Here is a 70,560-nt window from a genome sequence, read left to right as displayed (position 1 = left end):
CCTCCTAAACACCAGCAGGCCACCAGGCCACAGAGAGGATGCCAGAAGGCCTCTCTCCAATGTGACATCTTAACAGCCCCCTTGTCCTATGACTCTGAACACTCCATGTCCCCTCTTCTGGCTCCTTCGCCTTTCCCTGCCCTTAAAGCACATGGATTACCCCCATTTTTCTTCTTGTTCTCGTCTTCTCTTAATTTATACCCTCTTTTGAAGATTAAGTCCATCTCTATGGGAATACTCATCAATCTAGTTACAGTTTGTATCCTCAGCTTCAAGGCCAAATGTTCAACAATGACAGATGATAGTTGACTATCCAATCTCTATTCCCCTCTGATTCTATATGCACAGAATTCTCATTGATTTGCAAGAGCAACTTGCACAGCTAGAAATACTCATTTTTCTCCTGCGGCCGACCCGAGTTTTTCCAGTGATGTTCCAGCAGTATTTCTCCAAGGACAGTATTTGTTGTAGGACAGTATGACAGTCTGGAAGACCTCAACCCAAAGCCTTGAGAGATGGCAGCTGCCTGACCCATGTTTCCTTCCAGGCACCGCCTCAGTTTGTGACTGTCACACACAGCAGGTGACTGGGGTACCAGCAGGTTCAGATTTTACCCTCTAGCACTGTTTACTGGTGATGTGCTTATGCTTTAAACTTCTAATTCATTTTATTTTTTATTGTCTTAAGAGGAACAGCAAGTGGGGTTCAATTTCAAGTTAAACAGTGTATTTTCTTTTGTCTCTCGAAGGGGTATGTGGTGCTTTAGTTTAGCACTAAACCATCACATCCATGAAGGAAAATGATGAAGCAGTGATATATGAACTCACAGGAAGATGTGAAAGAGGAGCTGACTAAACTCAAGGAAAAAAGAAAAAAAAAAAGAGTTAAAATAATTTCAGAGATGAAGTTCAGTTACAAGGGAGCAGAGAGAAAACAGGTACAGATAGTGTAGTAAGGACCATAAAAATGAAAATTAGTAAAGTGAGCAAAATGAAACAGAAATAAAGAAACACAAGGTTATAGGGAAATGGTAGATAGAGCCTATAGGTGAAGGAAATGCCACATACAGATCACTGGAGCCCAAAATAAGAAATCAAAAATAATGGAAAAGAAAAAAGAATTCAAAACTATGATTAAAAAAGAAAACTTTTTTTTTGTGTGTGTGTGGTATGCAGGCCTCTCACTGTTGTGGCCTCTCCCGTTGCGGAGCACAGGCTCTGGACGCGCAGGCTCAGCGGCCATGGCTCACGGGCCCAGCCGCTCCGCGGCACGTGGGATCTTCCCGGACCGGGGCACGAACCCGTGCCCCCTGCATCGGCAGGCGGACTCTCAACCACTGCGCCACCAGGGAAGCCCCAGAAAACTTTTTTTCAAAATAGGGAGGTGTTTTATTATTTCCTTATAATCATCAAGCTCAACAAAATGATATGCTAATTAAATCTGTGGGATGCCTTGGTAATAAAATTTCATGAACTTTTAAGACAAGGAAAAGCATTTGTCATGTGAAATCACATCCCATTGGACAGGCACTGTGGTTCACATTCTGGGAGCTTGTGATTCCCTCTTCTGTTGGTTCTCAAAAAAAGAAATTAAAAAAATACATAGTACGATGCACATATATTCTGCTTTATCTCATAATTTCAGAAAAAAATATGTGCACACAAAAGGAAATACTAAAACAATTAAAAATGAACAATCTCCTCAATATCCTTTCATTAATTAAGAAGAAACAAAAATGGATAGCCATCACAGAGTGATCTTGGGTATGCAATCAGGGAAAAGTGAAGGAAAATCAGGAGCAGATGGGATGGCAGTTTTAGGAGAGAAATCTAAGACAAGCAATAGAACTTCTGACATCAATACTTGATCCTACACATTGAAAGGGCACAATGTATATAAGGAAACTGTCCTAGTATAATCAATACCACGATATAGCCTTATAACATTATTATGTTTTAAAGATAAAGAGAATTATTTGACTATTTCAGCAAAAAGGAAAGACAATCAGGCTGGTAACATACTTCTTGGCAGCCCAATTCAATGCCTGAAGATAATGGAGCCACCTTTACAAGATATTGAAAAAATTAAAGAAGTGTGAGCTAAGAAATGTTTATACCCATTTAGGCTATTTCTTCATGGATAAGGTTACAGACAAACCATTTTAAACGTATGTGAGTTCAGGAAATATTAGCCAAATGGATCTTTCTTGAGAAGACTGCTACATGAGTCCCAGCCGACCAAGAACGCATGGAGGTTTGGCAAAGGGAAATTAAGGTAGCAGTAAATGTACTTAACTGTACAGCTAGGTAAAAGCAAAGGTACAGATACAAATGACAGAGGAAATGTCAATATTCTGCCCAAACAAAAATGGTGCAATAAATGAAAATGGTAGAACGTAGAAAGTAGAATCCATTTACAGATGCTTCGGCTGTACAAAATAGTATTTGAAGTTGGCAGATCAAATATAAATATGTGAACGTATATAATAGTACAAAGGAAGACACTAAAAACGTATGAGTGATATACTACTAACTAAATTGGATGGTAGAAGAGAGAAAGGGAGGAAGAATAAGACATTAACTAGTTTTATTGAGGCAAATCATTGGAACCAACTCTAAGAAAAAGGGAAACAATGTTCATAGCAGCACTATTTACAATAGCCAAGACATGGAAGCAACCTATCCATCGACAGATAAATGGATAAAGATGTGGTATACATACACAATGGAATCCTACTCAGCCATAGAAAAGAATGAAATAATGTCATTTGCATTAACATGAATGGACCTAGAGATAGATTATTATACTAAGTGAAGTAAGTCAGACAAAGACAAATATGATGTCGCTTACATGTGGAATCTAAAATATGACACAAATGAACTTATCTACAAAACAGTAATGGACTCACAGACACAGAAAACAAACTTATAGTTACCAAAGGGGAAAGGTGGGGGGGGAGGGATAAATTAGTAGTTTCAGATGAACATATACACACTACTATATATGAAATAGATAAAAAACAAGGACCTACTGTATAGCACAGGGAAATCTACTCAATATCTTGTAATAATGTATAATGGAAAAGAATCTGACAAAAATATATAATGTATTTATATATAATATAAATATAAGTATATATAACTATTTATATATACATATATATATAACTGAATCACTTTCCTGTACACTTGAAACTAACACAATATTGTAAGTTAACTATACTTCAATAAAAAATAGAAAGCTAATAAAATATAGTGAAAGTCATTTAAATGTTTATATATAGATAGAAAATATAATATGACAGAACTAAGAGCAACCATATCTGTCATAGCAATAAATTTAAACAGGTTTAATGCAGCCGTTTAAAAAAAAAAGCATTTTCACATTACCTCAAAAAGCAAAGACCAATTTGTGCTGTATATGGGAGATATATCTAGAGCAAAGGATTCACAAAGGTTACAGCTGAAGGGGAGGAACCATGGTTCATCAGGTTTATCAGGCAAAGATAAAACTATAACAACAACAACAAAAGGCAACACAGGGGTAATGATCTTATATTGAACAAAGCAGAATTTAAGCCAAAAGGCATTGAGTACGATGAGGAAGGCCATTTGATAATGCCGAAGGGTTCAGTCCACAGTGGAGATGGATTTATCATGCTTTTTATTTTCTGTATTTTTGAGGTCTTGCTGACCTGGGAGAGATCGCCCTTCTCAGAACTCTGTAATTCTTAGTGATGGCAAGCATGCCTTTCATATGAAAAATAAGCCAATGCAGAGCCCACACCCCCCAACCCCCTCCTCTGTCAGGCCCTCATGCTCTGGAGGCCAGAGACAGCTCACTACAGCCCCTTCACTCTGGAGCCTGCTGCAGTGATTCACACCAGCCAACCGTAAACCCACCTACCCTGCCTTGCTCGCTCCTTGCAGAAACCACAGTAAATCCTATGCCCACGTGTCCCTCTCACGCCCTCTGCCTTCCAGCCCTGGTGCTTCTCCGGATGGCCCTGTGTGCCATGCCTCCCGCCTCTAGGGAACTGGGGGTAAAACTTTCTTGCTTCACGACAGTCATTTCTGTGTGTGTGTCTTACCAGACCCGGTTAAAAAAAAATCCCAGGCACATATTAAAACAAGACAGAAGAAATATGAAGATATGCATATTAAATAAACAGTAGAAACTTTATAAAGCAGAAATTACCACAAAATGCTAAGATAAACACACTGACATGGACATTCACAGAGGAATGCCTGCTATTTATGGCAACAGCCTCCAAACCCTCGAGGCCACCACAAACAAAGGTTTGCTTTTTGCTCAGCCCCACGACTCTGCCATAGGTCTGCTGAGCTCATGTCACACCTTCTCACTTCAGGATTCAGGCCGACAGAGCAGCTGCTCCTAAAACTGCCCATCAATGCAGCAGAGGCACAGAAAGCCCTGGAGCATCTCCCACTAAGGATCAAACAGTCTGGCTCAGAAGTGACACCTCATTTGTGTTCACAACCCTGTGGCTGGAGCTAGTCAAAGGGCCCATCAACTACAAGGGCCAGGACGGGCAATGCACCCATATTCCCACTAGGGGGAGGCAGAGAGCCGGACACAGTCTATGAACTGCATAAATACCCCTCTGCCAGCGGGGGTCTCGGGGTACACGGGAGGCACCCCAAGCCCACTGCCTTTCCCCCGGCTGGAGGTTGGGGTCGCCGGCATAAGCCTGCTTTTCCGTTTGACCTCTAGAGGGCCATTGACACTATTAAACAGAAAGAGTTTTTGTGCACAGAATCAGAAATGAAACACAATTTTGAGAATAGTAAAAAACTTTCCCCAAAAACTTATGAGAAAAAAATTTAAATGCAAAATATGTCTTGGAACAAGTTTAAATAATCTTAGTATTTGAAAAGACCTAGAAAAAGGATCATGTTCAACTGCCCAGCTAGCTTAGTCTGTAGAGTGTGGGGCTTTTAATCTCAAGGTCCTGGGTTTGAGCCCCCGGTTGTGTGGCAGCTCTTTGCATCACCTGTAATAATTAACCTCAATTCAGAGAACCTTAGTTTTCAAGCAATTCAACACATAACTGACTTCAATCTGGAGTTTTGTATTTTCAAACAATTCAACACTTTCAAAATTACTAAGACTGAACAAGTTAAAAAAGGGAACAGTAAAACAATGTCATGTTATAATTACACAGTTAAAGGTTATCTGTGTAGAAAAATATCTGTTACTGAGTGGTCTATTTGAAGGGCAGTGGAATGCCATAGGTTAGAATATATCAATAGAAGACATGAAAAATTAATGAAATTGTAGGGTTCATACATATTGCTCAAGTGATCTCTGTTAAAATGTTTGGACTGTGTAATTTTAACTTTATGCTCTGTGATACTGAAAATTAGTTTGGAGATCAGCTCTGATTCACACTATACACATTAATTTCATATCCTTGAATTCCTCTAAGTAAATTAATTTACTTTGTGCCTTTGGGAAGGTCTAGTGATTATTATGGGCTGTTTAAACCACTGTAAGATTGGTTTTTTTTTTTTGCTGTACGCGGGCCTCTCACTGTTGTGGCCTCTCCCTTTGCGGAGCACAGGCTCTGGACGCGCAGGCCCAGCGGCCATGGCCCCCCGGCCCAGCCTCTCCACGGCATGTGGGATCTTCCCGGACCGGGGCACGAACCCGTGTCCCCTGCATTGGCAGGCGGATTCTCAACCACTGCGCCACCAGGGAAGTCCCTGTAAGATTGTTTTAGTGATTAGCTAATCAGGTAGCTATTGTGAACAGACACAGGGCTTTCTTAATCCTTTTTTTCCTAAGTTAGTGATCCAAATTGAAGATATTTCCTGCAGCAATTTTGGAATCTCAAAACATATCTCATTCAATATCCTGTGATAAACCATAATGGAAAATAATATAAAAAAGAATGTATATATATATGTATGTATGACTGAATCACTTTGCTGTACAGCAGAAATTAACACAACATTGTAACTCAGCTATACCGCAATTTAAAAAACAACCATATCTCAAAGCAAGGAATTATCTTTTCCTTCATATGTTTTCCTAAACAAACTCAATTCCTTAGGGCAAAACTTTGCTTTTATGTTCACAGTTGCAAATTCTTTCCTTGTCTTAAATATTTTCTGTCATTCCCAGCAATTCTCAAACATTCTCCAAATTACTGTATGTTATTACCATCAGTTCAAGATACAATTTCAGACTTTGGAAGAAACACATGGAAGATTTCGCAATCGAAAATGAAGATTCTCTAAATACTGCTGTTATTACAAAGGAATACCTGATCTCTAGGTGATGGGAGGCGAAGTAGAATTTTTCAAAAGGCAAACTCTGTCAGAGAAAAAGCAAACTGGTAAATTGATGAGAAGTCAATGAAGATACATTTACTTTTAAATATACATCCATTTTAAATTGAAGGGCAGTGTTAATGGGTTGAATTTGCGACTCCCTGATATTCATATGTGGAAGTCTTAACCCCTAGTAATTCAGAATGTGACCTTATTTGGAAGTAGTGTTGTTGCAGATGTAATTAATTAGATGAGGTCATATCAGAGTAGAATGCACGCTTAATCCAACATGAGTGGTGTCTTTATAAAAGAGGGAACTATGGACATAGGCATGCACCCAGAAATGTACATTTAGACACATGGGAGAATGCCATGTGAAACGAAGGCAGACATTGGGCTGATGAGTTTAGAAGCCAAGGAATGCTAAAGATTGCCAGCAAACAACCAAAAGCTAGGGGAAAATCCTGGAACAGATTCTCCCTTAGGGCCCTCAGAAAGAACCAACCCTACAAAAAGCTTGATCTTGGACTTCTACATTTGTTGTTTAAGCCACCCATTTTGTGGTATTTTGTTATGGTAGCCCCAGGAAACGAATGCAATCAGTGTTCTATTGGGAGGTGATTTTGATTTTAAATTTATTTTAGTATACCTTATATTAAGTAGTTGCCATCTTCCTTTCCTTTCCTACTTAATATATTAAGTGTTGTCATCATCTTCCTTTCCTTTCCTTTCATTTCTGAAGCTGTAGGAAAAGCAATGTTTTGTTTACATGTGGATGTAAATTCAGCTCAAGTGAGGACATTATGATTACAGCTCTTTCAGAAGTAACATTTAGAAATTAGCACAACCTCGAACTATATTTTCTTCTTATTGTTGGCTGGTGATTTATTATGTTGGTTACTGACGTTACTATTTGTACTAAAAGAATATATTCAAAGATATACTAAGTTAAACACATTTTATTCTCCCATGGAACTCATATTTGGAGACTTTATATTCAACTATTCTACTAATAAATCATTTTAAGAAAGTGTGCTAATTCTCAGTGGTCCAGTTTCTTCAACAGGTAAATGGCAATAAAGAGAGACAGAGTTGAACTCAATCAAATGAAATGCATGGACCGTGTTTGGATCCTGATTTGAACCAGCCAATCAGAAGATTACACTGCGACATAACACAATACAATCCTGAGATTATATGAGACAATCCCAGGGATCTGAACACTGACTCAATACTTGAAGATACTATGGAATAATTTATTTTTAAATTTAATAATGGTACGGTGTTTTTAAAAAGCCCTTATCTTTTAGAGATATGTACTCACTTGTTTAGAAATGAAATAGACATGATATTTGGAATTTGTGTGTATGTATTTTGGTGGCAGAGGAATAATTGGGTACCAAAGACACAAGATTGGCCATATGTTAGTAACTATGGAGGCTGAGTGTTGAGTACACATCATGATTCACTGTTCAATTCACTTTGCTTTTGTATATAGTTTTAAATTTCCATAAATTTAAATACTGTTTGATTATGCAAAATCCCAAAGTATTTTAACCTCCTTAGCCCAGTGGTCAAATTTAGCATCACTAATGAGACAACCAGACATCATCTGCCTCCTGATGTGATGCAGTGGGAAGTGCAGAGCATCACCTGTAAAATATTCTTGTCAAAAACACTTAACTTAGATCTAACCAAGTCTTTAGATGTAACTTAAGTTTATGGGAAACATAGGGAAAGAGAAATGAGTTGAGTAACACCACAAGTAAACAATCAGACAAATGCAGAATGTCAAAGATTCAAAAGAATCAGGTTTTTCAAAAAGCAAATGTAGCTAACGAATACTAACACCACTAACAATAAAGAGTATGTGTGTGGGTGGCCTGTTCTGTGCCAAGGGCTCCCCTCCCACTCCTGTGGCAGTCCAGTGAAGCCAATGAACTGTTTTTCCAGAATGTTTTTAAATGTATAAAATAAAAAACAACAACATAGGATTATAAAGGAAAACAATTATATTGAAATACAGTTATCAAAATACCTTAAAATATACTATGGTAATGTACATGCTTCATTTCTTAAAAATTTTATTTATTTATTTATTTGTGGCTGAATTGGGTCTTTGTTGCTGCATGCGGGCTTTCTCTAGTTGCAGCGAGCGGGGGCTACTCTTCGTTGCAGTGCATGGGCTTCTCATTGTGGTCGCTTCTCTTATTGTGGCGCACAGGCTCTAGGCGTGTGGCTTCAGTAGTTGTGGCACGTGGGCTCAGTAGTTGTGGCTCGCAGGCTGTAGAGCGCAGGCTCAATAGTTGTGGTGCATGGGCTTAGTTGCTCCGCAGCATGTGGGATCTTCCTGGACCAGGGCCTGAACGCGTGCCCCCTGCATTGGCAGGCAGATTCTTAACCACTGCGCCACCAGAGAAGTCCCCATGCTTCATTTTTAATACATTAAATAAGATCTAGCAACAGGTCTAATAACTACAGTAATTTCAAAGTAATGACTGTAAATAATATCTCTAAGATATATGCAAAAACTAAAGTGATATGAAAACATCTTATTTTTATTGCAACAAAACCACAGGTGTTGCTGATATTTTCAAGGTTTGCTACCTTCATTTATAATGAAAGGAAATGCTAAATTTCACTTTGAATTTGATGAAACTAAAGATGTAATTTTTTTTTCTCATCCAAGTTCATGGACCCTTAGATTGTATCCATGGACTCCTACCTTAAGAACTGCCTGTCTTGGGCTTCCCTGGTGGCCCAGTGGTTGAGAGTCTGCCTGCCGATGCAGGGGACACGGGTTCGTGCCCCGGTCCAGGAAGATCCCACATGCTGCGGAGCGGCTGGGCCCGTGAGCCATGGCCGCTGAGCCTGCGCATCCAGAGCCTGTGCTCCACAACTGGAGAGGACACAACAGTGAGAGGCCCACGTACTGCAAAAAAAAAAAAAAGAACTGCCTGTCTAGGTTTTAAAAGACTTAAGAAATTTAACAACCAAATGCAATACATTGTCATTTAATGGATCCTATTTTGAAAAAACAATCAACAAGCAAACAAACATAAAAATATTTTAGGAACGCGTGAGGAAATGTGAAATGGGAATTATATGATTTTAGGGAATTATTGTTAATTGTGTTGGGTGTGATAATAGTATTGTGGTATGTAGGAGAATGACTTTGTATTTCGTAAGTACATACCGAAGAAGTCAGGCATAATAGGTCCTGATGTCTTCACGTACACACACACACAATACACACACACATATATATGTATTATAAGGCAAATATGGGAAAATATTTACAGTTGTTGAATGAGATGATATGTAATATATTCTTTCTATTTTTCTATGTTTGAAGTTTTCATAAAATGTAAAATAAGGTGATTTTTAAAGATATTTTTATGGTATAATATAGGTATGGTGAAGTGTATTACTCATAAGTATACAACTTGATGAATTTTTACATTTGTAAACATCCATGTAACCACACCAGATTAAGGTTATAGAACATTTCCAGCACCCTGAAGTTCCTTAATGCCCCTTTCTAGCCAATTCCCCCTTCTACCCCAGCAAACCACTATCTTGACTTCTAACACCATCGTTAAAGTATATTGTCTTTGGTGTCTGGTTTCCTTTGCACAACGTGACTTCCTCTTATATTAAAATAAGGTTTTAGAGACTGATAATACCATGCTTGGCATGGATGCGGGAAAACAGGCCCTCTCTTTAATTGTTGGTTGAAAGGTAAGTTGATGAAGCCTTTAATAAGTTTAAAATGCCCACAGTCTCTGACTCAGTAATTCTACATCTAGGGGCCTAAAAATATAAAAACAATGGGCACAAAGGTTTAGTTTGAAGGACATACGTTTCTAACAGTATGAAAAACTGAAAGCAACCTAAATGTTCAGCAAGAATCAAGGTTAGATAAATGTGGTCTATTTATACTGCAGTATGTCACGAGCAATTAAAAATGTGAGATGGACACGTAAGTAATTGGAGTGACCTCTAAGCCATATTATGAAGTAAAAAAAGAAGACACAGAACAATATATACAGTCCATTTATGGTAAAAGGAAAAACAATTAGGGAGCATACAAAAATGTCCATGCAAAATGATGGGGAAGTAAATGAGGGAAAAGAGAAGGATTCCTCAAGTTTTGCCCTGTATTTTGTACCTCTGAATTGTTGCATCACGTACAACTCAAATATTCAGATATTACTTGCATAATTAAAACATAAAGGCAAAAAATTAACTTTAATATAAATGGAGGAAGAACACGATGAGGGTGCTAGGATAAAGAAATTGCAAGGATACTCAAACAACTTATAATAGTAGTACCTTTGTGCGGGAAGGAGCAGATGAGGGGCTGAAGTGGGAAAGAGACTTTTCCCTATCTTCACTTTTTTGTTGTTGTTGTTGTTAAAGCTTCATGCACATTATCTGATTCTTATCCTCAGAATAAGCCAATGAGGTACATTTTGCAGATAAGGAAAGAGCATAGAGAGATTAGCCAAGCAGTCCAATTGTTTTTGTTTTTTAGTTTAGTTTAGTTTTGTTTTGTTTTTTCTGCACTGCAGAGCATGCAGGATCTCAGTTACCCGACCACAGATCCAACCGGAGTCTTAACCACTGGACAGCCAGGGAAGTCTCGCTATCTTCAGTTTTATATTAAAATTATTTTGAATTATTTTAAAATATTCTGTATTCAAAACGTTAAAAGAAATATACTTCAGAGTTTTGGTGTGGTGATGGGGTCACAAAGAGGCCCTTGCCCCTTTCTTTGATATTCTAAGGAGTGGAACAGACCAGATGCTGTGCAGACAAATGGAGTGAGGGTTCTTTGTGGGTTTCTGTGGTCAAAGAAGGGCTTGTGTTCAGGCAAGACTGAAGGAGAAACTGGAGTCAGATAAATGGAGAGGGGTCTGGAATTCATGGGGTGCATAGCATGCTCAGGGGAGGGTTTAGAAAAGGCATGGAGCCAAGCACAAAGCCTGGAGGACGGTGTGGGACTGTTTGTGTAAGGACTTCAAATGCCAAGCTAAGGACTTTGGGATTGATCATCCTTAATGTTTGCTGAGCGCCAGTTCACTGTTCAGCGCCGCACTAAGCCTTAACATGCAAGTCTCACAGTAAACCGATGGAAAGGTGGTCTTATTCTCCCCATTTTGCAAGTGAGCAAACTACAGACTTTTTGAACAGGGGAACGACACGAGAAAACTCGTTTAAACCGTGTGTGTACTCAGTAATAGTTCAAAGACATCAGGTGACCAAAAAGTGCACACATAGGGCAGGTGCAGAACCCCAGCGTGGGTATTACTTGGTATTATTCACGGCAGCCTCTTTGGGCGGCGGGCAGAAGTCCATCACCCCAAAAAGCCAGAGCTCGCCCCCCAAGCCTGCCTAGTGTCTCCCTCTCCGTCCTCATTTCCGCAGGACCCAGGCTGGAGAAGGGGAGGAGCAGGACTCGACAGATGGCCGTCAGTCCCACCAAATAAACTGTCAGTGAGCTTGCTAAACTACGAAACTTCTAGACGCGGACTCCACTGCCCACCTCCCTTCTGGCCAGATTGCTGGCCGTGAAACTTATCTGGGCGGAAACTACTCGAGATGCTACTGAAAGTAGGTTCAGGAAGCAGCCTTTTCTCTCAGGCCATTTCAAAGCCCACATCATTGTGGCCCTGTACTGCCCGTGGGCCTCCACAACTGGGCCTCTCCCATTCTTAAGGTGAGGCACTACCTTCCCTCGCCCTCGCTCCAACAAACAAGCAAAAACAAATCTAGGCTTTAAAAAACCCCAGGCGGTCCCGGGGTGGGGGATGGGAAGAGGCCGCCGACCCTCCCCCACACCACGGCGACCCCAAGCGCCCGGGAACTACAAATCCCGGCGTGCCCCGGGGCGGCGCGTGCGCAGAGGCGCGTGCGCGGAGGGCAGCCGTTGGCTGGAGCGGCGGCTGCGCGGGTCGCGATGCTGTGAGGTCTGCGGCTGCTGGCAAATCGGGCCCAGGATGTAGAGTTGGCGGTGGCTGACGGCGCGTCTGACGCGCAGTTGGGTGGGGTAGAGAGTAGGGGGCGGTAGTCGGGGGTGGTGGGAGAAGGAGGAGGCGGCGGCGGCGAATCACTTATAAATGGCGCCGAAGCAGGATCCGAAGCCTAAATTCCAGGAGGGTGAGTCTGAGCTCCTGGGGAAAAGGCATCTATCGGCACAGGAGAGGGAGGCGGGCTCGGGGTGGTTGAGGTTTGGGGGCCGGGGGTGGCAAGGGCTGCGCCCGGAGGAGGCGGCGGACAGGGCTTTGTGCGGGGAAAGCGCATTGCGGCGGGTTATTTCGGTGCGTCATGAGGAGAAAATACCTTGTGAAGTGAAAGCGTTAGGCAGGCGGTAGAGTGCAGAGGGAGCCATTGCAGCGTGGCAAAGCCTTAGTGCAGTGTTTGTTCTGAGGAAGAGGGCGCGGAGAAAGTAGCCTATTGTAGGGAGGCGACGGGCGCGCCATGGCGGCCGTTAGGGGAAGTGATGTGGCGTGGGGGAGGGGAGGCAGCGGCGGCGGTTTCGGGCGCCGGCGCGGAGCACCCCGGCCGCGTTGGCGGCCAACACCTGGCGCTCTGGGGCCGCCTGGAGCCCGGAGGTGGTCGCGCTCGGTGGAGCCGCCGGCCTGCGGCTTGTGGGGGGTGGGTTTCGCGTCTCGGGGCGGCAGAACTGCGTTGTAAGATGGCTGTTGCAAGATGGCCGCGCCATCATGGCCGCCGGCGCCTGGGTCTCCGGCTCCCGGCCGCCGACGCCGCTTTAGGGCAGATACAGCGCCCCCTTTTTCGCCCGCTGCAGCGCGGGAACCAATTCCCCGACGCTTACCCCAGGGAGGTGGGTGGGAACTGGAGAGAAAAAGCGCGAGCGTCTGGGTCGGCTTTGTGTTGCCGGCAGGCGTCTCTTTGCTTACCGGAAAGCCGAGTGCCAAGATCCTATGGGGATGTGACTGCGCTCTTGCTGTGCGGTTGTTTGTAAAACAGTAAATAAAAGCTACCTGAACGCGGTATTATGTTTCCACTTATAAGTCCCATTGCCTTGCTGTTATCTTTTAAGTATAGCAGTTGTTTGACTAATTGCAGCAGTATTTGATTAACTGATTTGAAAGTTGAGTTTTTATTGTCTTTGATCGACATGTCTTGGCCGACGGTAGAACCTGATTTCCAGTGGAAGACAGCTCTTTAATTTCCACAATTAACGTATCTAATAATTTATATTAAAGTGGAGGTTTAGGAGTAAACTAAAATGGAAGTAAAATTCTGTGAGGCAAGCAAGAACACTTTAAAATTCCCTTTCATTATTATGGATGTGTTACCGTAGATGTCGAGACGTCTGCAAAAAATTGTTGTAGCGATTTTCAAACTTTAATGGGCGTTAGTCATTTTCACAAAACCCAAGTATATTGTAATTGTGGAATGTTTAAGACGTTTCCAAGCGTGTTTCTGCTATGACTGACTTAATATCTGCTTTCTCTCACGCTGAGAAGCTGTGTGACTACCTTCTATGGATTGCCTTTTTTTTTTTTTAAACCAGATATTTTGGAGCAGGGATTCTTAATCTAGGGTCAGTGTTTATACTTCAGAAGATCCGTGAACTTGGACGGGAAAAAGTTTTGGTTTCTATTGTCTAACTAAAATTTAGTATTTTTCAGTTGTGAATGTTAGACCTCCTCCCCTCCAAAACAAGCAAAGCAAACAAAGAAACAAAAAACCACAGTAGTATTAGCTGTATGTTTTCATGTCTCAGCATTACAGTGGTGGGAGATACCTTGAGATGTAATGTATGCTTGTCATTATTTCAGAGTTGTGGTATTGGATCAGTGGCTTAATGTTTATATCTATTAAGGAGCTCATATAAAACCATAGAACGTGATATTTTAAATGTTTTGGTAACTATTTCAATACAGTTGATTTCTTTTGTAATACTGTTTTACGTGTTTGTAGAAAAATTCTGGGAATAGGCCCAAAGGCAGACTGTGAAGGGTCCATGGCACAAAAAATTAATCCCCACTGTAGGATATCAAAGGAAGATCACCCAGGTGTGGGACAGTTAAGGTTGGCTTACTGGAGGAAGTGCTTTAGTTTTAAACTAGAGGGATGGTAAGAGTGATAACAGCGAAGGAGAATCCATGTGCTGCTGTAGTCGTGAATTAAGAGTATGAAGCAGTGTTTCTGTAAGGTTTTGAAAGCTGCCCAAGAGTCTCTGCAGTTACCGTTACCATCACTTTCCAGACATGTTTTCTACTCTTGTGTTAAAGTTGTAACCATCTTTAAGAAATTATAATTATTTATAAGACATTTTCAGAGAATATCTTGTAAGGAAAAACGAATATTCTGTTGGAACTCACAGAATTATATTAAAACACTGCAGAAGAATTGAGCTTCTGTAATGGTGGAAATACGAATGATCAGAAACAGCTTTTTTTCTAAATGGTTCTTTTAAAGTTGAAAGTTATTATTTAATGTGCAACATGTTACAAGCAGTTTTTAAGCACAGTGACTTTTGCACTCGACTTGGTCTTCCACTTGAAAATGTTATAGCATAAGGTAAAGAAAGCTATTGGGCAACTAGCCCATTGTCAGGGGGAGGATTCTTGGTTTGTTAGGAGACTGACTGATGATGCTGGAATTTGAGTAATGTTCCCAGTAAGCAAACGAGTGGGAGGATGGGGAATTGGAATCTCATCACCCTTGGAATTTGAGAGCATTGGGGAAAACTACCTTTGTAGTTTGATACTAGAAAGGATTAAGTGTGAAGAAAGATTTTAAAGAAATATCTGAGACTGTGGTTTGCTCCTTCCCCAATTAACAGTCTTTCCACTTCATGAAAAAAATAGGCATTTGTTATCCTGGGTCATGCTCTTCAGCTTACTGTATATTTTTTCAACAGAATATTAGGGCCAGGTAGCTAGAATGGAGGTCAAAGGTTCTTAGCCTCAGTGCAGTTGTCTTTGGAGGCAGCAGCCAAAAGGAGGGAGAGGGGAGTGAGGCCATTTTCAGGGTGCCTTTAAAGAGTACCTGGAGAGTTAAATTTAGGTACCCAGGTCTGATCTTTGGTGCTGCTGTTTAGGCCCTATACCTTATTTATATCCCCATGGTCTCATTCTTGTCCACAGTATTCAGCAGTGGCTCCAGCCTAGCTTTTTCTTGCACTCCAGACACGTGTACTCGACTGCTTACTAGGTGGCACCAGTTTGGATGCCCTGTAGCCACTGTAACTTGCTCCAAAATTTATCAGAAACCCCTCCCTCCATTTCCGCATGCTGGAAGTCAGTTTAATGTGTTTCTACTTTGGCTTAGCTGTCCTCCACACTGCTTTTGATTCATACCTATTTTCTGTTCTTATCCCTGACAGTTGGGAGAAGTCTTTGGTCTCCTTGTTTCTAGTCTCCACTTTTTCTGCATAGGCCTAGTAGCCTCAGGCAGTGGTTCCTCAGAGTGGACCAGTGCACAAGAATTGGTCGTGTTTTTCTATGCTTGGTACCAGTTGCTTTCCTCAGTATGGGCCCTTCCCTGTGACCTTCCCAAGTAGCTCATCAGTCACTCTTCTTACTGCTTATGAAGATAAAATAGGAAATCCAGTAAATTGTGCAAAACTGTTTGGTTACATGTCAGTGTCACCTATACTGCCCTGTAGTCTCTTCAGAAATGAGCTAGTAGGCTATTTTAATTTAATTTTAGAGCTGAAAGAGCTGACTGTTGGCACTGTTGTTACCTCTGGGCCTGTTGAAACCAAGTGGACCGAAAATAATGTGAGAAGTCTGTTTCTTCTACAGTCAAATGATATTTTAAGGTACTGCCAGGAATTGACTGCCTGATTTGTCTGATGAGCAGGGGTGTCTTCCAGATCTTATTCCAGTCCCTAACATTTTATTTAGTCTTGCAAGTCTTAATGGTAGATTCAACACAGAGTCTAAGTTCCAAAGGTTAGAATTGTCTGGGTTTTTTTTGTTTTTCCCATTGAAGCAGCCCAACACCCAGAACATCACTGAACACACTGAAGGCATGAACATAGTGGGACCTCTTTTTTAAAAAAACAGCTGTATCTGATGCACATTGAAATTTTTATGTACAGAGTGTTTTTCTTAGTTTAATCAGTTTAAGATGGTTGGAAGCAGAGAAGGAATAGGTAGAGCATAAGGTCCTAAACTTAAAATGTCGTTAAATCCCACATGTATCAGTACATTGAAAAATAAACCAATTCTGCCTGTAGGTAGCTACAGTAGATTTAATTTGTTTAGCAGGTGATAGATGATTTGATGATGATATCCTGATTACTTTTTATTGTTTACATCAGATGCTAAGGTGTTTTTGTTGTATTGAAGTTTGATCTGAAGTGTTGATGGATACATTGCCTTACCCACTTGCCTACTTTTTGGAGGAATACCATGGTACAAGTGTGATGGCTCTCCATCACAACCAGATGTGCATATTCTTATATAAAGAGAAATCACAACTAACCTAGTACTTTTTTTTTTTGTCTTTTTTACTTTTACAGGTGAGAGAGTGCTGTGCTTCCATGGGCCTCTTCTTTATGAAGCAAAGGTATTAAACTTGTTTTCTCTTGAAAAGTTGGCTGAAATTACTGGTTGGATAATATCAGTTTTCAGTGGTTGGTAGCTTTAGTGAGAGCTACTTTTTTCATAGATTTTCATAGATTCATAGTTCCTCATCTTCTCTTTATGGGTGTCTTACTGCTCTCTTAGTGGGTCTTATAATGTATTGTTGTCTTGCCATTCATCTTACTGAGCTGCTAAAGGTCCAGTAGTTGGAAAAAGCATTTGAGGGGAAAGAGAAAATTGACTATTAATGGGAGCAAAATAGCATTTTGTAGTTAATGACTTGTGAGAAAATACTGCCAAAGTTAACTTTATTTGCAAATATAATGTGCTGAGTAAGCACTGAGTAGTTACGTTAAAGGTAAAAATAACATTTAAAATGAGTACATTTAACTTATTTGTTGGATTGTTTGGCACAGTTTGATTGTGGGGGAGTTCCCTTTCTCTTTTCTCTGTATCAGTGTTGTGCTCAGGTAATAAAAACTGATATTCTATTTAGCCAAAGATAAGTGGGATGATGCATTACAAAGTCAAAGTTGTTCTTAGTATTTTGTTTCTGGTAACTTTTTTAGCACAAATATTTAAGGTGTGTCAACTTCTTTTACAGTGGTAGTTTTTTAAAAAAATGAACTGTGCAGAACAGTATAATACTTAGTTATAGGCAATTTCTACATACGTTCTTGGTGAATAGTTTGTCTCTGAAAATAAAGACTGTAAAGTATCAGTGTGACTAAGCATTTTCACTACTTTTTACTTATTTTGAATACATAGTGGATGTATGTTTTTAAAGTTCTAAAATGCTGAAACTGGATTCATGGAGATGGTCAAGAACTTTTTGTTTGTGTACGTATATCTTAATGGTATAATACCGCTGTAGCTTATAGTATATTCTAAGTCCTGTTTATCATTTATATTCTTTAATTTTTTTTTTTTGTTGTATCAACTTCTGGCAAACTACTGGACTGGCAGATTTTTCTGCTCTGGTAGCAGAAACACTCCAGTGAACAATTTTAAATGGTGATTGAAATAGCTTAAACTGTTGTGGTTCTCTTGATTTGCATCTGATAAAAACTTAAATCCAGACAGTCCTCACTTTTTTTTTTTTTTTTTTTTTTTTTTTTGTGGTACACGGGCCTCTCACTGTTGTGGCCTCTCCCGTTGCAGAGCACAGGCTCTGGATGCGCAGGCTCAGCGGCCATGGCTCACGGGCCTACCCACTCCGCGGCATGTGGGATCTTCCCAGACTGGGGCACGAGCCCCTGTCCCCTGCATCGGCAGGTGGACTCAACCACTGTGCCACCAGGGAAGCCCAGTCCTCACTTTTTCGTAGTTAATGACTTCTTCTAATCATTCAATCCAATTTGTTTGGCTGCTTTTAAGAAGAACACAAGATGTTTTTCATTTGTCACTTTGCTAGTTGCTGATAATCTGCAGCAGAACAGCTATTGCCTTGTGTAAACTAATGAAATTTTTTAATGATTCAAAGTACTCAAAATTATTTTTAATTTTTTAAAAAGAATTTAATAGTTCTTTAGCTGAATTTATTTTTGAAATAAATATAGCTTTTGGCTAGTTGGACTTTGAGAAAGCACAAATACAGTTTTCATTAGCTGTTCTTGGATAGCTTATCTAGCCCATTGATTTAAGGTTTTAGGGGGACCTTTTGTGCTTATGGTTCTTCAGATTTGTTGGACTGACTCCAACAAATTTTATGATTGTTCAGCAGTTTTATAACTGAATACCTAAGTAGTCTGAAGGCTTAAATAATGTTCCTTTAAAGAGTTGCATCTTATTATGTTCATTTTGGCCACCAGAGAGTTTAAGTGTAGAGTTTGTCTTCGAAAGATTGGATACTTGAAAATTATCCAGGTAGTCTTTTTTATTTCATTCAGTATTTCTAAGTGAACTTTTTCTTTTTTATTTCAGTGTGTAAAGGTTGCCATAAAGGATAAACAAGTGAAATACTTTATACATTACAGTGGTTGGAATAAAAAGTGAGTATTAGATCTTTAAAAGCAATGTTTTATTTATAATTAACAAGGTAGCTTTGTGTTGTAGACTGATACAAGCATATACTTCTTAATTCTTGCAGTTTTAATGTAAAAACAGGTTGAGGCAAAGGTGAACCATTTGTAGTGTGATGAAAATAGAATAGAAATTAGGGTATACAGCTTTTTTTTTTTTTTCCCTGCACTGCGCAGCTTAGCTTAGTTCCCTGACCAGGGATCAAACCCACGCTGCCTGCAGTAGAAGCTTGGAGTCTTAACCACTGGACCTCCAGGGAGGTCCCCTACAGCCATTTTATTTTACATTCTTTGGAGTATTTCTTGTGTTCCGGTATAATGTCTAATAATAATTAGGCAGCCCAACTATTTTCTGGTTTTGGTAAATTTTAGGACAGCTTGAGTTTTTTGCCTTAACACAAACTTAGTGACTACATATGGTATTTCATGCAGTTAATCTCAAAGCTAGTTGGCTTTTTCTACCCCGAAAAGGGGGGGGGGGGAAGAAAAAGATTGCCTGATTTGGAAGTATTAACCACCTCATGTTTTGAACTTTGGAAGCATAATTAAATGCTAACAAAGTGAATTCATGTGGTTCACTTTTTAGCATATGACTTAACAGAGGTACAGAAATTTAGTTACAGAACCTAATTTTGCATTCCAAAGAGTTAACCTTTTTTTGCTTTTTTAGAAGTGATACTGATGTTGCTGGGAGTGGACAGTGGTTATAGATTGAACACATTGTAGAATGTTTAGCCATTGGAGCTCTTTGTAAGTGATGGGTCTTTCTTCTTGGGACCCATAAATATCACATTTGATAATTTAATTCATTTTTGGTGCTTGTAATTGAATAGCCTATAATTTTTACTCTGAGAGGATTTTAATTTTACTGATGGTGTTTTGTCCTTCAAAAATAGTACTGCCAGAAAGTGTAGTTCTTGAGGAGTTGTTGTCTAGCAGATTTTAAAGCTTTGTGTCACCTTAGCCATACTCTGGTAGCTGGCTCTCCAAGTGAGCACTGCCATCTGATTTGATGAGTACTCTTGATTTGGAAGGAGCTTTTCTCCTTGACATTTACTGACCCTGTGACTTTGGTCTTCTTTCATACAGTCCCATAGCCAGGTGACCAAACCAGTTAGTTTTAATTATTAGTTAGAAAGTGTTATCACAAAATGGTTTTAGCTAAGAAGAAATACCAGACCCTTACTTTTTCTTCCATTAGTATAATTGTAGAAAGGTGGAGATGTAAAATGTGTAAAAGCACATTCAACAAATGATTTTTTTCCAGTTAATGATAATTAAAATATTTGTAATAATGATATGTTGGTAATACAGTAACTCAGAGTGACCCTGTGGGCTTTTAATCCTTTGGTCTTTTTTTTTTTTTTTTTTTTAATCTATCTTTGGCTGCGCTTAGGTCTTTGTTGCTGCGCACGGGCCTTCCCTAGTTGTGGCAAGCGGGGGCCACTCTTCATTGCAATGCGCGGGCCTCCCAGTGCGGTGGCCCCTCCTGCCGCAGAGTATGGGCTCCAGGCACACAGGCTTCAGTAGTTGGGGCGCACGGGCCCAATTGCTCAGCGGCATGGGGGACCTTCCCGGACCACGGCTCGAACCCGTGTTCCCTGCATTGGCAGGTGGATTCTTAACCACTGCGCCACCAGGGAAGTCCCTCCTTTGGTCTTAATAGAAGTAAACGTCTTTGATTTTAAGTGGGATTTCAGGATTAATGCTAAATTGAGTCTAATATCCAGGAAAGTTTATCTTCTGGATCCCAGTGTAGTTTATGGCTTTTTCTTCTCTGTTAAAAAAAAATGAAGTGTTTAAAACTGTATTTCAGCCTTTTATTAGACTTAATATGTTATATATCAATATTCTGTTAACATCAGGTAAAGTTGAGAGTATGTCAAGATATAAAGTGAATCTCAGTTCTCTGTAAGAAGTAGAATATCTTATTTATGCATATCATGTATGGGAAGTCTATCCAGGAAATTAAAGAAAAGCAAATAGCAAATTCATGGAATAGGTCTGACCCCATCCCCGTGTACACTTTAACTGTTTCAGGATTTCATCTTAATAGCAGTGAAGACAGCTTTTGTGCTTAATTCTTTCATGTATAATATATTCTATAAAATTACATGTAGATATGTACAGTGTGAAGACTGGGTTTTAAGTGGCATTTGTAGCTTATAAGAAATTGTGGAAATACATAAAATACTTTCATTTTCTGACAGTATTGCTTGAAAATAAACCTTTGTTTCCTTTGTTATGTTATCTAGTAACACAAATAAATGATAGGGTACATAGTTTTTTGGGGTTTTTTTGTTTGTCTCCTTTTATATATTACTCCTTGTAAAAATTAAGGAAAAAATAACACTAAATATTGGAGATCTTTATATCTTTGTAGACGTATTGAGGAGTATTAACAAGGATGTGTTTTTTGTAGTTGTTTTGGTGTATAGATAAATACGTGGAATTTTGAAATTTTTGATCTTTAATAAGTATTTAGAGAAGCCTTTAAATCCATACAGAAAGGAGGAGGAGTTGCTTAAATACCCAGCAAGTATGTTATGTTTTTATTTTAGTGCTGTGTAAGTAGTGCTATGGATCATTGTGACTTTGGGAATTAATGACAAGTTACCTTTAGAAAATTCTGAAATTCTTTTATGCTTGAGCTATATGTAAAAATTTCTGGATATTTGGCCTTCAGTTACTACCCTAGTAGTGGTGTTCTTCAGAGAAAAAGATGTCATTTCATTTTCCTGTGGTTCAGCAAGGGTTTTCAGCTCCTGACATGTGAAGGAAACTCAAGAATTGGTTTTTAGATCAAGGTCCTTATTTAGATGCATTTTATATCAGGAGAAGGAATTTGCAAGGTTCTAAAATGGAACTTTGTGGTAAATAAAAATTTGCTAGCTCCCTTTAATTTAGAGAGAATTGGAACAGATATAAGAATAAGATCCTTATTTTGAGTACAGTTTATAGGATACTGTACTTTCAGAAAAGCATACAACAAAAGCCCAATCTCCAAACTGGAATTTTCTTAAACTTCAGTAAATGTATATTTTTTCAAAAGCACAATAGATAGTAAGATATTTCTAAATTTTCAAAAACCTTATTGGAAATTTGTTGACACAGACATTTAAGTATTATATTTGTAAATAAATCTTAAAGCTTAAGCTAAATTCTACACCTAGTTACTGAGATTACTTTGTACTATGCTGTCTGTATCAGAAGTGCTGTGAGGCCCAGGTGCTCTGAAAAAACTTTGAAGACACATGAGGATATTGTAGCACTTTTTCCTGTTCCTGAAGGAGCTCCCTCAGTACACCACCCCCTCCTGACCTCTAGGTAAATGCATGTTTTAAAGTTTTCTCTAGGAGATCATGTTGAGGATTGCTTTTTATTTTTTATTCTTCTTTTGGCTGTCTTACATAAGAGGTCAAAGGTGGGAAATTATTAAATAAAAGACTTTGACGATACATCTCTTTGTGTCATTAAAGGAGCTCCATCAGCAGGAGGAAAAAATTTGCACAAAAAGTTCAGCATTCCCTAAGAAATACCGTATCTTTGTTTTCCCTGTTGGAAAAAAAGCCACATCAGAAATCCTGTTCTGAACAACAAGGTCCTACTGTAGAACAGGGAACTATATTCAGTGTCCTATGATTAACTATAATGGAAAAGATTATGAAAGGAATGTAAATATACGTATTACTGAAACACTTTGCTGTATAGTAGAAATTAACACAACATTGTAAATCAACTATACATCAATAAAATAAAATTTTTTTAAAAAGATCTTGTTTTGAAGGAGCTTTTCTAAGTGCCAGAAGGCCTTAGCAACTAGATATTTTAAGAGTGGTTGGTTCTATCTTTTGATGTTTAGAGCACCAAGAATGGTTTTGCCTTGAAAGTTGGTGTATTCGTTTGTGAGTGAGTGATAACCATTGTAACACTTCAATTTACAGTCTTAGCTGAGCTGATCTAGATGGTATTCCGTATTGTAGACCTCCTAATATGTTCTGACAGACCTTGAGTGTTTATTTTTTTATGTCAAACTCTCAAGTGTGTTATATGTATTATTTAATTCTCATAACAATCCTATGAGATAGGTACTGTTATCCTCATTTTACAGGTGAAACTAAGGCAGAGAGAGTTCTGTAATTCTGTATCACAGGTAATCAGCCAGTTAGTTTTAGATCTTTAAGAAGTCAGCTTATTATGGATTCCTGTGCCTCATTTTTATTTATTTATTTATTTTTTTGATTTAAAGTTCTTTTAGGTACCTTTATTCTGTAAGGATAGTTGCTTAGGGGCTCTTATGTTAAATGCCATGCTTTTATGCCATTTTAAAAAACAATTTGAATCTGTTTTTGGACTCGCGGTTTAGATTTGTAATGTTGCTTTTGAGAATATGTTTATTGTCTTTTAAAAAAATCTTTTATTTATTTATTCTTTGGCTGCACTGGGTCTTAGTTGCGGCACATGGGATCTTTCATTGTGGCATGCGGGCTTCTCTAGTTGTGCGTGGGCTCTGTAGTTGCAGCATGCGGGCTCTCCAGTTGTGGCGCACGGCTCAGTGGTTCTGGTGTGCAGACTTAGTTGCCTCGTGGCATGTGGTATCTTAGTTCCCTGACCAGGGATAGAACCTGCATCCCCTCCATTGGAAGGTGGGTTCTTAACTACTGGACCACCAGGGAAGTCCCTTTACTGCCTTTTTACAGAACAGATTTTCACTTTAGTTGAGAATGAATTTGTAATGCCAGTTCGTCAAATTAGTTCAGAGAAGTCCAAAGTCTTGCCTCTTGTATTTCTAAAAAAACATAATTGGAGGACAGAGTCTGAGTAATAACGAAATAGTTTTGAATGATATTTTAACTTTTCTCTTTTTTAGTTGGGATGAATGGGTTCCAGAAAGCAGAGTACTCAAATACGTGGACACCAATTTGCAGAAACAACGAGAACTTCAAAAAGCCAATCAGTAAGTTTGTTTTGCAACATGAATGTGAGGAGAAATGCCTGTAAGTTAATTTTTGGAAATGAAATCCACAGTGGAAATCATGTTGGCTGCCTGCCTTTAAAATGATCCTTGGGACCTGTCAGCTGCTATGTTATGACTTTAACTTCAAGTGATCAGAAAAGCCTTTCCTGGGGAAAGGAAGTAGCATACATGTCATTTCTGGAGTCTGTCCTTAGAGGTAGGTAGTAAACAGAGCAGGATGTTGGAAATTTCTGAAGTTGCAAACTCACTGTTACGGTCTTATCTCCTAGACTGTTTGGAAGGTACACTTGGTGGGGGAGGAATAAGAAAGGAAGGGGGGGGGGTCCCCATTGTTACTTACCTCTGAAAGCACATTGAGAAAAGGAACTCTGAAAGACTGTGTTCTGTAGGGTAATTGTTTTGTTTTAATTTCAAAACTGAAATATTAAGAAAATGGAAATGATAAAATGGGATCAGATTAAAAAATGGAGATTGGTGAATTTCAAAACAAATGGAATTTTCAGTTATATGAGAATCTATTGTTACTTTTTACTACATTTATTTTAATTTTTGTAAGTATAGAAGAGCCGAAACTTGGGCCTTTTTACTGTTCTTTCTTGAATTGATTTTTGTAAATACACTATCTCTCTGTTGAACTTGTTAAATAAAAACTTTGTACCACAATATGTATAGGCTTGGGACTTCAATTTGAATATAAATTTCAGAATGGAATCAAGTGATCAATTTATTTTTCCACATAAGTACTCATTTTAAGATGATTTTATTGAAATTATTTTTGAAGGGAGCAGTATGCGGAGGGGAAGATGAGAGGGGCTGCCCCTGGAAAGAAGACTTCTGGACTGCAACAGAAAAATGTTGAAGTGTAAGAAGCTCTATCTTTGTTTTAATTTTGCATACTGTTTGTGAAACTCAAACTTGACACATGTTGTCTTCTGTTAGGATTTATTGAAAATGAAAACTGGAACGTTGTTGTGATTGGAAAAATGCCAGTGAGAACCCCCTTGGTGTTGGGTTGCTGAAAATACCTGTTAATTACATACTGAGTCCTTAGCAGTTCTTCTCCCCCCACCTTTCTTTTATTTAGTAAAGGAATATTTCCTTTATGTAGTAAAATAAACATAACATGAAAATTTACCACTTAACTCTTTTTTTTTTTTTTTGTGGTATGCGGGCCTCTCACTGTTGTGGCCTCTCCCATTGCGGAGCACAGGCTCCGGACGCGCAGGCTCAGTGGCCATGGCTCACGGGCCCAGCCGCTCTGCGGCATGTGGGATCTTCCCAGACCGGGGCACGAACCCATGTCCCCTGCATCAGCAGGCGGATTCTCAACCACTGTGCCACCAGGGAAGCCCCACTTAACTCTTTTAAGTGTACAATTGGGTGGCATTAGTACATTCACAACCCTTCTTCCTCTTTTAAAATTAATTAATTAATTAACTTATTTATTTATTGGCCACACCAGGTGGCATGTGGGATCTTAGTTCCCTAACCAGGGATGAAACCCGTGCCCCTGCAGTGGAAGTGTGAGGTTTTAACAGCTGGACCACCAGGGAAGTCCCTTACAATGCTTCTTTTAAGTTATATTAAATATGTATACATGTAATGTGTTTTTTTTTTTTTTTAACATGTATAGTGTTGAATTATCGGGACACAAATTTTGAGATTTAGGGGATAGATTGGCTTTTTCAGTAGTGCTAATATGTGAATTAGTTTTAATTCCCCTTTTGAAACCCATGGTAACTGAGATGTTAAGGTTTCAAATCATCCCCCCTCCTCTCAACCCCCAAGAAAAAAAACCATTCCTTGTTAACGCTTAAGATTTAGAACATCTTGGTAATAAGCCTATGTGTGCAAGTCATATGCATGCACACATTGGTGTAATAAGTTTATGTACCTGAAAGCTAGTGTGGGAATGGTAGCTTAATAAAAGAACATAATCATAATTTTTATTAAAAGATCATTTTTTTTTGCCACTTGAATATTTTAAGAACAGATAGGCTTAATGAGTGGTCTGTTATGTGCTTCTTTTCAAAGGATCAAAAGTAACGTGCTCTAAAATATGATTTATTTAAGAGAAGTAATGTTTTCCTTGAGATTATAATCTGTTGCTTTTAGACCTAACTAGTCTGACCTTACTACCTAAAAATTAGGTGATAGTAATGAAGGTAACGAAGCATTTTGAAATGTTTGGGGTTTTAACTTTTTTGGGTGAGTCTGTCTTTTTCTCAAGGAGTCTTCCTTTTTTTTTTTTTACACTGTTGTGGCCTCTCCCGTTGCGGAGCGCAGGCTCCGGAAGCACAGGCTCAGCGGCCATGGCTCACGGGCCCAGCCGCTCCGCGGCATGTGGGATCTTCCCGGACCGGGGCACGAACCCGTATCCCCTGCATCGGCAGGCGGATTCTCAACCACTGCGCCACCAGGGAAGCCCAAGGAGTCTTCCTTTTAATGGGAACATGACACTTTGATAAGATTGTAATCTGAGTACTTAGGAAGGCATCATGTAATTTTAAGTATTGCTTTGCCCTGATAGAATAGAAGATCTATTTTAAAATAAAATACTGAGTAATTAAACCTGTAGATTTATTTATTTTTTTAATTCTTTCATTTTGATTTGAGGTTCCGATACAATTTTTAATATTTAATGTTTAGTTTTATACCTTACACCATCTTCAGTGTTTGGTAATTGATCTGTAGCTTTCTCTGAATATACATAAACATGCATTCATCTGGTTGGAAAATTTGAGAACCAGATTTACCTTTACTTTGTTGACATCTAGTAGTAGGTCCTTAAGGTTGGGCGCTTATTCTTTATAAACTAATAGTGAATATACGTATATTTTGTTAGTGCTTTGGCTTCCAAGCATACTTTGGTTCATTATTTAGTGGAATGACTTTTCTCAAGAATGAGTTTGGGCTTCAGTTATTCTTTCAGATACATTGAATCTAACAGTTCATATTTTGATTATAACGTTTAGTCCTGAGGCTTAGAAATAGGAAGTCGGACAACACCAGCAGTTTATTTATTGTATGAAATCCGTTGCGTACTTTGTAGCTTGCATGTTTAATTCATACAAGCAAGAAGGTTGAAGCAAGAGTTTTACCACTGGTATTCAGTGAAGTATAGTTTATTGATCTTTAGAGTTGAGATCAGTTGTCAGTATTTTTTCTTTAATTCTTTGGTATAGACTGGATAAGAAAGGAGTGTAAGGGCTCTTGGCTTCTCTTGGTCTGCACATGTTCTTGACATGTAAAAGTTCATGGTTTAATCTGACTAAGAAATACTGTCCGACAAATATTAGTGTTACAAAAGTTAACCTTCGAGGAGGGAAAAACCTGTAATATCAGATGGCCAGATTCTTGTGTTTATAACCAACATAAGTTAATTTTGAGTCATCAAATGAACCCCAAGCTCTAAATCAAATAAATACAGGTAGTTAACATTTGTAAGTATTAAAGCTGTAGAAAAGTAAAATTATTCAGAAGTTCTGTTATGGTCCCTCCAGGCATAATCTATAATCATGGGCTTTGTAAACTGTTTTCCTTGTATTCCAGAAATAATTACGTATAAAATCAAAGTTAGTAATTTACTCTTTGTTATTAGTGTGTATATAAATAAACATGAGTTAAGTTGCTATTAGAGATGATAACCAAGACATTAGCTTTGTTCTACGAATGGGAAAACAGTGTGTTTGGTGTTGTAGTAGAGGGAATATAGTTCAGAGACGAAATAAAGTGAAAGAATTTAGACCAGTGAAAGTGGAGTAATGGATTGGTCTGAAACATACAAATCTAAAATCAAATTATGCTGGTACCAAAGTAATTGGGAGAAAATATTTTAACCTTTGGAGTTTTTTTTTGTGTTTGAGAAACTAATAATATTCTCACGAAGTATGTTTTTATCACTTAACATGCTATAAACTTACAAATAATATAACCCTGGAAGGACGTCTCCTGATGTGGGTTTGGTTTGGTTTTCTAGTATGTGGAGGGAGATGTGGATTTAGCCAACTATCAGTAAAAGTCCTTGTGTCTGAGTAGTGAATGAGAATATGCAGGAAATAAGATTGCTGCCTGATCTTAGCAAACAAGGCAATATTTCTCTATGAACTTAACTTGGTAAAAGGAATTTAAACAGAGGCAATTTTACTAGCAATAATTATTTATTCTTTTTCTTCTTCCTTTTAGGAAAACAAAAAAGAACAAACAGAAAAGTAAGGATATTAACTTTGTTTAAATTATCTTGCCTTTTATAACATTTGCATTTTGAATATTCACTGTTAAATTTTTAAAGTTATGAAGTTTTTGAGTAAGCTTATGTTGATGGTCTCAAATATGAGTCACAGCAATGTTACAGAGTTAGGTACATAGTAGTAGAGCACTCATACTCTTTCTACCATGGAGAAGCCTGTAAGCGTTTATTATTTTCATGTTACTTAATGACTGATCCTGAGACAATAACATTTTTAAAATAAATGTAAGATGGTAATATTATTAAATGTCGCTTTTTACTACATGTTTGGTAGAGCTGTTTATAAAAGTTATATTTTTGGTAGGAATGTGATTCTTTAATGTAGATTTAAGTAAAATCAATGTAATGGAAAAGTCAAAAGAGGGTATGTCATGAAACTAGTTTCCTTAACAGAGTTTCTCTTTTATTAAGCTAAAAATACCCTTCCTGACCCCCAAATTTTTACAGCACCTGGAAATGGAGATGGTGGCAGTACCAGTGAGACACCTCAGCCTCCTCGCAAGAAAAGGGCCCGTGTAGATCCTACTGTTGAAAATGTGAGTTTTTCCTTAAGTTTATGAATATATAGCATGTTAGAATTTTTAATCTTGTCATTTTACAACACAGTAAAAGTCATAGAACTTTGAGTGTCTCAGAAGCATTGCTAACATGGTTAACTACTGAAGTGAAAATATTCCCCTTTTTTGGATAAGAGATATATTTGTATACATCTTTATTTCACTTGTAGCACTAGGTATGTTCCTGCTAGATTTTATCCCCAACTTGTCATCAGATGTTCGTTGTGAAGCTCTGTGTTCATGTACAGCACTAAATACTTCTTTGGTATTAGACTGAATAGACTTAGCTAGGTCACATTAAATGGTTTACTGTGTCCCAAGATGATTTAGTAAAGCCACAAAAAATGCCAGGAAAGCCTATCAGTTCCACATGTATGTGTGGGTACAGTAGTTTAGGATTCTTACATAAGTGAACAAAATGTCTCATTTCTAATTATATTTATAATTTCCAAAGTTACAAATTTGAAAATAGGCGTTTTAAAATTTTAACCAATGTCGTTTACATTTCTGAAGCTGAGGTTAAAACAGTGGTATGTTCTAAAAATTAGGTATTTTTAGGCAGTTATTGAAGACAAATTAGAAGACAGTACATTTAATTTTCTGTATTAAAGATGTAACTTTAAGGTAGTTGTGTTTGGGCTAGTCTTTGGAGGTATGACTATTCAAAATCAATAAATTTGAAAATACTAAGTTAAAATGCATCAAGTTGGAGTGGTCATTTATAGAGGAAAAGGAAATTTGCTAAAGAATATTTGCTTTCACATGAAAAGACATTGAATGGACTATCAAGGTAAGATTCTTTTCTCCCGGGAGTTAGCTATATGATCTTTTCATTTATCAGTTTTGAAATGACAATTCTAGCAGTCCATTTGAGTAAATCATTAATTTATACCCGGAGGCTCTAAAGGTTCAGAAAAGCCTTTAGAAAACACTTTTGGAGCTGTTATGCAGCAAGAAAGGGCAGATATTTAATACTCTTCCTTTTTTTCTGTTTAGGAGGAAACGTTCATGAACAGAGTTGAAGTTAAAGTAAAGATTCCTGAAGAACTAAAACCATGGCTTGTTGACGACTGGGACTTAATTACCCGGCAAAAACAGGTAACTTGAAAGCTATACAGATTGTAATCTATATGATATGTTCTTGCTAGTGTAAAAAATTTTTTTCTAAAGGCAAAGGTGGTAGACTTGAATATTGAAAGTATGACTGATGAGTATTTTAATTCAGGGACTGAATAATTTGATCATCAGAAAGGACTTAGGATTAAAACAAAGTACATATATCAGAGTACATGAGTTTATAATGATTGTTTTTTTTAAAGGTCAAGATAACTCATTGTTGGCGGTTGCTAGGGCAGGAACACATTATTCTGAAAATCCATAAAAACAAGCATGCACTTCCTGTCTTACTATCATTGAAAATGGGATATTGTCTCATATGTTGCTGCTAATGGAATGTAATAGGAAGCACACAATAGTGCCTGCAAGGTATTTGTGATCTCTAAAAAGAATCTGAGGGCTTCCCTGGTGGCGCAGTGGTTGGGAGTCCGCCTGCCGATGCAGGGGACACGGGTTCGTGCCCCGGTCTGGGAAGATCCCACATGCCGCCGAGCGGCTGGGCCTGTGAGCCTTGGCTGCTGAGCCTGCGCATCCAGAGCCTGTGTTCCGCAAAGGGAGAGGCCACAACAGTGAGAGGCCCGCGTACCACGAAAAAAGAAAAAAAAAAAAAAAAAAAAAACCTGAATCTGACAAGATCCTAGGTCTAATTGTGTCTAGGAGATAGGGATATTATGAGGTATGTATGTAACATCATAAGGGTATCGAAGTCCAGAATGAGGCACTCTACAGGACAAAATAACCAATTTCTAAAATAGCACAAGCAGGGGTAGGGGAGAAGTAGGGACTGTGAGGATTATGAAACTTCATAGATATCAGTCATATACTGTACAGTATGTGGACTTCGTTTGATTTTTGATTTGCCTCTGGAGCTAAACTGCTAGGTTTAGCTTAGTTCTACCACTTACTGAGTTGGGGCAAGTTACCCGGCCTTTTTGTGTTTTAGTGTGTTTACATTTAGTGGAATAATGGGTCCCAACCTCATAGTATTGATGTGAGGATGAAGAGAATATTCAGGTAAGTGCTTCAGACAGGGTCTGGCACATAATACTACAATACATGATGACTTGATAATATCACAAAGGTAAATTTATGTGCAAGTGTATTCCATATATAGTAATAGTGTAATGTGTCCAACAGATTGAGTCTTCAGAGCTGTGCTGTCCAGTATGGCAACCACTAGCCACTTTTGGCTATTGAAATTAAATAAAACTAAATTTTTAGTTAGTCACATTAGCCATGCTTTAAGTGCTGAACAGTGCCATTTTCTATTTTGTAATACTATTAGGTTATCTTTTATTGCATTAAAGCTTTTCCAGTATACTTTTCCTTTGAAAAAGAGGATATTAGTATTCAAGTGTATTTTTGTTTTCATAGCTCTTTTATCTTCCTGCCAAGAAGAATGTGGATTCCATTCTAGAGGATTATGCAAATTACAAGAAATCTCGAGGAAACACAGATAATAAGTAAGAATATACATATCTTTTTTTTTTTTTTTTTTTTTTTTTTGGCGGTATGCGGGCCTCTCACTGTTGTGGCCTCTCCCGTTGCGGAGCACAGGCTCCGGACGCACAGGCCTAGCGGCCATGGCTCACGGGCTTAGTTGCTCCGCAGCATGTGAGATCTTCCCGGACCAGGGCACGAACCCGTGTCTCCTGCATCGGCAGGCGGATTCTCAACCACTGCGCCACCAGGGAAGCCCAGAATATACATATCTTTGAAGTATAACCAAAGACATTTCAAACATTATTTCTAAATAAATTATCTGAAATGTGTACTTTAAAACAATACCATCAGGGGCTTCCCTGGTGGCGCAGTGGTTAAGAATACGCCTGCCAATGCACGGGACACGGGCTTGATCCCTGGTCTGCGAAGATCCCATGTGCCAGGGAGCACCTAAGCCCGTGCACCACAACCACTGAGCCTGTGCTCTAGAGCCCGAGAGCCACAACTACTCAAGCCTGCGCGCCTAGAGCCCTGTGCTCCGCAAGAGAAGCCACAGCAATGAGAAGCCCGCGCACCACAATGGAGGGTAGGCCCCACTTGCCTCCACTAGAGAAAGCTCGCGCGCAGCAACGAAGACACAACACAGCCAAAAATAAAAAATAGAATAAATTTTTTTAAAAAAACATCAGAAACTAGTAAAATAGAATTTCATTGCTTTAGGGGGTTTGGCTGGCAGATTTTTTTTTTCTTTTTTTGAATCTTATTTATTTTTTATGCAGCAGGTTCTTATTAGTTATCTATTTTATACATATTGGTGTATATATGTCAATTCCGATCTCCCAATTCATCCCACCCCCGGCACTTCCCCGCCCTTGGTATCCGTACGTTTGTTCTCTACATCTGTGTCTGTTTCTGCCTTGCAAACGGGTTCATCTGTACCATTTTTCTAGGTTCCACATATATGCATTAATATATAATATCTGTTTTTCTGTTTCTGACTTACTTCACTATGTATGACAGTCTCTAGATCCATCCACATCTCTACAAATGACCCAATTTTGTTCCTTTTTATGGCTGAGTAATATTCCACTGTATATATGTAACACATCCTCTTTATCCATTTGTCTGTCGATGGGCATTCAGGTTGCTTCCATGACCTGGCTATTGTAAATAGTGCTGCAGTGAACATTGGGGGGTGCATGTGTCTTTTTGAATTATGGTTTTCTTTGGGTATATGCCCAGTAGTGGGATTGCTGGATCATATGGTAGTTCTATTTTTAGTGTAGTTTTTTAAGGAACCTCCATAACCATACTGTTCTCCATAGTGGCTGTATCAATTTACATTCCCACCAACAGTGCAAGAGGGTTCCCTTTTCTCCACACCTTCTCCAGCATTTGTTGTTTGTAGGTTTTCTGATGATGCCCATTCTAACTGGTGTGAGGTGATAACCTCATTGTAGTTTGGTAAACGTTTTCTTAAAGGGCCAGATAAGTAAATGTTGCAGGTAAAATCAAAGCTGTATATAAGTACCTATATAACCATTTAAAATATAACTATTCAAAGATGTGAAAACCATCCCTAGCCTGAGAGCTGTAGTTTGCTCACCACTGGTCTGTTTTTGGAATTGATTTGTTGCCTTCATATTAAATCTGTTTTAAAAATCTGTTCAGTAGAGGCTCAGGGTCATTAGTTTAACCTTTTAATTCGTTACCCTTAATGTTGGTTGACTTAATCTTCATCTCTCAATTCCTTTCAGTGATCTGCTTTGAACGTAAATATTTTTACTCATTTATCAGGGAGTATGCTGTTAATGAAGTTGTGGCAGGGATCAAGGAATACTTCAATGTAATGTTGGGCACTCAGCTGCTCTACAAATTTGAGAGACCACAGTATGCTGAAATCCTCGCAGATCACCCTGATGCGCCCATGTCCCAGGTGTATGGAGCGCCACATCTACTGAGATTATTTGGTAATACTGCCGTTTAGAAAACAATTTTACTTTTTTTCCTTTGAGCCTTTAATATTTTTGTCTCCTAATTTATATCAAGGGGTAACATAAAATAACATTCAAAAATAATGATTTAATTCCAGTTTGAATTTTAATATAGTAAAATCCAAAGTCAGTTTCTAAAATCATACTTTAAAGGAATCAGTGATTGTTGCGTTTGCTCGTGTAATGAAAATACATGCTTATAGTGCTACCTTGGATGTAACTGACTAAATTCTTTTGTTTAAATAGTACGTATCGGAGCAATGTTGGCCTATACACCTCTGGATGAGAAGAGCCTTGCTTTATTACTGAATTATCTTCATGATTTCCTAAAGTAAGTCTAAAAATTAATGCTTGAAATTAAAAACATGAATTAGTCTAGTGTACTGAAAATTAATCTGATAGATTGACACTATATAGATACTATTATAAAACTAAAGTAAACAGAACAGTGTGTGGTATTGGTACAAGAGTAGATGTTAATGGCACAGTGTAAGTGCAAATGTAAACTCTTAAAGATGAAGGGAATATATGTTGCACATACATGTTAAAGGGCTGGTATCTTTAACACAAAGAAGGTTCTTAATATGAAAAAGATGAACCAACCAGTGAAAAATAGACACTGGAAATTTACAGAAATGTCAGTAAAAAGGCCATTAAAATATGTTTAACATAATTAAAATACCTCTTGTCGATTGGCTTATATTTTTGGAGAAATGGAAGAAAGGGCAATCCTGGTTTTTACAGCTTTTTGGAGGGCATTTTGGCAAATGCATATAAAAATTTTAAATGTGCTTTAACCCTTTGACCAGACAGTTACGCTTCTGGGAACTTATCCTGTAGAAATACTTGAATGCACAAAGATTTCCAGGCATGTTTATTGCATTTAAAAAAAAATGGTGAAGAATTTTAAACTGTTATTAATAGATGAGGTAGGTCTAAATATACGAATCAAGAAAGATGTCCATGTTGTGTCCGTTTAAAAAAAATAAATTGCAGTAGAGTATGGTATGATTCCTCTGGTTTGTAGAGAAACACTTTCAATCTTTGGAATAGATTTGGAAAAATAAGGATCATACTTAACAGTGAGTTGTTTCTTGGGCATAGTTTTGGGAAAGAAGGAGTTTTCTGTTGCTACTTCATATAGTTCTGTGTTTGAATTTTCTTAAAACGGCATCGTGTATTTTATAATAATTTTTAAACCAACGTGAACCTGGGAATCTAAACAGCTTTATAGTCTTTGCTTTACCAATGATGAATTAACATTCTTTCTCTACCCCCACTTCTTTATGAAATGAAAGTGCTCTACTAGACATTTCAGGTCCCTTTGATTTTTATGGTGTTAATTCCAGGTTTAAACTTGAGAATTATTGGTCAATTTCTGAATCTATATTTAATATGATGGATTTCACAGAGCTGAAGAAAACACCTAGATGTTATTCTTTTAGGCTAATGACACCTGTTTCTTAAAGGTAGTCCAAGTGCTCAGGTTGGTATTCTGGTGACTCCTGTTTGCTTATTTGAAATAAGGGGAGTAACTGGAGTTTCATCCTTTTTTGTGTTGTTTTCTGGTATATAACCCTATTTACCTGAGTTATAATTACATAGTTTTACTGTGAGGTTGTGATTATTTTAGTATATTTTAAAGTGCTTTGTGTGGCTTCTGTATAAAATTGAGAAGAGATTGGTATCAAGATACGATTCTTTTTCATGCTTGTAATGAATATTTCATTTTTAGATACCTGGCAAAGAACTCTGCAACTTTGTTTAGTGCCAGTGATTATGAAGTGGCTCCTCCTGAGTACCATCGGAAAGCTGTGTGAGGCACTTATACTCACTCGTTTGGATCTCTGTAAACACATTTTTGTTTCTTAGTCCTTCTCTTGTACAAATGATGTACTTTGGAAATGTTAGTGTATAACAGAAGTGATGTTTGTTTTCTGTTTGATTTTAAACAGAAAATAAAAGGGGTTAACAGCTCCTTTTTTCTTTTCTTTTTTTTTTTTTTTTTTCAATTTCAAAGTTGCTACCAGTGTATTCAATGATGGACAACAGAGAGACGTACTGTAGAGTGTTTTATTGCTTAGTTGACAAAGCTGCTTTTGAATGCTGGTGGTTCTATTCCTTTGACACTACGCACTTTTATAATATGTGTTAATGCTATATGACAAAATGCTCTGATTCCTAGTGCCAAAGGTTCAATTCAGTGTGTATAACTGAACACACTCATCCCTTTGTGCTCCCCCCTTTTTTTTATGGTGCTTACAGTAAAGAGCCCATCTTTTGCAAGTCATCCATGTTGTTCCTTAGGCATTTTATCTTTGCTCAGATTGTCAAAGAATGGTGGCTTGTTTCATGGTTTTTGTATTTGTGTCTAATGCACGTTTTAACATGATAGACGCAATGCATTGTGTAGCTGCAGTTTTCTGGAAAAGTCAATCTTTTAGAAATTGTTTTTCAGATCTTCAATAAATTTTTTCTTTAAATTTCAAGGAGCAGTGTGCTTGTGTGGATGCATCACAAAACCTTTGTATATTGTGTATTCCTTCTTGTATTTAGACAGTGATTTTTCAGGTGAGTGGTTTTCTTGTTTGGCCTTTTATGGAATGAGAAGCTTAGCTTCATTATCTACTTTAATCCACAGCAGCTTTGGTAGTTCGCTCTCTTGAGTTCTGGCTAAAAAGTTAGAGGTTCACTTGACTATTTCTCTGCTTTTCATAGACTCATTAATTTTGAGCATTGAGGGAGTTTTTTACCTGTGTGACAGCTAGCTTTCTGTTAATTGTTTACTTTGAGGTGTTTACCAACATTATTCACAATGCCTATAATTTGAGCTCCTTCCCCCAGTTTAAATATAGGCCTCCTTTAGAGGTTTCGACATCTGTTATCCTCACCTTTGTTCTGTGGAAGTTATTGAAGTTAAAAGGCATCTCATCTCTGCTTCTAGGAGTACCCCCTGTGATTTCTTCTTTGTTCTCCCATACAGTCCATATATTCTTGTGAATGGTTAAAAACCATGAAATCGACTGGCCAAAAGCTGGGCTCAGATTTGGCTCTGTCCTCCCCTGGCCTGACTGTCACTTCACAGTCTGAGATAGGAAGGTTTGTTGAGAGGTTGACACAACATCTCAATTGTTACGTGCTTTTTACAGATGAGTTGACATTGTGATCAAACAGAATAGCTCTCTGTTTACACTAGTTGTCGAGGGACAGAATCAGTCAGCTCTGGAATGTTCTTTCCTCCCCTTTTGTGGTTTGGCAAGAAGCTGGCTCAGCAGGTGTGACTTAGCTCAAAGGAAGAACAGGCTGAGACTGGAGGCTGAATTCCAGAGGTTCCCCCACTTGCTAACAAGGCCACCTTGACCTGGAAGCACTGCTGTCACACAGATGCCTCAGGTTCCTAGCCCCACCCCAAATACGTAGAGCATTATGGGGGCAGGTCCTGTGTCTGACCCCACTGTGGCCACCCTCAGCGCCACTCGTGGTGGGTCAGGAGAGCTTACAGGGTTGGCTTCTCTGCTAGTTCTAGGTTTACTCCCAGTAACTCGAGTGGGTTAGTGATGTGTGTGTGAGTCCAGAACCCCTCTGTATGATGTGAGCTTTCCAACTATTGCTTGCTCTTTAATCTCATATTTTCTTTTAACCATTTGAGACTGCATTGTCCAGGGCAATGGTGAGATTCTTGGCCCTGCCCCCCAGAGATGAGCTGGGTTATTAGCAGGCTCAACATGGGGTTCATAAAACTGCCAATTTTATTTATTTTAAAATTTTCTCCACTTTTTATTTCAAATTCAGTCCCACAGAAAAGTTGCAAGAATAGCAGGATGAATACTTAGTTGTATACTCTTCACCTATAAGATTTACCTTTTAATATTTTTGCCATATTTGTGTACACACGTGCTCTTTCTCCACACACTTTTTTCTCTGAATCATTTGAAAGTAAAAATGTAATTGCATTTTTAACAATCTCAGTGCAAGATGCTATTTGAGAAAAACTAGACTATAGATTCACTGTATAGTAATTGATTGGGCGCAGGGGAAGAGAAGGAGAGGGGTTAGCAATATTTTCTGTCTGGAAATTAGGGCACTGTCACCTTTGAGAAAGATAAACCAGGTTAGGATCAAACTGATCTTGGAGCCAAATATTAAGCTAACTGGTTGAACTCAAGAAAAGGTTTTCAATGGCTTGTTTGCAGTTAAGAATATTGAGAGCAGCCTCCCTTCCTCCCTTATTCCTCTGTGGCAAACCTTAAGAATAAGTGGGAGGGGACAGATATGTACACAGATAATTATGTAGATTTCTTAAGCAGTTTTTAAAAAAAATCCAAAAACTCCTTGAGTATGACTTGAAGGAGAAGCTTCTTTCTCCAGTTTGCTATCTTTATCCATAGAATAGTAATAGGTGTTGCCAACTGGTTGACCCTCTTACGCAGTTGGGGGAAGGAAAGTTGTGCCTCCCTCACCCCTCATTCACTTCCACATGACACAAGGTAGCTTCTTTCACATTTGTCTTGATTTGTCTAAAATGGCCAGAAGGTCGTTATTCCAGCTGGCTTTGGCCCTCTCTCAGACCCACCTTTAGAGTTCAGGTGGGTCTGAAGTTCACCGTGTTCCCTGCTTCTGACCCCTGCTCCTCTGCATTTGTATTGCAGGCTGGAAATGTCCAGACTAGGGGTGCGGTGGGGCAGGCCGGTGGAGGTGGGGTGGCAAGTGCCCCCCTCCCCTTGGCTGTGAGATCCAGCAATAAAGCAGAGGGATGTGCTTAACAGCCCCAGAACTCTCATTACAAAAGATGTATGTGCTTTGTTGAAAGAAAGATAACCCAGAAGTCTGTTGATTTCTTCTTCCTCACACACATTCCAAGTTAAATACTGTTAGCCTTGTAGTGCAGGTCCTTCCACACCTTTCCCTGTGGACAGATGGAAACATCTGAGTTTTATTGGGGCCAGGGCAGAGGAGACAGAAACAGCCCCGTGGGGACCCAGAGGAAGGAGGACAGCACGTTCAACCGTCCTGCTGTCTTGATAAGCCAATTGTCAGATTGCTGTGCAGTGGGGTAGCCAGGCTGGGCTGGCCCCAGCAGCCTTTGGGGAGAATCAGGTTGGGGAAAGCTGCAAAAAAGAAACCAAAGTAAAATAGTCTCTGTAAGTATTGCTTATTTATATTGCGACATTTAGATACTGAGAATAATTAGAAAAGTAGGAATTGAAAATGAGGAAGAAATGAGAGATGAATAGGTGGTTTCAGAAGAACAGATGGATATATTTTGTGATGCAGCCTTGGGAGAGACTGGAGGGCATCTGAGCCTGCAAGGATGTCTCCTGCCCTTGGGAGGGGCTGGGGGGTGGGATTCACGGGTGTTGTGTCTGGGAGTGATCAAGGTTAGACAAACCTCTTGAGGGTTTGGTGCTCCTTTATCTGATGTTCTCTGGCATGAAGTTAACCATGGGCAGAGGGGTGGCTCTGATCTGAGCTCATCATCCTGTGAGTCTAGCAGTGGTACCAGCATTGGCGCCCTTACCCCACCCTACCCGCTTTGGTGAGCATGCGTAGGAAAGGCAGCATGCTCTCCACGATGTTCGTGGCATAGGTGAGAGCTCTGTGTTTTTATTCAAGGACGACATCATCCTACCTTTCCTGGTCCCAGAGCTGGAGACACAAAGATGCCCCCATGGGTGGGTTGGTCTGGGACCCCGGAGGTTCCTGGTATGACCTGTGTCACCAACTTGGGACACACTCCTTCACTTTTACTTTTCCAGCTGATGCTCAAGCCTTTATGTCCATAAGCAACAATTCTTGTACTTCCCTCTAGATCACCCTTCCCCTGGATGTCAAAGAATTCCAGGGGTCAGTCCTCCTTCCCAAGCTGGACTGGGACACCAGAAAATTAGATGTGCACACTAATTGACCGTGGTGACCACAGGTGTTGCTGGTGTAAGTGAAGGTCTCCCCATGGTCCACGGGCCTGCCCACTCTCTGCGGACACATGCACAGCGTTGTGGTGGCAGCCCACTCTGGTGCCCTAGAACAACTTATCTTGGCTATCACACGTTCAGCCTTCCTTCCTCAGAGCAGGACATCTGCCAGGGTCCCTAAGTCCTCAGTGGCTTCCCTCAGCTGTTTCATGAACCTTTTGATTCTGAATTTGGGTCAGCCTCCAGGGCCTCTGCCCTTCTCCAGGGGGAGTCCCCTTAAGGGCCTTTCCTGCCATGTGCCTGCTTCAGGGCCACCCCAGACTACCCCGATGGCTCTCCCAACTTCATCCTCTGGGCTCCTGTGCAAACGTCTGCCCTGAACTGTGGAATCCAGGGAGAGGCAATCTTTGCTGAACCACACAGAGCAAACCAGGCGGCTCGTTGATGTTTATCACCTTTCCCCAGGACAACTTGCTGCTTTTAGATTCACATAACCATGGAAGCCTAGTCAAAGGATTTTTCCCATAATAATAATTATCCATTCTGTTTCTAGCTTAAGACTCATTCTCTATCACTCTGCATACTTTAAAATGTTAAAAAATATATATACCAAGAACTATAAAAAGAAAGTAGATATTACCCTTCAGATACCCCCTTGTATCAGCCAGGGTGCAAGAGAAAGGACACCTCAGTGGGGTAGTTCAAGGAGAGTTTAAGAAAGGGCTTGTCTGCCAAGGAGGAGGGAAACCCCAGGCAGACATGGATAGTGCCCAGCTACCACCCATGGGCCTGCAGGGCCAAGGCCAGGTTTCTTGAGAGCATATTCAAATTACTTTCAGAGGTTTTAAGAATCCCAAGGATTCTAAATCCTCTTTGAAGAGGCAGCAGAGTGGAGAGGCTGAGAGCACAGACTTGTGAGCGAATCCTGACCCGGCCACTTATTGATTTTGTGATGTGGGGCACGTTGTTTAACCAGTCTTGTGCCTCAGTGTCCTCACCTGCAAGTGGGGGTCATAATAGTGTCTATCTCATAGGGCTGCTGTGAGGAGTGAATGCTGTACATGACCCAGGTGCATTGCCTGGCAAATGGAGCTTGTGAAATAAAACCAATAAAAAAATGTCACTGTATATGCAACAAGCTGATGTAACTTGCTGACTCCCAAGACGGGTGGGCCTTTTACCTTGCCCTTTGTTGCAGGCAGCAGACCAGCATTGTCCTTGGACTCTCAAAGCCCCACAGGGCTGTAGGGAAGGAATTCCTTTCTTACCACCTCTGCTCCCTTGGTGCCAGGTGCAGGTGCCTTGGACTTGGCAGGCCGGGGCGTCCTTGCTGGGCATCCCTTTAGGGGACTTGGCCTGCAGCCCTGACTCATTGGTAACCAGCCAGCAGAATCCCTCCCTCTCTGTCCTCCAGGGTGGCTGTTTCCTAGTCAGTCCCTACAGACACAGCCTTCGGCTAAACTCGTGTTTACTTATTCTGTTGCCAGTTCGTTGCCTTTCTGAATGCTGAATACAATTATTAAAAGTTTAAACTTCTTTCTGAGTCAGAAGACTTCACTGAAGTGACTGCTGGTGGGAATCAGGTGTACCTTCCATTCTGCTTAATTTTTAATACCAGCTTGGCATTTAAAAAAAATTTTTAGATTAAAAAATATTATTGAAGTATAGTTGATTTACAGTGTTGTGTTTCAGGTGTATAGCAAAGTAATTTGGCTATGCATATATATATACATATATGTCTTTATTCTTTTTTTCTGATTCTTTTCCATTATAGTTTATTACGAGCTATTGAATATAGTTCCCTGTGCTGTCTTCAGAGGAGGCAGAAAGAAAATTTGGTTGGAAGCCTGTGAGTTTGTGAATGCAGCTCGTGGACCTGACTTGCCTCTGCCATATGCCTTCCCTGCCTCCTGGGGCAGGGCGGGGCACATGTTGGGGGCTTTTTTTTTTAAGGTGTGCTGAGCAGTATGTAGGAACTTCCCTGACCAGGGATCAAACCCGTGCCCCCTGCATTGGGAGTGCGTAGTCTTAACCACTGCACCGCCAGGAAAGTCCCACATGTTGTGGACTTAATACACAATTGGTTCTTGGACAAATGAGTAGAAGATAACCCTCTTTTCCTGAGCACTTTCTAAAGGCCAGATGTGGCACTGGCTCATACAAATGCCATGTAAGTTATGTCACTGTCACGAGCAGACACGTTCTTGGGAGGAGATGCCTAGTTCACTTACAGTAATATTGATGGTGGCAAGGATAGGCCCTGAACTTCCACAATTAATGTGCCTTGATATTTTTAGGTCTTGAGTACACAGACTTGTTGGTCTAAACATAGCCTACTGCATTCATCAGGATTGTTTTAGTTGCAGATGATAGTTGCAACTCAAACTGGCTCAAATTAAAAAGGGAATTCATTGGCTCATGTAACTGAAAACTTTGTGGAAAAGCTTCGGGCATTAAGGTGCTTTGTGGTGTGCTTCAAACCTTTAGGCATTGATCCAGATGCTCAAGCAGTGTTCTCTGGAATATCTCATCTCATGACTCTGCTTTCCTCCATCTTGGCTTCATTTCATTTTTGGCATTTCCACATTTCAGCAGAGTGGCCAAACAGGAGGCTACTGGTTATGTCTTACTAACTTAGCCACCCAGGGAAAGAGAGTCCCATTTTTTTCTTTTCTCTTTTTTTTTCGGCTTAAAACACCACACATTTATTATTGACAGTTTTGGAGGTCAGAAGTCACTCTCACTGAAACTATTGATAAAATCACTTGTCAGCAGGCTGCATTCATTCTGGAGGCCCCAGGGGAGAATCTACTTCCACACCCTTATTTAAAAAAAAAAATTGAAATATAGTTGACCTGTGTTAGACTAACACCATGTTAGTTCCCGGTGTACAACATATTGATTCGATATTTCTATACATTACAAAATGATCACCAGAAGAGTCTTGATGCTTTCCACAAAATCCCTTGTTCATTGCCTCTTGAGTGGCCCATCTTGAACTATGTGCTGTTCCCTGGACCAGTCACTGCGGCTGGGAGGATGAGGTGGTGTCATTGGCAAGGCCTACGTCACATGGTTCTGGTGGGTGGTGAGGGTATAGAGTCCCTCTAGTAAAACCTTAGGGACTAACAGGGGCAAGGCATGGCTTCCCAAAGAAAAACCCAATGCTCTTACCCAAATAAGAGGAAACATGATGGAGAGTTAGAGCTTATTAAACTGAAATTTTCTCTTTGGAATTTCTACAAATGTTTCTGTTTGATTTAAGCAAAACGTACAGGAGCCTGTCACTCTCTGGGTTTTCCAGACTCACTGGTGTGGCATTTGCCTCCTCTTACCTCCCAGTCCCAACTCCCTGTCATACAGAGGCCCCTGTAACAGAGCTGCCCTGCAGTGCTCTTTGCCATTCCTGAGCTTTTGAACATGCTTTTGCCTTTTACGTGGAATGCCTTCATTGTTCCTCATTAAGCCCATTCATTCCTTCAAAACTCAGCTCAAAAGTCTCATCTGTGAAGCCCCTGGTTTCCTGGGGGCAGAGCCAGTGCCTGACTGTATGGGTAGCATCCCATACCAATCCCTCACAACACACACACACAGACTTCTTTTAAAGGATATAATTTACATACCATAAAACTTACCCTTTAAAAGTATACAACTGAATGAATTTCAGTATATTCACCAGGTTGTGCAAATATCACCACAGTCTAATTCCAGAACATTTTTAAGACCTCCAAAAGAATGCCTGCCCCCATAAGCAGTCACTCTCCATCCTCTCCCCTTCCTCAGCCACTGGCAGTCACCAATCTACCTTCTGTTTCTATCGATTTACCAGTTTTGGACATTTTGTGTAGATGGAATTACACAATACGTGGTCTTTCATGTCTGGCTTCTTTCACTTTCACAATGTAATAGTGTTTCCAAAGTTTATACACGTGGCATCAGAACCTTGTTCCTTTTTATTGATATGTCTGAACAATATTCCACTGTATGAATACACCACATTATCTTTTTGTCAGATGATGAACATGTAGTTTATTTCCACACTTTGGTAATTATGAATAATGCTGCTATAAACATTCATGTACACGTTTCTGTGTGGACATACATTTTCAATTCTCTTGGGAGTGGAATTGCTGGGACATGATGGTAATTTTTTGAGGACCCACCAAACTATTCCAAAGTGACTGCAACATTTTACATTCTCATCACTAGTGTATGAGGGCTCCAGTTTCTCCACGTCCTCCAACACTTACTATTGGCCATCTTTTTTTTCTTTTTTGCCATACGTGGGCCTCTCACTGCTGTGGACTCTCCCGTGCGGAGCACAGGCTCCAGACGTGCAGGCTCAGCGGCCATGGTTCACGGGCCCAGTTGCTCTGTGGCATGTGGGATCTTCCCGGACCGGGGCACGAACCTGTGTCCCCTGCATCGGCAGGTGGACTCTCAATCACTGTGCCACCAGGGATACCCTGTCCATCTTTTTGATTACAGCCATCCTAGTGGCTGTTAAGTGGTATCTCAGTGTGGTTTTGATTTGCATTTCCGTATTGACTAATGATGTTGAATGTCTTTTCATATACTCACTGGTCATTTGTACATCTTCTTTGGAGAAATGTCTATTCAAATCTTTTAACCATTTTTAAAATGGGTTATTTGTGTTTTTATTGTTGAGACGTAGTTCTTTAATCTTAATACTCAATCCCTATCAGATACTTGGTTTGCAAATATTTTCTCCTATTCTGTGGGTTGTCTTTTCATTTTCTTCATGGTGTCCCTTGAAGCACAAAAGTTTTTAATAAAGTCCAGTTTATCTGTTTTTCCTTCTGTTGCCTGTGCTTTTAGTATCATATTTAAGAAACCATTGCCAAATCCAAGATCATGAAGATTTGCCCCTTCTAAGAGTTTTATAGTTTAGCTCCTACATTTAGGTCTATGAACCTTTTTCTTTTCTTTTTTTTTTTTTTTTTTGTGGCACGCGGGCCTCTCACTGTTGTGGCCTCTCCCGTTGTGGAGCACAGGCTCGGTGGCCACGGCTCACGGGCCCAGCCTTTCCGCAGCATGTGGGATCTTCCCGGACCAGGGCACGAACCCGTGTCCCCTGCATCGGCAGGTGGATTCTCAACCACTGCGCCACCAGGGAAGCCCTCTGTTCATTTTTATATGTGGTGTTAGGTAAGGGTCCAACTTCATTCTTTTGCCTGAGGATATCCAGTTGTCCCAGCACCATTTGTTAAAAAGATTATTTTTTTCCCATTGAATTGTCTTGGCACCCTTGTTGAAAATTAACCACAAATGTATAGGTCTCTTTCTGGACTCTCAATTCTGTTCCATTGATCTGTGCCTATCCTTACGTCAGTACGACAATGTCTTTATTATTGTAGCTTAGTAGTAAGTTTCAAAACTGGGATAAGTGAGACCTCCAAATTTGCTTTTCCTTTTTAAGATTGTTTTGGCTATTCTGGGTCTCTAGCATTTCCATGTGAATTTTAGCTTGTCAATTTCTGCAAAGAAGCCAGGTGGGATTTTAATAGGGATTGTGTTGAATCTGTAGATCAGTTTTGGGAGTATTGCCATCTGAACAGTATTAAGTCTTTCAATCCACGAACATAGGATGTTTTTCAATTTATTTAGTTCATTTTTAATTTCTCTCAGTAATGTTTTATAGTTTTAATTGTACAAGTCTTACACATCTTTTGTTAAATTCTTTCCTAAGTTTTTTATTCTTGTTGATTCTGTTGTAAATTGGATTGTTCATTGCTAGTGTATAGAAATGCATTTGGCTTTGTGTGTTCATCTTGGATCCTTCAGCATTGCTGAAGTTATTAACCAGTAGTTTCTGTGTGTTGTGAAGTCCATAGGACTTTTTTTCTTCTTTTTTAAAACAACATAATTTCTCAAAATAATTGATTTAAGCATCTGCAGTGGTGACTTCAACCCTTGACTTCTGGGTCAGTACTGGTGAAAGTAATCAGCTTAACCATCTCAGAAGGACTGTGCCAAGTCAGTGAGCTGCTTGTGGATCCTCATCTGAAAACAGTCCCATATCTTAGAAACTTCACCACAAGGAGTTTTTCTTGTAGTGATTCTTAGGGTCTTGGTAGGCATCTGATCTGGTCCTTTCACTTTGAGATTCTTTGCCTTTGCACCACTGATCAAGACAGCACACACCTTCTCCAAAGATTTTACACTATGGCTGGTCAGGGTAATTCTAATTCGGTGAATTGCCACCTCTGGTTCCGTGGGTGTCTTTCCGGTATCTTTAAAAGCCGTGGCTGCGTCATGGCTTCATGAAAGACTATTCCTCAGGGAGATGGAACAGCACAGCTGTGAATCAGGAGCAGAAGTGGGCAGTCCAGGGCTCCACTGGGGCTGCGGCTGTGTCTGCATCTTCCTCAAAGAGCAGGATTTTCTAGATACAAGATCATGTCATCTGCAAACAGAGATGGTTTTACTTCTTTCCATTCTGGATGCTTTGATTTCTTTTTTTGCCTTAGTTTGTTGACTATTTTATCATGAAGGGGTGGTGGTGGTTTTTTTTCCAAATGCTTTTTCGGTGTCTATTGAGATGCAGTTTTTGTCCTTTATTAATGTACCATATTCTATTAATATGGTATATTACATTGACTTTCTCATGTGAAACCACATTTTTATTCCTGCGATAAACCCACGGTGTGTAATCTTTATATGTTGCTGGATTTGGTTTGCATGCAGCATTTTATTGAGGATTTCTGCATCTATATAAGGAACATTGATGGGTGGTTTTCCTGTGATATATTTCTTTTTAATCTTTGGACCTTATATATATATATATATTTTTTTGGACATTATATTTTTTTTGTTGTTGTTTTATTTTTTACTTTGTCGTCTTTTCCCCCAGCATGGGAGCTCCTTAGGGCCAAAGATGTGTACCGTAAACCTCAGATCTCTAGACCTCAGCACAGGGCCTATATGGAGGGGTCAAGAGATGGTGACTGAGACAAATGAGGCAGCTTCAGCCCTGTACCAGACTGTCTTCTGGATCCTTGGAGTTCAAGTGCATTTGGAATGTTTTCATCCCAGTTGGATAGAACCTTGCCTGCTGCTCTCTTTAAATCCAAACAGCACCAAGGCATGGGTCATTTTTCTTGTTTCACAACAGTCATGCCCATGGGGATGCCGGGAGCATCTTTGTATTCTCTCAGGAGCCTGGTGTAGGAGGGGAGTTGCAAACAGCTGACACTCGGTAGTTGTTTGGTAACTGAAGGAGAGGGTGGGAATTGGCCTTTGCAAGCCCCCTTTATAGGAGATCCATGATCACCTTGTGGGATTGAGGGCTGCAGACATCCTGGGAGCTTGTGGAGAGAAAGCCTGCATCCAAGTCCAAGCCCATAATCTGTAATGAGCTAGGAAACCCCCCAGATGAGGTTAATTTTGAAAATGGTTATTTGCTTTTCTGTGGTAATTTGAATTTCTCTGAAACCTCATCCAGACTCTTTCTCTAAAATGAATGACTTAATAAAAATATGATTATTAATAACATGTTGGTTATATTGGTCATTAATTTCAACAAATATTACATACTATTGCAAGATAGTAATGATAGAGAAAACTGGGTGTGGGATATATTGAAGCTCTTTGTATTATCTTCACAATAATTCTGTAAATCTAAAACTTAAAAAATTTTTAAAGTTTACTTTAAAAAGGATATGCTGAGTGAAAATTCAGGTTAAGCTGTTTTTCCAAATAGCTATCCAATTTCCTAGCTCCTTTTTTTGAATAGAAGAAATTGATTTGTCTGTCTGCTACTTACGTATAGAATTCTCATATTCTCATAATCTGGGTGTTAGTCTACTCTTAACTGATACACTCTTTTAAGTGTTGACTTTTTTTTTTTTTTTGCGGTATGCGGGCCTCTCACTGCTGTGGCCTCTCCCGTTGCGGAGCACAGGCTCCGGACACACAGTATAAGTGGCCATGGCTCATGGGCCCAGCTGCTCTGCAGCACGTGGGATCTTCCCGGACTGGGGCATGAAGCCGTGTCCCCTGCATTGGCAGGCGGACTCTAAACCACTGGGCCACCAGGGAAGCCCTAAGTGTTGACATTTTATACATTTTGATATGTGAAAAAGCCCATTTTCATTGCTCAGTTATAAAATCTTATCCATCCTGGGGTTTTTCTCCCCCAGGTAAATAGAAAGTATCAAAAAATTATATTGGGATTTTAGATGGAAATGTACCAAACCTGTATTTTTATTTTGGGCAAGAATCAATTTATTTGTTAATCTTTCAAATTCAAGAATATGGTATGCTTCTCAATTTATTCAAGTCTTCCTTTACAGTTTTTAGTAATTATTTTCTTCATGTAGGACGTGTGTGTGTGTGTGTGTGTGTGTGTGTGTGTGTGGTTATTCCTGGCTATTAGTTTTGTTGCTACAGTGTAAAATATTTTTCTTCTGAGTTTTGTTGAAGGATTTTGATTTTTTTTGTATCTGTATCTGGTAAGCAGCCACTCTCTGAACTCTTTTAATTAGTTCTGAGTTTTAATGTATAACCTCTTGAATGTTTTTAGCCACATGAGTATACTGTCTACACATATTAATGGGGTTTATTCCTTATCACAGCAGCCAGACCTTCCAGATTAATGTTAAGCAACTGTACTGATCTTGGGCCTATTTGTTCCATGTCTGCCTTTAATGGAACTCCTTTTATATCACTGCCCTGGGTTTGGGGATCTTTATTGTATTAAGGAATTATGCTTTCATTTCATGTTAGTGTTTTTTAAAAATCTAGAGTAGATTAACTAGAATAAAATAGATTGAATTTCATCCGATTCGATTACTGTTAAGTTTATTAAGGTGATTGGTTTTTGTCTTGACTTATTGTTGTGGTGTCTTATGTTACTAGACTTTTGTAAGAGATTAAAACCACACTTGCATTCTCTAAATAGGGCTTGTCGTGAAAATAACAAGTCTCAAGCCATTAGCTCTCCAGGAGGCCCAAATGACATGAAAGATTTTCTTATTATGTACATCTATGAACTGTAGGATAAACAGCACCAACTCGTGTCACAGACCCTGCTCCCTGGAGCCCAGAGTCATCGGGAAGCAGCAGACTCCACGGCCACCCTCTGGATGGAGACCCCCTTTTCTCAAGAGAAGGGATGGTGGAGGTGGCAGGAGCATCAGGGAAGGAGGAGATGGGGGCAGTCCCGGGTGGAGGGGCGGGGCAGTAGGAGCAGGAAGCCGGGACTGGGGAGGGCCCGTGGAGAAGTACGGGCTTCCGGGCCGGTGTCGTGGGTTTGAATCCTGACTCTGCCAGGGCCTGGCACACTAGCTCCTCCTTCCCCACGCGGGGACGAACAGTCAAGATCTCAAATGAAACCTCTTCTTCCTCCCGGGTCCCGCCTCTGGGAGACAGTGGCGCCAGCACCCACGCCATCCTCCCAGCCAGAGAGCCGGCCACCCCTTGGTGCCTCCCTCTTAGGAGGCCAGGGCCTGGAGGCAGGCCCAGGCCCCAGCACATAGCCTTACTCAGGGAGGTGCTCACTGAAGGTTTATTCAATAAAGACCACAGAAAAGACTGTCGGTGGAGCTTCCTCCAAATAGGAAAAGCAGCCCTTCCGGGAAGAAAGAACATTCTTGGTCCATGTGGTGCTGAGTCAGTTAAAACCCATGCCTAAGGCACATACATGGCTGCTGGTGACCTCTGTGTCAGAAGATGTGCGTGGGCTTGTTGCTCCGTGGAATTCTTCCTCGTTTTCTTTGGGTTTCCGGACTTGGGACCCTGTGAGGGGGTCTCCCACTGCTCACTTCGTCCAGGGCAGGGTTTTAGGCCCCAGGCTGCCCGGTCCTCCATCCACCAACCAGTCACTGCTGCTGCCGCCCTGGCTCACACCAGGGGGATGGGGTAGGAGGCGCAGGCTGCCAGGCCGCACATGTTTTTCCCACGCTCCATGAGGAAGTACCTGCGCAGAGGGAGGGGCTGAGGCCTGGCTGGCGGCATCCTCTCCACAGGCCCTTCCGGAACCAAGGTCTGACTCCAGGGATTAGGCCCTCTGAATTTACTCATAAAACAGCAGTTCTGGGTTTATCTGACCACCAGGAAATCTCTGACCTGTGAGTAACTTCTCCTTCCCTCGACCTGGCTGCCCCCTGAACTCTCTTCCTTACTCTGTCCATATCTCACTTGTCCCAGAGTTTCCTGAGGGCCCCGTTCTTAGCCCTGCCTAGGCCCTCACGTAGTTATTTAATCACCACTGGGACCCCTCGGGTAACAGATGAAAACCCCCTTTTCAGATGAGGACATGGAGTCTGAGAGAAGAGACAGGGACTAGTCCCATCAAGGTACCCAGGCCACCTGATTCCATTCTAGAAGGAGGGGCTGTCAGCCATTGGGTAAACTTGGTACTTGGATTTCTCACCCACAGACCCTCCCAGAGGCTGGCTTAGTCCCAGCAGGGCCCTGTGTGGTGAACTGTTTCCTAGTGGTGGTCATAGAACCTCCTGAGCCAAATGGACTCCTGTTCTGGACACAGTCATCAAAATCTGGGGTCCAGGATGGGAGAGGGGCTGCTGGAGGGTTCTTGGGGGTGTGAGGGTTACATCCTCACGCTCCCCTCTTCCTGGCCTGGGCTAAAGGCTCTGTTGAGCAGCCCCTTCTTGAAAGCCACATATGAGGTGGAGGAGACCCCCCACACATTCCGAGGGCCCCCAGACCTGAGCAATCACATCCCTTCCCAGCACACGGGAACTGGAAGCTGCTTACCCCTTCATTCCCCACTGGGGACCCCAAGAGTTCTTCACGATCCAATAGGGTATCCCATTTTCTTCTCCGTATCCAACAGCCAGGACTGCGTGGTTTACTTTATCTGGAGTTTTATGACAGGAAGTACTGGAAAATGAAAATGAAAGAGGCTTGAAGATATGGAAAATATGTGGGACTTCCGTGGCGGTCCAGGGGTTAGGACTCAGCGCTTCCACTGCAGGTGACATGGGCTGGATCCCTCGTTGGGGAACTAAGATCCAGCCTGCCGTGCAGCACGGCCAAAGGAAAAAAAAAAGGTGATTCGATCACATCCAACAAGTGAATTAGAGCAAGGTTTCCCAAAGTGGGGATTGGGAGGCATTTAAGGTGGTGAATTAACTCTCATTTAGTCACAAGGCAAGAGAAGTATTCTCTTCAGCCCCTTGGGTTCTTCTCACCCAAAGGAGCGAGATTTAGCGTGGTGCTGGCCCAGCTCTGACACCTGATGCTTTCTGATGCCTCTTTCATAACAAGGAGAGAGCAGCCCTCCTGCTGCACCTTCTGAGGGCAAGTGTCCGACAGGAGTTTCACATGGCATTGCTTTGTTGCCACTGTATTTAATTTTAAGATTACCTTGTATTTGGGACAATTACACAGGTTTCTCATTTTAGCTAGTGAACTAGCTCTCATGAGGAAAATTTCAAGAGGACAAACCGCAGTGGTCGTGTGATCACTGAGCCGACGTGTAACTGAGTTGTTGGTACGTGCCAGGCCCGGGGACGAGGTGCGAGACACCAGCAGCGTGTAAAACTCTGCTCCTGGATTTAGGACGCCTCCTTCGGCAGGGAGCAGGATGGCAGAGAGGCTACTTCTATACAGTGGACCGAGGGCTGTGATGGCTGGGGGGCTGAAAGGAGCCCGAGGAAGGCGATCCAACCAGGTGGGAACGGGGTGGGGCAGGGGCGAGGCTTCCCTGGGGAGGCAGGGGACTCGCATAAAACTATGAGCTCTTCAGCGGGGCAGGGGCAGGGGCACGGGGTGGAACAGCGGGGACGCCGGTGGCTTTGACGGGAGATGAGCTTGGAGAAAGACGGACCAGATCACGAGGGATCCCCCGGCCGAGCTAAGACACGTGACGGTGGGGAGACGCTGGAGGATGGAGAAGTTGGTGTGGCGAGAAGGGTGTTCCAGAAGGCTGACTCTGGCTCCGAGTGGAGAATGGACCAGTAGTGAGGGCACACGGACAGAGCAGGAAGGAGGCAACGGTGGGCAGAGACACTGGGAGGGAGCGGAGAGCACGTTCTGAGCAGTGTTAACGGGGCAGCATCTGGTGAGGGACGGAGACGCAAGATCTGAGGTTTCCACGGGCCATCCAGCTTGATGCGGCGGGGAGGCCCTTAGATCGGTGGGTCTAACACCAGGCAGAGACCAGGCTGGCGGATGGAGACTTGGAATTTCTCAGCAAACAGCTGGCCATGGAGTTCAAGGAGTGTGTGAACAGAGGGCTGAGGAGAAAGCCCTGGAGAACACCTGCACTTAGGAATGGCCAGATAACAAGAAGGCCATGAAAGAGATGCTACCGGAAGTGGCCGAACTCACATTGCAAAACGGGCAAGAGGCCTGGGGGAGACGAAACCAGTGTTAGAGAACTTGGGTTTCCTGAAAAACCCTGGGGTGGAGGTTTCAGCACGGGATTCTGGCGTCTGAGAGCAGCTATTTCCTATTTCACATCTTCAAATTTCTGAACACAGGTTTTCATCACGAGAGGCAGCTCTTCTGCTGTTCGAAGGGTGAGCTCTGGGCTCAAATGGGGGCCGGGACCCCAGCCCTGACCAGCCATGGGACCGCCTCTCCTCCTCCCACTTGGGGACCATGGGTCCTGACCTTCAGGGCTGCAGGCTGATGCACTGGTGGAAGGTGCGAAATGCCCACCCAGCCCCTCCCCGGCTCACCTGGAGTAGACGCCCTTTTTGTACATCAGAAAGTCATTAGTCACCTCGAAGGCAAGGCTCACAGGGTTGTACAGGGCCACCACCTCCACCATCGCCTCCTCGTCGTTCTGTGGACAGAGGGGCCGACAGGTGGACACACGTGGCCTCTGTCACCTCCCCACCCCACTTGCAAAATATGGCCCTTTGCCCCAAAGTAGGGGACAGGGGCTCAAAGTGATGATTCTGAGGAGGGAAAAGAAGTCTGTTTTAGACCAAAAAGCTGCCGCCAAGGGGGAGCTGCCCTTCCTTACAGCAGAGCCAAGCCCTGGGTATTGGGGGCTGGTATGGGGGCCCCTGCCCTCTTGCGCCTGAATGGCCGGGATCCTTGGGGGTTTTTATTGGGCTTATGGGCCCCTCCTCCCAAACCCTGGCTCCCCTGTGACCTCCCTCGGCTTCGCTGGGCTGGACCGTGCGCTCATCTCTCTCCCCCCTCGCTGCTCTGCTCCGGGGGAATCCTGCACCCTTCTGGGCCAGTGCAGCGTGGACTCATTTGCTCACTCACAGCCACATGCTAAGGCCCTCCCGTGGACCAGGGGCTCCAGGGGGTGCAGAGATGGGTGAGACTCCCCCACTCCCACCTGCAGGACCCCCTGCACCCATAAAGCCAGTCTAAAGAGCTTTTTTTGGTAGAACTCGGGGGTTAGAAGTCCATGAGCAGGTAAGGCCCAGACGGTGGTAGAAATGCGTGTGTGTGCCCGAGAAGGACGCATCCCCGTCCAATGGGGAAGGTGGCGTGAGGAAGTCAGAGGCTTCCCGGAGGCTGCGGCTTTGGAACAGAGCTGTGGAGACTGGGCGAGAGCAGCAGTTGCCATCACCGGGGGAACTTTACAAAATTCCAATATGCCTAGGCTGCACCCCAGATGATTACATCAGCATCTCCAGGGTGGGTCTCATGCAGCAGGATTTCTTAAACCATCCCTGCTGGGACCCACTGGGTTAGTGTGAGCTAAGGAGGCCATTCCCCTGGCTGGAGACTTAGGGAGTTGAAATGAGGCTGAGCTGAGGCCAGGGCTCTGCTGAGGGAGGGTCAGGCTGGAGCGGCTGGGGTACCAGCCCTTCCTCTGTCCTACCTCCCTGGAGGGGCAGGCAGTGACCCAGCTGCAAAGAGCAAACGGCTGCCTGGTAAGCAAGCCGCTTCCTTCCCTGTGCTCAGAAAAGGCCTTGTGAGTGCAGACAGGTCAGGGCAGATGAGACCAGGAAGGCACGGAGGCCTGCTCACCAAGAGAAGGAGCATGGCGTGGGGCCAGCCGTTCCTGTGGCCATCCCTCGGCCCTGCCAAGGAGGGCCGGACGCCAGTGCTGCCCTGCTCTTAGGGCCCTGCAGGTGCCATGCATGGGCAAGCCTCTCCTGGGCACCAAGCAAAAGGGATACCTTTGAGCTCCCGGTTCACTGCCTAATGGGATACGAATGGGCCAGAGTGGGTCAGCCCTTGGTAAGTGCATCTAAGAGAAACTGGCTCTTGTTTGAAGATAAATCTACCATAGCCAGAAACATCCCAAATACAGGGTGTAGATTTTGGAATGACATGGTCTCCGTTCAAATCCAGCTTCCACTTATAGCTTTGTGGCCTTGGGCACGTTACCAACCACTCTGAACCTTTCTTCACCTATAGAATGAAGGGGATAATGACATTTATCTCCTAGGGTTGTCTTGATAATACATGTTAAGTGGTTGGTATAGCTCCTGTCAGCACTCCAAAAACTTCATTACTGTTGCTGACTGCATGGCACATGCTTTAATTAAGTGGTAGCTACTGGCATTACACAGACATCACGTTTGTGGTTTACGCACACATTTGTGGGCACACACCCTCAGCCTCCTGCTCTCATCAGCACACGTCACACCTACACACACCCGTGGAAATGTTCTTTCACTCTTTATGCATGTTCGCCCATGCTTGCAAACGTGCCAACAGTGGAGTCACGAGGGCTGTTCACACTTATTCCAGCTCCTCTCGGACAAACAGAGTATGGTTTGTACTGTACTGCAGCGTGGAAGTACTGCACTTCCCCCTCCACTTGAGGTTAGGTGTGGCTTCGTAACTTGTTTTGGCTTTAAGAGCCAGTGCATAATTTACCACTCTCTTTCCCTCTGCCTGGGTCCTGCCAATGACACAGAGAAGAGCCCTGCTTAAACCAAGGGACATGTCACATGAATGACACATGAAATCTGATTGTTCTGAGCCATCCAGATTTTGGAGCTTTTCCTGCAGCATAACCTGGTTTATTTTATCCTGGCTGACGCACATTCATACTCTGTGCATTCACATTCAATCTCTCACACACATACCTGATATCACGCACATCCTCACATCCTCTTTGCTAGGATGGGGATGACGGCTTGCCTTTTACAGACAAGGAAACTGAAACACAAGATGGGAGAGGTGTACAGACCCAGGTCAGAACCAGAGCACCCGACTGCCAGTCTCTTGCTCTTTCCCTTCTGTTTTCCACCTTGCCCCCGTCACGGTGATTGAGATTCAAGGATAATCAAAACTTTTGAATCAAAGTGATGTGCTGCTCAGAAAGGCTGCCTGCCCTGCAGTGCCCACTGGCCATCTGACGGCAGTGGAGACTGTCGCATTCCCTATCCGAGAGAAGGATTGGTACTCACCATTGTGATGTTGACTACATCCTTGACAAAAGCAATGGCCTTACTGGGCTGGAACTTGCAGTCACCATCCTGTTCAGGGTGGCAAAGGTCATGTAATACCGATTAGGGATGCTCGGCCCCGGGCCGAGACTTCAGGCCTCCCCTATGCGATTTGATAACATTTATAAAGCAAAAGCTACGGGTCCCAGGGCCTGGGTGATGAGGTCACTTATGAGAGAATCAGAGGCCTCCTTGTCCTCAAGGACCTCACAGTCTAGTGGGAGGAAGTGGCCCTGTGCTGGCTTTGGCAGAGGTGGGCTTGCATGGCACCTGCTGGGAGCCCGAGGGAGGGGCCTGGCCCAGTCCAAGGAAGCTTGCCGAGCGGCAGGGGAAGGGCGGGCCAGTCTCAGCCCAAGGAACTTCACCTACAAGAGGGAGGCGCCAAGGATACATGAGGGAAGATCAAACCCTTCTGAGGTGGGAGAGACAACCAGGATGACAAGAAGGCAGGACCTGGCGTCTAGGAACCAGCAAGTGGGTGGGTGGGGGTAGAAGGGTTATAAGGGGGAGAGTGAAGTAAAAGACAGGACTGGGAAGACAGATCTGCGTGCCATGTGGCGGTGGCGGGGGCGGGTGGGGGCAGGATTCGAAAGGCAGGCCAGAGCCTGGCGTTTCTCTTGCAGGCCCTGAGGAGCCTTTGAAGAGTGCTGAACAAGGCAGAGTGTGGGCAGAGCTGAGTCTCACAGGCCACTCTGGCAGCCCCTGGGTGGAGGGGCCCAAGGAGAGGGCACCCACAGTGATCCAGGGTGAAGGGAAGCCAAGGTCCGAGTGCAGGCAGGGACACAGGACGGACCAAAGGAGCAGATGCGAGAAGGTCTAGGATCTGAGGTGAGGTCTGGGTCAGGGGGCCACCCCAAGAATGGACCACTGGCCGCCAAGACATGTTAGGGAAGGGTGGTCCTCCCATCGCTGAGAGGGGAGAGATGCAGGAGGAATCCCGGGTTTGTGGGACAGTCGAGGTGCCCAGCCGTGCACAGGCAGGGGTGAGGTGATGGCAGGGGAGGCCCTGGAGAAAGTGGAGTGCTGCCCGCATGAATGGGGAGGGAAGAAGCTAACAGACAGCGTCTCGGTACCCTCACGGCAGGGCCGGGCAGCCTGACAGGTGCTGCCACACACAGGGCGGTAAGAGAACCCCGGCTGGCTGACAGCTGGGGCTTGAGCAAGCAGAGGAGGGGAAAGGGGGAGCTGCAAGAGACAGTGCTGAGAATCCAGGTGGAAGTGGGGAGTCCTCCAGAGGGGGTGAGGGGGAAGAGATGCGTTCCGAGGCTGGAACAAGAACGGAGGTGGGGAGCACTGCAGATCAAGAAGATGGAGCCCAGAGTTACCTGGCCCTTGTAGGGGTAGGTGTCTTCACCCATGATGCCCTTGTTGTACCGGATGTACTCGAAGGCCTGGCTGGGGAGACCCCTGCAAGAAGCATACACAGCTGAGCCCACCTGGGACTGGCCCTGATGGAGGCGGGGCCTGCAGGGGCTGGAGCTTGCCAGACGTTTGCCCTGGCAGGGCTGGGAGGCCGTGGTTGGGGCATGTCCCAGGGGCAGAGAAGTCTCCGAGGCGCTAGCAATGCCACTCTGTTTGCCCAGCCTCAGTTTACAGCTCAACAGACTCAGAAGAGGCTAACAAGGAGGGTCCAAGGTCCAGCCACACGTGCGTCCGTGGGACGCACCTACCTCTGGAAGCCAGGCCCCTCGCTCTGTCAGGAACAAGACCCGATAGGATCTGCCCAGCTGCCTGTCATTGCCACCACTGTGCCCACTGGGCCCCACCTGGGCAGGTGCTCTGCAAACATGACTTTCCAACCCCTCAGAACCCCGGGAGGTAGCTGCTGTTATTTCTTGAAGCACAGAAAGGCTGAACAACTTGCCCAGGGCCCCAAAGCTACAGCCAGGATCTGGTTCCAAAGGTGGATCTTCTTTTACCTCGTGTTGCCTCCTGGAGTAAAGAAGACTCAACAGCTATCCAGCCACAACTCCCCATCAATCTCCTGTCCCTTCTGGTTTTTGTCCAGAGCATCTGTCACCACCCCACCTGCAGCACAGCTAGAACATCAGCTGCTGTGTCCCTCGTACCTACATACAGGGCAGGTGCTGTCGTATTTGCTGAATGAACGAAAAAATGAAGTAAACCAAAGCAAACAGATCCCTTGGAAAAATGGTGGGGCCCCAGGATGCCCTTTCAGACTTGTGATGGGTGGTGTTTATGAGTTGCAAGGAGGAAAGAGACCAAAAAGCCATGAGGCTAACCATGATATGATGGTGGGTCAGCAGCTAGGCCGTGACTTCACCCCCGACTCCCAGACGCAGCCCAAGCGTGGAGGCCCTCGTGTTGGCTCTGTCAGAGCAGGTGGAACACCAGGCCCTCCCAGGACTCGCCCGGGAGAGGGATGGGCCGCAGGTAGGCGAGAGGAGGCGAGGCTGGGAGTGCACCCTGGGCGAGCACGAGGGCCTGGCTTTACACACGTATGTGCTGCGAAAGCCGCTCATCCCGAGGAAAGGTCTCAGAGCACATGAGGAGGAGATGAGGGCTGGAGACACAGAGAAACGTGGGTAAATCCCTAAGAACCCGTGGGCCAGGGGAATTCCCTGGCAGTCCAGTGGTTAAGACTCGGTGCTTTCACTGCTGTGGACTCGGGTTTGATCCCTGGTCAGGGCACTAAGATCCCTCAAGCCATGTGGTATGGCCAAAAAAATAAATTAAAAAAAAAAAAAAAAAGGGCCAGGAAAGCAGGCCCAGCAGAGACGCAGCCTTTACGTCTGAACCCTGCACTGCATCTACAGGAAAGCTCCTCCACGTGGCCTGCCGAGCTGGGGTGGCTAGAGCTTTAGAGAACTTGTGGAAAGGCCAGCCAGACATCTGTGTGTGGATCTTGGTTTTGGAGGATGATGTGCTTCTCATTCTATTAATTCTTTCGGCCACTCGCCCAGAGGCCTTGGTGGCCGGTGAGGCCAAACGTGCTGTGGGGTGAAATCTGGGTGACACCAGGGAACGAGGACGGATCTTGGAACCAGCCAGGCCTGGGCTTGCGTTACAGCTCTGCCCGTTCCAGCTGAGGGACCTTGGGCGTGTGAGGTGACCTTCCCCCTCCACAAGCGGGGCCGATTTTGCTCCCACCGAGGGCAGAGGCTGTGGCAGCACCCGGCCCGTACGAGGCCCGACAGAAGTGACCCCGGGAAATGAGGAGGGGCTTCAGGCCCCGCCCCTGGTCAGGACCATACCCTTGGCAGCCGTGATTGTTGAAGTTCTGGGCGCAGTCCACCAGCTGCTGCTCGGCCTGGAGGGAGGAACGCAAGCCCGGTGAGCTGAGTGCCTCCAGAGCCGGGCCGACCCAAGCCTGCGGCCCCGCCCGCCCGGGCCCAAGGGCACCAGATGGTAAGCTCCCGGAGGGCAAGGGCTGTCTCCCCAGCAGCCCGCCCCTGTCGGGGAGAAGCTCAGCGACGGCCAGGCAGCCAAGCAGGCAGGTGAGAGGGCACGCGGGGCCCTGAAGGTGTGCACGTACGTGCGGCTCCTGGGGTCCCATGGTGGCAGATGGGAGGGGGAGGGGACAGGCCTTCCCTCAAGCCGGTTTCTGGTGGCCCTCGCCAGCCTTGCCGGCCCCTCTTCCCCACACAGGAGGCAGCGGCTGGGCAGTCACCCCTCATTCCGGGGGCTCAGGGGTCCCTGCTCGCCCTTCCCTGCCTGAAGGTGACCAGCTGGAGAGGGGGCACAGCTCCTACACGGCTGCCTCCCAGGCAGGCTCTGCTCTCGGAAGGCCCCAGGTGGCCACACCGAGGAGCACCCCGACCCACCCAGGGATGAGCCCTTGGGCCGTCTCCTCAACAAGCCTCATTCCTTCTGAAGTGTCAGCTGAGGTCTGCACGCTGCATGTCCCTGAGGCTGGGACACCTGAAGTCCAACTGAAATGGCACTGTCAGCTAAAGCCACAAAGAAGCCTGACGGCCCAGGCCTGGCCCTCCGAATCAGGCCTCGGAGCGAAGCTGTGACCCCTCTCCCGCATCCCTCCCCCAGCACCGTGGCTGATCACTCACCAAAGAGGGCAGCCTCCCAGTTGCTATGGCGACAGCAGACTCCAGGGCCCCGGTGGTGGAGAAGGTCCAGCAACTACCGCAGCGGCCCTAGAGGCCAAGGGGAGGGGGAGGGAGGTCAGGGACCAGGACCCCTGGGGCTCCCGTGACTCGAGCTGACAAAGCCCTGTGCCCACACTGTCCACTCTGACCCTCACGAGGCCTGAGAGGCCGGCATCTTTCTCCCTGTGTTGCAGATGAGGAGGCCGAGGCTCGAACAGGGGAAGCAGCAGCAGCCACCGCTGACGAGCACCCGTGCACTCCCAATCCTGGCCCCTCGCTACCAATGCCCACCGGCCTTCGAGGCCAGAGCCCTCCCTCCCGGCCCCATTCTGTGCTCTTCTGTTCTTCGGAATCTTTTTTTGGCATGCGGGACCAGGGATGGAACCTGTGCAGTGGAAGCGCTGAGTCTTAACCACTTGACCACCAGGGAAGTCCCTCTACTTCTGAATCTTATGCTGGCTCCTCTTCTTCCCACTGTCTTCCAACAGAAGGACTCGCCAGAGTTGTTTCTAGAACCTTCTCTCTCACCTTTCCACCTCCAATCTCACCCACAGTCCTAACTGTTAAAATGACAACTCCCCAAACGCTCAGCCCTGACCTCCACCCAGGCCCAGACACCCTTGTCTCCCAGATGATCCCACCCATATACACCCCAAACCCCTTAGACTGCGTGTCCTGCCCCACCCGTCCACCTCCCCGTCCTCCCTCCCGGTGCCTCCCGGGGGCTCAGAGTCGGGCACTGGAGCCCGCCAGCCTGGTTCAAATCATAGCTCTGCCCCACACCCACCGTGCGACCTGGGCGAGCTGCTGCCCCCTCTGACCCCCGGTCTCATCATTTGTAACATGGGAACAGCCGTGCTTGCCTCACAGGGCTGTCTGTCAGAGGGGCAGATGAGATTCTGCCTGTCGTGCAGTTACCCGGCACCCAGTTCTTCCTCTCAAAGCCTTCCCTCGGCAAGGAGGAAGGGCCTGGGCAGAGCATCCCCGGCTGCTCAGAGGCTGGGCTTGGCCACCACTGCAGTGGCCAGCACTGGCCTTGAGCAGAGACCTGGATGGAAGGGCCCTCTGTCACCTGCTTGCCTTGTACCTTCAGCGCTTCCTCCTCTGTAAAGTGAGAAACCCTCAAGGCTGCTGAGCTAATGTCAGATCCGGTCACTGTATCTGTAACCGCATGGTGGCTACAGCGAGAGACCACACACACCCATGAGGGCAGTCGCCTTGTTCTGGCCCCTCCGCCCCGGGGCTCCGTCCTGCCCGAGGGTCAGTTAACACAAGGACCCGGAACGTTTTTGGCCGACTTCCCCTTCTCACCTGCCCAAAGAGTGAGCAGATTTCGGGCTTCCACATCTAACGCTTGTTGCTTTGAATGGTCATGGAATTATCAGATGGTCTAAAAGCTGCCTTTGGGGCTTGGGGCAGAGGGCTGACTTCATTCTACCCCTCCGACTGCTGGGAGGGGAGACTTGTTTTGGCTTCTGGGTGCTGGTTTAAACATCTAGATCACTAGGCACGTTCTGGGAACCCAGTGAGCCTGGGAGGGTTTGGAGCTGTGCCATGTGGCTTTAAGGAAAAGGAGAAAATGTTTCTCATGGAGAGTTTCAGTGGAAAGCAAAGTGCTTCCAGGAGGGAAACCTTCACCTGTATTTCCTGGGATCGAGAGGTCGGCATCTTCCTGAAGAAGGCCACTGCACTGTCACTTCCAGGGGACAGCAGGGGGTGGGTCCAGACTCTCCAGGACAGAGCAATGTGCTGGGACCCGCCAGCCAGCGGGCCCGGTCCTCACCTCTGTGAGTGTGGGAAAGACGCCTCCACCCCCCTGGCCAGGCATGCTGTGCCCTGCAGGGGGTGCTCCTGAGAATACATCTGAAATGCTAGGTTCCATTCTGTTCACTAACTACCTGCAGCTCCCTTGTGGGAAAGCAGCCAGCCAGGGAGGGGCTGGACCCTGGTGCCTTGTGCAGCGTATGGAGGACGGGGAAGAAAAGATGTGGGGGCGGTAGGAACGGGGTCCCGGTGTGTAGTTACTGAAGGGCACAGAGAACGTGATGTTCTGGGTGACTGGAGAAGAGACCTAGGCCAACGGGGAACTTTAGACAGTGGGGTGGAACACGGGGGATGGGTAAACTTCAGCCCAGTGAAGAAATACGCTTTTACCCCCAGAGCCGTCCATAAAAACAATGACCTGGGGCTTCCCTGGTGGCGCAGTGGTTGAGAGTCCGCCTGCCGATGCAGGGGACACGGGTTCGTGCCCCAGTCCGGGAAGATCCCACATGCCGCAGAGTGGCTGGGCCCGTGAGCCATGGCCACTGAGCCTGCGCGTCCGGAGCCTGTGCTCCGCAACGGGAGAGGCCACAACAGTGAGAGGCCCGCGTACCACACACAAAAAAAACAATGACCTCCCAGCCTTTCAGAGGAAGGCAGCTAGAGAGATGATAAGAAAAAAAATAGAGTTGGGGATATACTCTCTGTGTTTTGAGAGTCTTTTGAGTTTTTCTTCCGGGCATACTGCCTGAAAATGTGGCTATTTGGTGTGTGTGTGGGGGGAAGGTGGGGATTGTCATGCATACCTGATTTTTCACTGGTGAGACAAAATTTCCTTTTTTCCGCCAGTCCACGGAGGATGGGTAGGGACCAGTACCCCGAAGGTAGTTACCTTTGGTGGCTGAGCAATTCTGAAACAATGAATTACATTTTTTTCAGGGGGAAGAAGAGAAACCTTTTTGATGGAAAAGTATGTAATTAAAGTGGAATCACCAAGAGAGAATAAGAAAGACTGTAGCTGTCAGAACCATCCTACCTCCACCCATTGGGTCCAAATGCTAAATGACAGGTCCTTCTGGGAGCCCAGATTGGGGGTAGTTAGGACAGGGTAGGCGGATTTAGAAAATAAAAATACAGTTCACCCAGTTAAATTTGAATTTCAGATAAATGATGAATAAGTCTGTAGTGTCTGTCCTGTGCAATATTTAGGATATACTTAAGCTAAAATATTATTTGTTGTTTATCCAAAATTCAGTTTTAAGCGGCAACTGTATTTTCTCCAGCAACTCTAAGTTTGGGGTCTGCACGAGGCCATGAGCATGGACTGAAGAACTGCTGGGAGCTGACATGTCTGGATCCCCCAAGAACCTGGGGGCCCCCCAGCTGCAGCTGGGGAGGGGACGAACCACTCTGGAAGCAGAGCAGGCTATGAGCTGATTCTAAAGGTTTGAGCGAAAAGACTCAGATTTGGTCACAATGAATAACACCCACCTGAGGCTCTGACCAAAGATACTTGCGTTTTAATTCAGCAAAGCTCATGTCTGAAAACTGGTTCAGTCCCACTGAAAAAGAGAAGGAAAAACCATAAACAAACAAAAAGAACAACAAAAAAGAGGAGCTCAGTAAGTCACTAATAAAGAGAAAAAATAATGAAACCCCACGTTCACGTGTGTCCGACTTACAGCCCCTGCAACTTGGCTCCTTTAAATTTTTAAATGTCATGTACAGTTGACCCTTTCAAAATTTTTTTTTTTTTTTTTTTTTTGCGGTATGCGGGCCTCTCACTGTTGTGGCCTCTCCCGTTGCGGAGCACAGGCTCCGGACGCGCAGGCCTAGCGGCCATGGCTCACGGGCCCAGCCGCTCCGCGGTATGTGGGATCTTCCCGGACCAGGGCACGAACCCGTGTCTCCTGCATCGGCAGGCGGATTCTCAACCACTGCGCCACCAGGGAAGCCCTCAAAATTTTTTTTTAAATTTATTTTTTATTGAAGTATAGTTGATTTTACAGTTGACCCTTGAACCGCATGGTTTGAACTGGGCAGATCCACTTACACACAGAGTTTTTTCAATAGTAAATACTGCAGTGCAACCTGATCCCAGGTTGGTTGGATCCTTGGAGGCAGAACCGTGGAGACAGAGGAACTGGGTATACAGAGAAAGCGTGTATATGGAGGGCAGACTATAAACTATACTTAGATCCTCAGCTGTGCAGAGGGTTGGTGCCTCTAACCCCGAATTATTCAAGGGTCAACTGTAATTCAATATACCAAGGTCAACCTCACTGTGCTTCAGAATTCCCTGGGGAGCTTGCCTCCTCTTTCTTTTTCTTTCTTTTTTTTTTTTTTGTAATATTTATTTATTTATTTTGGCTGTGCCAGGTCTTAGCTGTGGCGCACGGGATCTTTGCTGCGGCATGTGGGATCTTTTAGTTGCAGCATGAGGACTCTTAGTTGTGGCATGCATGCGGGATATAGTTCCCTGACTAGGGATTGAACCCGGGTCCCCTACATTAGGAGCGTAGAGTCTTACCCACTGGACCACCAGGGAAGTCCCGTGGGGGAGCTTTTCAACAGTACAAATGTCTGGGCTGCACCCTGGAGATGCAGACGTAATGGGTCTGGGGTGGGGCCTGGGCACCTATATTTTTAGATACCCCATCAGTGAGTCTGATGAACGGCAGGGTACAGAACCAACACACCTGCGCCAAGTGCCTGCCCACCTGCCACCTCCTTCAGTCTTCCTAACCCACGAGGGGAGCGTTATCCTCTCTACTTTACAGTCAAGTAAAACTTCAGAGCGGGGTCACACAGTCAATACTGGGCAGAAGTGAGATTCAAGCTCAGGTTTCCTTCCACCTCATGCTTTTGCCCACATTACCAACTTAGCTGACACTGCCGTCACTTCTGAGCCCTCAGTATACACGCAGTGTGTGTGTGTTTCTAGTGAAACTAACCCGGAGGGAAGGCAGATGTCCTAAGAGGCTGTTCATGAGTCCAGGGCATGTCTCTAAAGAGGCTGCCCCGACAGCAATCCAGGGGCTTAGCATCTGGGCTGGACCCGCAGATGGCAGGAACAGGGCAGGGCTTCTGTACACCTCCCGTAAACTTCACAACCATCCAGGGGTACCAGCATTGTCCTAAAGCTACAACCCCTTGAATCTCAGAGAATAATGGTGGAGTCAGAATCTGAGGTCAGCCAAGCCCAGCTTCAAAGCCTGGTTTGCTGCTCCATCCACCCCAAGCCCCTAGTGGGCCCTTTAATCAGTGGCACCACTCATTGATTTCCTTCCAGATCTGAGATGCTCCCTCCTGCCACGGGCGAGAAGCCCGGAGGACAGGTGTCCCCACGGTACTTTTGAATGTGTGGTTCCCGGCATTGTGGGCATTGATCTTCCTCCAGTTGCTGACAAACGCCTGCAGCCTGTGGTGGTACTCCTCCGAGCTGTATTTCTTTTGGTGCTGAAACAAAACACATCAGCAATAAGTCACAGAAACAGGATGCAGCTCACCAGAGGGAGACAGTTTTGTTTTCTAAGAGGAGGTTTGGAGGTTTTCTTTCTGCCACGATTCTCAGGCCAAATCTGTATCACAGGCAGGACACTGCCCTGGGTCTCTGTGGTGAAAGTCGGGAAGTTACAAAGCAACCCCCCTGCTGCCTCTGGGGACCTGTGGCCAGAATGAAACCCATGCAGCTGCCAGAGAGTCAGCCAAGAGACCAAGAGGCCCTGGTGAAGGACCTGCCAAGGGTCCTTCCTGACCACCCTCTGGACGCCACAACTGGTACTAGGTCAAGTTAATGGCAGAAATCACCATTTTTCAAATACACGCACACTAGTGTTTTCCAACTGATTTTGCAGCAAGCACACGATGTGACGTGAATACAAAATACAGAAATGAATCTCAAGGCTTGAAAGGCTGCTAGCCAACTTCATCACTGGGGACCACTGTTTGGAAGGAATTCACTTAACTGAATCTTTCCCAGTGCTTGACAGATTCCCAGTTGGGAAAGACCCAGGGAGATGGGGTTGGAAAATCCCTCTTCATTGTCTCAAATCCAGCACAGTTTCGTTTGATAACGGGAAACTTAGTGAAGTGAAAAACTTCAGAAGTTGGACACTGACCTGCAACATCCATGACTTAAAGTGAAACATCTCTGCAAAAAGATTAAAAAAAATTAGGCCTGGGTGTCATGCAGTAACGTCTATAGCCAAGTAGGGTACATCAGAACTGATTTGCATTTTAGGGAACTGGGCTAAATTTAACACACCAAAAATGGTGTTATCTAATACTGAACGTGAAGAGGAACTCAAACTCTTACCGCTTTTGTACTCCAAATTAATTTTGAAAAACTACATGCCATTAACCTATGGTATTAAAAGTCAGGATAGTGGTGATCCTTAGTGGGGGTACAGAGGGGGCTTCTGGGGTGCTGGTGATGTTCTATGTCTTCATCTGGGTGCTGGTTTCACGAGTATGTTTAGATTATGAAAATTCATTAAAATGCATATTCAATGATTTGTGCATTTTTCTGCGCTATACTTCAGGAAGAAGTTAAAAACCTATAGGGCTTCCCTTGTGGCGCAGTGGTTGCGAGTCCACCTGCCGATGCAGGGGACACAGGTTCGTGTCCCGGTCGGGGAAGATCCCACATGCCGTGGAGCGGCTGGGCCCGTGAGCCATGGCCGCTAGGCCTGTGCGTCCAGAGCCTGTTCTCCGCAACGGGAGAGGCCACAACAGTGAGGAGCCCGCGTACCACAAAAAGAAAAAGCAAACAAACAAAAAAACCGAAAAACCAAAAAGAAACAAAAAAACCGAAAAACCAAAACAAACAAACAAAAAAACCTATATATCCCAAGTGTGGGCAAAATTTTGTTAAAGGGACAGATGGTAAATATCTTAGATTTCACTGTCTCTACAGTCTGTTACAACTACTCAACTCTGCCCTCGTGTGTAAAAACGAAAGGGTGTGATTGTTTCAATAAAACTTTATTTACAAAAACCGGGCTGGCCAGTCATTTGTAGACCCCTGCTATATCCACCCTTGTACATTTTTAAGTTATTTAAAAACTGCACTGCAAATTTTCATAGCTGCAAAGGATGTATTCCAGCTTATTGTAAAGAATGACATATAAAAATAAGACTTACATCATTCTTTTAAAGCTGGACAAAAGGATCCATGATACCATCATGATTTGATATCCACCATCAATAACATGAACAAGCCCTTCTATAAGAGCTGGATACTTTTGATAGTTTCTTTTTCTCCTTGAACTCCCATCTCCATCCACATCTCACAGAATTTTACCCTAAGGGAGCATCTGTTTATACTTAGTCGCTCTAGCATCCTTTCATGCAACAACAAGAACAGAAAGTATAAATTTAAATTACTTTTACTCCCTGTGACGCATATACCTCTGACTATTATAAAAATTTATTCTGGATTAAGTCATCATCATCACCATCATTATTAACACTGGTTAAAACATGTCATATATACCTTATGAAAAGTATTTGTTAAACGTAAAAAGTAAACTTGTATTGGAAAGGCATCTCATTTTTTTTTTTTTTTTTTTTTGGCTGTGTTGGGTCTTCGTTTCTGTGTGAGGGCTTTCTCCAGTTGTGGCAAGTGGGGGCCACTCTTCATCGCAGTGCACGGATCTCTCACTGTCGCGGCCTCTCTTGTTGCGGAGCACAGGCACCAGATGCCTAGGCTCAGTAGTTGCGGCTCACGGGCTTAGTTGCTCCGCGGCATGTGGGATCTTCCCAGACCGGGGCTCGAACCTGTGTCCCCTGCGCTGGCAGGCAGATTCCCAACCACTGCGCCACCAGGGAAGCCTGGAAAGGCATCTCTTAATGAGGCAAATTAAACTTTACTAACAACACCCCTCCCCATGGATTTATATATTCATGGGTGAATATTACCTATTTTCTTGAATGGGTTAGCATTAATTCTGGTCTTTGTCTCAGCCCTTTTCAAAGGGCTGAGAAATTCTCACATAAACAGGATTGTTCATTGCTTATTGCTTCTGGGAACAGAAGGCAATCTTTAGAGCAATGTCACTCAATTCCTTGCACTCCTTCCTACGCCCCAAATCACATGGTGCTCTATTATGCAACATTATTTCTAGGACCCCGGCAGCAGATACTTCGGTGAGGTCCTCTCTTCTCTTGGAAGTAAAGGGTTTGGAAATAGATTCCCTGTCTGTGCCGGTATCACTTGGAACTTTTTTGTGTTTCCCCACTGATCCATACCCCACAGTTTGAAGATCACTGTTGTATGGAATTTAGGATCTCCCCTTGTGGGTCACAGATCTGTTCCAGAAAGCAAGTGATAGCCATTTTCCCTGGGGAAGAAATGAACATTTCCCCAATATATGCCCTGCGTGGGGTTTCAGAGGATTGCAAATCCTAGTTAAGGCCCTGCTACAGCTGATGGCTTCAGAGGAAGACAGATCTCAACTTAGGACAGATGAGTTTAGGACAACTGACCAGTGTTTGCCTCCAGAGGTTTCAAAAGCGACAAGTAGGTATGAAAACCCAGTATTAGTTCTCATTCGCTGGAGGTCAGCAGAAGAAAAAGCCAGAGATAATCTTGGGAGAGAAAGATCTCTGGTGACCTTTCACCCCAACCTCAGATAGATCCATTTCAATCCACTGTGACTTTTGGAAGAAAGCACACATCCTTTATGTACCGCCCTGTCTCGGGGACCACGTGAGAGTATCTAGAACAGGGATTAGCCTGTTTTTGTATGGCCCACGAGCTAAAAGTGTTCACACTTTTAAATGGTTTTTTAAAAATGACATTTTGTAGCACCTTAAAATCATTTGAATTCAAATTTCAGTGTCTATAAGTAAAAGTTTCCAGGAATACAACCCACTCATTCATTTGCACACTGCCTATGGCTGCTTTCAACACAAGTAGCTGCTACAGAGCCTGTGTGGTTCACAAAGCCTGAAATATTTACTATCTGGCCCTTTACATAAGGAAAAGTTTGCCAAGCCCTGCTTTGGTGTTAAGACGGCTTCCAGCACCAGCCCTCCTCCTCCACGCAGGCCACGGCCAGGGTAAAGCAAAGCCCTGGCTTGGGGGCAGCTGGGTTTTCCTCAGGTTGGGACTGAGCTGGAGCTGGGCGTCCTCCCAGGTCTGCAAGACTGGGGGACTTCCTTGGACAAATGGGTCGGGAGCAATAAGGCAAGATTCTGGTCGAAAAGATTCAGCCCCAGTGATCTCTGTCCCATCCCCAGGCTGCTCTTTGGCTACAATTCTTTGTCCTCAGGGTGAGGGGGCTGGTGGTCTGCTGAGGTCAGAGCCTGCGGGCAGTGGGCAGAGGCTGAGGGTGGGGAGTGGCAGGGCAGGAGGGAGGCTGCAGGGGCGAGTCTTCAGGCTGAGGAGGTGGCTGGACCCCCAGCAATAGAAGGGGTGTTAAGAGCAGCATGAAGCTGGGCCACTCACAGCCCACCTGGCCATAAAGGGGAGCCCTGGGGCTGGACCTTACCACCCTGAGCCCTTGGAACAAACATCCTCAGTCTTCAGGGGCTAAAACTGCTATTGCTCTAAGTGCAAGTCACTCCTCCAAACAGCCCGTCCAGCCCATTGTACAGACAGACTCTCAAGGGACCTCTGGGGATCCCCTATGTGCCAATTCCCTGTAAGCTACTAGGAAAGGCTGGAAAGTCCCTGCTTGCCTCCGGCAGGGGCAGATCAACGTCCTCTAAGTCTCCAGATGGGGGGTGGAGGGCAGAAGGGGCCGCAGACTACTGTGGCGTTCTAGTCTCTGCACAGCCCCGAGCAAGGGGGACCCTGGGCACCTAGCCACCCGCTCCTCTGCTCACGCGAGACGCCCGCCCTCCAAACCTCCCCCTCCTCCCGCCCCGCTCCCCGTCACACAGGTCACGCTGCCAGGATGCCGGTTCCCGACCCGCAGAGCCCTTGAGCCTCGGGCCTGGGAAATGCGCTGCCCGGCTGCTCCCGAGCCCAGAGTCCCCACCCGCCCAAGGTCCCCCGAGTCTCCGACCTGCCGGGCCCCTTTCCGGGGGCGCTCGTCTCCGTACCTAGGGAGCTCACTGCCAGGTCGGCGGCGCCGCAGGCGGTGGGGCCCAGGAGCCAGGCTCCGGCGCAGAGCAGCGGCAGGACGGCCCACATCGTGGCGGTGGCTGCGACTCCGCCGGCGCACTGACTCCGGAGCCCGCGGGGCAGGCAGGCCAAAGCCGCCTCGCGGGGGCGGGAGGGCGCGAGGGGCGGGGCCGGGCGGGCGCGAGGGGCGGGGCCGGGCGGGGGTGTGTGGGCGGGGGGAGGCGCGGGGGGAGGCGCGGGGGGAGGCGCGGGGGGAGGCGCGGGGGGAGGCGCGGGGGGAGGCGCGGGGGGAGGCGCGGGGGGAGGCGCGGGGGGAGGCGCGGGGTCCCTGCAGGACTGCCCGGAGCGCCAGGCTCGTGGGAGTGGATCGCCTTTCGACCTCCCAGTCCTGGCCACATCACTCCCCTTTCTCCTCCGCAAGGAAGGGCAGAGGAGAGTTGGGCCGCTCCGTCCGGCGGCGTCCTAGATCTGCCGGTCTGGCCGGCACCATGGGCGAGGGTGGTGCCTGTCCCCACCCCAGAGCCCCCATCTCCCACCCTCATTAATCACATTCCTCTGGTTGTCCCTTGAGCCTTGGAATGAACTTAAACTAGAGGAAGTAGATAGCTGTTTTTATGAGCTTGTTCCACCCCTACCCCCGCCCCCCCCGCAGAAAGTCTAAAGTCTTTCTGCTGAGAAAGTCCTATTAGCAGCTGTAGGGCCATTTTTTCTTTTTTGCAAATCTGAAAAAAGGAAGAATAGGATTTATAAGAGTCTGGGTGTGAGATAAATAAAACAATGAACATCTCCAATGAAGGAAACATGCACAGGGGTTGCTTCAAGGGAGAGGAGAGGATGATCAAATCTGCCTGCAGCAAACTGTCAAGCACCCAGTGGGGCCAGGTTCTTCACTTAGGTCATCACCCTGCCAAGTGGCAGGTTGTGGACCTGCCATTTTACAAACGGGGAAACTGAGGCTCCAAGAGTTGATGGTAACGTTCCCAGTAAGCGTGCAGAGGGAGTCTGAACCCAAGTTTAACCTATTGCACTTGCTCATCCTGTTCTTTTGCAGCCCGAGATATTTTGGGCTGTCAGGGCTGGCCTGTCAGATCTGAGCTGTCTTACGTCTCCCTCCCTCAGACGGGAGGAATCCTAGTTCTCACCCAGACTCTGCCTGTGAGGCTCCTGGGGAAGCAGATTCCTGGAGTTCTGTCTTGGGATTTGACTAGCAGGTCCGGGTATGGCTCTGGAATCGGCACTTACAGGGCTTCAGGGTGACGGCTCAGGGTGAGCACTGAATCTGCATGAAGGTTAGCAGTGCCGGCAGACACTGTCTTTTCAGATAAAGCAGATCTTTGTCAGTTTATAAATCAGCCCCTGTCTGGATGTCTCTTGGGTGTGCTTTGAGGCAAATGTCTGAGAAAAGACCCTGCATGGTTGCTATTTGGAAAGTTAAGCCCCTGGCTTTGGAATAAAGGTGTCCAGGCTCTGTGATGGCCTGTCCTTCAGGTGTGCAGGAACCACCTCATCTTTCTGCCCATCTGAGCCACCTGGAGAGTGGCAGGACCAGAGGCCCTAGTATTAGACCTCAGACCCCAAACTCGTTCCCTGTGCTGGGTCTCCAGTGACCCTCCTTTGTGGTTCATTCCAGAAGGCCTGAGATGTGAAAGGCACTGGCCTGGTCAGTTATAGACTAATGTTTGGTTCTAGTCCTACTACAGATTCACCATGTGACCTAAGCCTGTGGTTCGCCCCCACAGGACCTCAGTTTCCTCTTCTGTAAAATGGGAGTAGGTGCCCTGCCTCCCAGAGTGGTTAAACATAGTTTTACAGTTTAATTATAGGTAAAACACTGGTCCCTAGCATGGCACCGTAATAGTGACTCACCCCAAATACGGGCTTAGTCTTGGGCTCTCTCTCCGTCCTTCGCTCCCTGCAGCCACTTTCTTGGTGAGTTCATGTGCTCCTCTGGCTCCAGCCGGGCGTCACCTCTGTGAGGGTTTCTCTGCAGTCTTGGTCCTCTGTATTCCCTCGGAGGGGAGGGTGAGGACTGGTGCTGGACACAAGTGCTGAGCCAGGGACGGTGGGCAGAACTCTAGTTTCCATCGCTCAGTTATTTGATCGAACACAGTCTACAGACTGCTGGGCAGGGACTTTGCAGGTGGAATTAGGCTTCAAAT

At 44.2% G+C, this 70,560-nt stretch overlaps 2 protein-coding genes, 1 non-coding gene and 1 pseudogene across 5 annotated transcripts; 1 reads left to right on the top strand and 3 right to left on the bottom strand.

Annotated features, from left to right (window-relative positions):
- The first annotated feature begins 12,180 nt into the window (after nucleotides 1-12,180).
- MORF4L1 (mortality factor 4 like 1) lies at nucleotides 12,181-35,717 on the top strand. Of its 2 annotated transcripts, XM_059057044.2 has the most exons (13): nucleotides 12,220-12,458; nucleotides 16,807-16,853; nucleotides 18,794-18,861; nucleotides 22,102-22,218; nucleotides 23,762-23,848; nucleotides 24,651-24,731; nucleotides 28,055-28,080; nucleotides 28,566-28,654; nucleotides 29,672-29,773; nucleotides 31,166-31,254; nucleotides 33,032-33,204; nucleotides 33,475-33,559; nucleotides 34,964-35,717. In XM_059057044.2, the coding sequence occupies exons 1-13, from the start codon at nucleotides 12,419-12,421 to the stop codon at nucleotides 35,046-35,048; spliced, it is 1,089 nt and encodes a 362-aa protein (XP_058913027.1). In that variant the 5' UTR covers nucleotides 12,220-12,418; the 3' UTR covers nucleotides 35,049-35,717. The 2 variants fall into 2 exon arrangements, with proteins under 2 accessions (XP_058913029.1, XP_058913027.1); XM_059057046.2 differs by lacking the exon at nucleotides 22,102-22,218 and having other exon boundaries at nucleotides 12,181-12,458.
- Nucleotides 35,718-44,987: 9,270 nt separating this feature from the next.
- LOC131752907 (small ribosomal subunit protein uS10-like) lies at nucleotides 44,988-48,554 on the bottom strand (annotated as a pseudogene).
- A 101-nt stretch (nucleotides 48,555-48,655) lies between these two features.
- Nucleotides 48,656-68,594, bottom strand: CTSH (cathepsin H). 2 transcript variants are annotated; one of them, XM_059057049.2, is made up of 12 exons: nucleotides 68,380-68,594; nucleotides 64,449-64,480; nucleotides 63,681-63,786; nucleotides 61,819-61,889; nucleotides 61,134-61,238; nucleotides 58,528-58,614; nucleotides 57,718-57,773; nucleotides 55,828-55,909; nucleotides 54,464-54,532; nucleotides 51,812-51,918; nucleotides 49,881-50,006; nucleotides 48,656-49,080 (listed from the first exon to the last, which is right to left on the bottom strand). In XM_059057049.2, the coding sequence occupies exons 1-12, from the start codon at nucleotides 68,468-68,470 to the stop codon at nucleotides 49,005-49,007; spliced, it is 1,008 nt and encodes a 335-aa protein (XP_058913032.1). In that variant the 5' UTR covers nucleotides 68,471-68,594; the 3' UTR covers nucleotides 48,656-49,004. The 2 variants fall into 2 exon arrangements, with proteins under 2 accessions (XP_058913032.1, XP_066886180.1); XM_067030079.1 differs by having other exon boundaries at nucleotides 68,343-68,508.
- Nucleotides 62,803-62,875, bottom strand: TRNAR-CCU (transfer RNA arginine (anticodon CCU)). The gene has a single exon. It is a non-coding gene; the product is annotated as a tRNA-Arg (tRNA).
- Nucleotides 68,595-70,560: the final 1,966 nt, after the last annotated feature.

Source organism: Kogia breviceps, chromosome 3 (genome assembly GCF_026419965.1).
Source record: "Kogia breviceps isolate mKogBre1 chromosome 3, mKogBre1 haplotype 1, whole genome shotgun sequence".
NCBI classification, from domain to species: domain Eukaryota; kingdom Metazoa; phylum Chordata; class Mammalia; order Artiodactyla; family Physeteridae; genus Kogia; species Kogia breviceps.
This window is presented reverse-complemented; position numbering and strand designations above follow the sequence as displayed.

Bases quoted from the DNA above. Each gene is read 5' to 3' on its own strand.
- CTSH (XM_059057049.2), bottom strand. From the start codon at position 68,470: ATGTGGGCCGTCCTGCCGCTGCTCTGCGCCGGAGCCTGGCTCCTGGGC. The intron at 64,481-68,379 runs GTACGGAGACGA...ATCTTTTTGCAG, and splicing joins CCTGGCAGTGAGCTCCCTAG to AGATGTTTCACTTTAAGTCA. The intron at 55,910-57,717 runs GTATGGTCCTGA...TGCTTCTTGCAG, and splicing joins AACAATCACGGCTGCCAAGG to GGGTCTCCCCAGCCAGGCCT.
- MORF4L1 (XM_059057044.2), top strand. From the start codon at position 12,419: ATGGCGCCGAAGCAGGATCCGAAGCCTAAATTCCAGGAGG. The intron at 16,854-18,793 runs GTATTAAACTTG...TTTTTATTTCAG, and splicing joins CTCTTCTTTATGAAGCAAAG to TGTGTAAAGGTTGCCATAAA. The intron at 31,255-33,031 runs GTAAGAATATAC...CTCATTTATCAG, and splicing joins CGAGGAAACACAGATAATAA to GGAGTATGCTGTTAATGAAG.